The sequence below is a fragment of the Myotis nattereri genome, assembly GCF_964212035.1.
Source record: "Myotis nattereri genome assembly, chromosome: 16".
Lineage (NCBI taxonomy): Eukaryota > Metazoa > Chordata > Mammalia > Chiroptera > Vespertilionidae > Myotis > Myotis nattereri.
Genome location: NC_138091.1, coordinates 19,864,700 through 19,928,434, shown reverse-complemented (window position 1 = coordinate 19,928,434; position 63,735 = coordinate 19,864,700). Strand labels below are relative to the sequence as shown.

At 45.0% G+C, this 63,735-nt stretch overlaps 1 protein-coding gene across 1 annotated transcript; it reads right to left on the bottom strand.

The window, feature by feature from the left end:
- Window positions 1-6,717: 6,717 nt before the first annotated feature.
- Window positions 6,718-48,383, bottom strand: NLRP1 (NLR family pyrin domain containing 1). Its single transcript, XM_081109017.1, has 13 exons — window positions 46,780-48,383; window positions 44,541-44,711; window positions 38,894-39,064; window positions 38,217-38,387; window positions 35,912-35,998; window positions 33,907-34,010; window positions 33,177-33,333; window positions 20,809-21,032; window positions 14,141-14,400; window positions 13,526-13,651; window positions 10,750-10,891; window positions 8,843-8,887; window positions 6,718-8,424 (listed from the first exon to the last, which is right to left on the bottom strand). The coding sequence occupies exons 1-13, from the start codon at window positions 48,222-48,224 to the stop codon at window positions 8,165-8,167; spliced, it is 3,363 nt and encodes a 1,120-aa protein (XP_080965143.1). The 5' UTR covers window positions 48,225-48,383; the 3' UTR covers window positions 6,718-8,164.
- Between the last annotated feature and the right edge of the window lie 15,352 nt (window positions 48,384-63,735).

Here is a 63,735-nt window from a genome sequence, read left to right as displayed (position 1 = left end):
GGAATCTGCCCTCATAAAGATTTTCCTGACTTTCTCTGGGGCCTTGATGGGTTTTGCAAAGGAATTTAACTGCTAGAGAATATGGTTCTGGCTATTCTGATCTATTCCAAGTAATATACCTACTGGTTTCTGGGAGCAAAGCAATAGAATTGCCAAATAGAGTCTGCTGGGAAACTACTATAGAGAAGTCTGTCTTTATTAAGGAAAGCCAGGTCACCGTAAGAAAGCTTATGGGAAATGGAAATAGAATTTAGAAAGAGAAAAGAAACAAAAGTTAGCATAGAGTTTCTCTGAGGGCATTTCCCCTTCTCTTCACTAATACTTTGGAAGAGTTTGGAATTATCATAAAAGGGGAAGCCACTAAGACCCTCGTAGAGACTTATTTGTTTAAACCACACGTAACTAAGTTGCCTCCTCCCTCAAAATAAAGCTTCTACACAAATGGCAGGGCTATCTAATCAGTGTCTGTTTTTTAATCAGAGCCAGTTTCCTATCCAAGTAGGGAACGTTATGGGACAATATGTATTTTTACTAATTAAATCTGCTTGATTCACCTGATAGGGTGATATTTTCTTGAAATCAGTGACACCCACATATCCTTTCCTCCCCCCTCCCCCAGAAGGGTGATATGTATTTAGAAGTATGTACCCAGATGGGAAAAATAATTCAAAAGTGGGTGAATGACTGTCCTGGCCACGTGGACCAGTTGGGTAGAACATCATCCCAATATGCCAAAGTTGTGGGTTCAATCTCTAGTCAGGGCATATACAAGAATCAATGAATGAATACATAAATAAGTGGAACAACGAATCATCTATGTCTCTCTCTCAAATCAATAAATTTAAAATAAGAAAAAAAAATGGGTGAATGGATTTGTCCATCCTGAACCAACAACATTTGAGTGGCATCCCACTATTGAATATTGAAAATGACTATCCTTATTTTACAAATGAAGTATTTTTAAAATATCCTCAACAGAGGATATTTTTTTCCATTGATTTCTAGAGAGAGTAGAGGAGAGAGAGGAGGGAGAAAGAGAGAAACATTGACATGAGAGAGACACATTGATTGATTGCCTCCCTCACATGCCCCTACTGCTCTTGCTCCCTGAGCAAAACCGCCAGGGCTACAAATGAAGTCTTTACAGGGCCAGAGGTGTGAATCCAGAAGGTCAAAGCCCACCAAATCCTTTTACCTTCTAATATCTCTCCTATTCATCTTAAACAACATACAGATAATTGACTTTATGAAACCAAAGTCCTTCTAGGAGAAGATTGATTTTCTTTCTCTACACCTTTGAAATGCAAGTACCTGATCTTCTTCAAGAACTCTTGTCTGGGCCATCTTTTAAAATACAAATTTCTGGGAAGTAAATCTTATCAAAATGGGAAAAACCTTAGCTCAATCTGAACAAATCAATTTAACTTATTTCAGATATTCTTTTTAAAATTAGGTTGTTAGATATTCCTTTTTAATTTTGACTAAGGTTATTGAATATCTTGATATTTTTAAATAACATGAATTAGTAAAATGTTGCTTGCTATAAAAGTCTTACATTCACCTGCCTTTGGCATTCTATTCAGAGTGTCTATAGAGTGGTTTTGAAACTGCTGATAAATGTCCTGTGCTTTGTTGGAGATGTGTGACTTGAAAGTGAGAGTGTTTGCCAATGGAGAAGCTTATGCTTCTAAAGGTTATAAAATCTATACTAATAAAAGTGTAATATGCTAATTAGACTGAGAGACCTTCCTGGAGACCTTCCGGACATCCTTCCGGACAAAGCCATGGTGGCGATGCCGAGGCAGAGGCGGTTAGGGGCGATCACTTCAGGAGGGGAGGGAAGTTGGGGGTGATCAGGCTGGTGGGGGGGGGGGCAGTAGGAGCGAGCAAGCCAGCAGTAGGGGGCAGTTGAGGGTGATCAGGTCGGCAGGAGGGCAGTTGGGGGCGAGTGGACCCAAAGCGGGGGGCAGTTGGGGGTGATTAGGCCTTCAGAGGGGGCAGTTGGGGACAAGCATGCTGGCAGGGGAGGCCATTGGGGATGAGCAGGCTGCCAAGAAGGGGCAGTTGGGGGCGAGCAGGCTAGTGGGGGGGGCAGTTGGGGCAATCAGATTAGCAAGGGGGTACATTTCGGGATGAGAAGGCTGGTGGGGAGGACAGTTGGGAGCGAGCAGGCTGGCAGGCAGAGTGGTTAGGGGCGATCAGACAGGCAGGCAGGTGAGAGGTTAGGAGCCGGCGTTCCTGGATTGCTAGAGGAATGTCCCAAATTGGAGAGGGTGCAGACTGGGCTGAGGGACACCCCACGCCCTTAAATGAATTTCATGCACCGGGCCACTAGTCCTATATAATAAAAGGCTAATATGCAAATTGACTGAATGGTGGAACGACTGGTTGTTATGATGCGCACTGAACACCAGTGCTAAGGATGTCCATCAGTCGGACATCCCCCGAGGGCTCCGGGACTACGAGAGGGCACAGAGACCCCCTACCGACTGCACAACTTTCATGCACTGGGCCTCTAGTATGTTCATAAAAATATCAATTTAAGGAATGCTTGTTGTATGCTTTTTGGTTATCATTAGAAATTTAGGTTTCAAAGAGTTAGAAATTCCAATAAAGTTGGAAAGCAATTATATAACCTTGGTAATAGAAGGCATAAGGTATAGAGATACTTTTTGAGGAAAAAGGAAGAAAGTTAGTTGTTGATTGAGTTTGGAGCAAAGGATATGGATTTTGGAGTCAGGAGGCCCACCTCTGTCTTTAGCAATTTTGCATTAATGGAAAAGTCATTGAACTTGCCTGGTCTCAGTATCTACACCTGTAAACTGGGGGTAATAATGCGTAATTCATGGGGTATAAAATCTGCCAAGTGGTGGTCATTGGTTCCAAATCAACATCAATAGAAATCTTCCATTTGGGGTATGATGAAGGGGGAGACTTTATTTAATACAAACATCTCAATTGTGATAGCTCATGGCTGGAAACCAAATGGCTATGGAATAGCTCAATGTTGTTACAGCTCAATTATGAGCTGTGGACAGCATATCCGTGAAGTGGCACTGGGCATAAGCTGGCTCAGCCCAATGTTGTGCCTTAGCCAGGGGTTGCCACTTGATTGGGTGTTGCAGGTTCACCTCTTTCAAGCTAGACACTTCGGCTCTGCTCAGCTCTGGTTCACTCTGGTCTGCAGAAACAGGACAACTTTACTCCTGTCCAGTGAATTGTCTCTGGTGTTTCGTCTCTAGCTGGAAATACAGTCTTAGGAGGAGAGGAATGTGAGCCCCATTGGGGGCTGACTATATAGAGAGAATTCTGGCCCCTGCTCCCTGATTTGTCTGTTCTGATGAAAATTGAAAACTCTAACCCTAGCCAGTCTGATTCAGTGGATAGAGTGTTGACCTGCAGAGTAAGGGTCCCAGGTTCAATTCTGGTCAAGGGCACATCCCTGGGTTGCAGGCTTGAGTAGGGGGCATGCAAGAGGCAGCAGATAATGATTTTCTCTCATCATTGATGTTTCTATCTCTCTCTCCCTCTTCCTTCCTCTCTGAAATCAATAAAAATATATTTAAAAAAAAAGAAAATAGAAAACTCTAAACATTCACAGTTTGGTCCAAAATGCACTGTTCTGATTGGTTGATATAGAGCCATTCTGATTACTAGAGATGCTAATGAGGATATAGCTGCACAGTTCTGATTGGATGGGGAAAGTCTCAGTCCTATTGGTTGAAATATGATTTCAGGAACTCCTTTATTTAATTAAATAAATTAATTTTTTGTTAATCCTCACTGGAGGATTTTTTTTCCATTGAATTTTAGAGAGAGTGTAAGGGAGGGGGAGAGACAGAGAGAGAGAAACATTGATGTGAGAGAGGCACACCACTTAGTTGCCTCCTGCATGTGCCCCATCTGGGGCTGGGGTTTGAACCTGTGACACTCCATTGCTCAGGCTGACACTCTAACCACTTAGCAACCATGGCTAGGGTTGCCTCTGTTGTTTTGTAAAATGAGGATGATAGTGTAACCAGACAAACAGTGGTTTGTCTCTCTCATGTCACTATTCAATCCAGTTAAGCAGAGCAGGGTTGAATCATATAAGAGCGTTTATTCCAATTTTGCCATCAGTATGGGAGAGCAGCAGGTCATCCTTAAAATCTGTTCTGCAGCCCCCCTCTCACCCCCATAAACTGACTGCTTATATAGGTAGAAGTTTAAAGGAAAGTAGGCAAAAGGGCAAATGGGAAGTTTACAGATATGCAAAAAAGGGCTGGGGATCTTCAAAGGGCTTGGTGATATGCAAGGGCTGGGGTTACATGGGGAAATAAGGAGAGGGTAGGCCAGGCTGGCCGTTAATAGGTAAGCAAAAGGTCTGGGATCTTCAAAGGGCTTAGTGATATGCAAAGCTTGGGGTCTTCAAAGGGCTGGCAACTCTGGTTTCTGCAAGGAAGTTGTTAATCTTTCCAGGATAATCAGCAGCTCCAAATGGGGAGGGTGGGCTGCACTTCCAGGTGAGCTCCCAGGTCCTGAGTGCAGCTGCCAGGCAGGTTAGAATGTGCCTTCTTTAATTTGAATAAAACAATCACAGTTAACAGAGCATGATTAATATTTCTTACAATACTAGCTGGTTCCCCAACATTCTATTTCTGCCCCCTTTCAATAGTAGTACCTGTCATCATAATGTTTGTAATGATTAATTCTATGCCAACTTGACTGGGCCACAGTGCCCAGATATTGGGTCTCACGTTATTCTGGATGTTTCTATGAGGGGTTTTTAGGTGAGATGAACAGAAATTAGTAACACTAGAATTAGTAACATTGGAATTAGTAGAGCAGATTGCCTTCCCAGTGTGGTCAGCCCCGTGTAATCAACTAAAAGCCTGAATAGAACAAAAGAGTGATGACCCCTGAGCTAGAGAGAACTCTGCCAGCAAACAGCTGCATCAGCTCTTCCCTGGGTCTCCAGTCTGCCAGCCCACCCAGCAGATTTTGTACCTGCCAGCCTTCATAATTGTGTGAGCCAATTCCTTAGACCAAATCTCTCTCTACCTATACACACATCCTATTGGTTCTGTTTCTCTGGAGAATCCGGTCTAATACTGACTCGTCATTATGGTTAAATAATTTATACATGCAGTACTCAAAGATTCGGACAGGGGTGGGTGGCCGCTCTAGCAGACTATAACTTCAGTGTTTGCACCTGTCTGGGTTCTGCTTCATGGATGCCTATGTTCTCTTGCTCTTTGAACATACCCGGGGCTACTGAAAATACCACCATTCCCTCAGCAATAATTGAGGGCCATTTGGGTCCCCCCAAAGGTCAGCCACTGTTTCTGTAATCTGAAAGGGACTGGGACGGGGCTGAAATGGGTCTGTCTGGCATGGCTTGGAATGCATGGGTTCTTGACTTTGTGCAGGAAAGAATTGAAGACATGGGTGTAGGTGATTTTGAGAGTATGTTCATTAAAGCATGGGATGGTGAAACAAAGGAAGGGCTTAGGTTAGAAGCAGCAAGATCACAGTACCAGAAGTGAGTCTAAGCCAGTGGTTCTCAACCTTCTGGCCCTTTAAATACAGTTCCTCATGTTGTGACCCAACCATAAAATTATTTTCGTTGCTACTTCATAACTTTAATGTTGCTACTGTTATGAATCCTAATGTAAATATCTGATATGCAGGATAGTCTTAGGCGACCCCTGTGAAAGGGTCGTTCGACCACCAAAGGGTTTGCGACCCACAGGTTGAGAACCGCTGGTCTAGGTAGACCCTAGTAGCAGAAAGGAAGTCATAGTAATAGAATTAAGCCTAGGTGGGTCTGTTTTGTGTTCACTGAAAAGTTATTAAGAGGAGGGTTCCCACAGCTTAGGAGAAAGAAAGTAAACTTATGTGCATGAGGAAAGGGGTGGGGCACATGCATGCACTGGGCCCTGTGGGAAGCTATTTCTGTCTTTTGCAGGGAATTTTAAGGAAGGCCTCACTCAGAATATTCATCAGCTTTCCAGGTGTGTCCTTTAATATGCTGATGAATCAATCTCTGCTCAAATTCACCTCTGTCTTGGATTTGTTAGGCTCTAATTGTTTTTTCTTTCTTTCTTTTGATTCCCCTGACTTTATTCATTTGGGTTTGGCTGGCACTAATGGCACTAACTGGGTCTCTGTTATCTATCTCTCTGACTGGGGTTATTTAAGCTCTCTGCTCTCTGGCTGGCAAGGAGACATGTAAACCATCAGCTCCTAAGGGTCCTTGGTTAGGGAGGAGAGGGACTTGTGATTTATAAGCTGGATGTTAATTGCTCAGCTGTTCCTGTAACTAGTTTGTCTCATTCCACTAGTTTTTTCTCCTTCCACTTGTCCAGGAATTTTCCTAGCTTCTTACTATCCTGCCTGGCATGGCAGGAAGTGGGAGGTTGACCCCTGCAATGACTGTCTACCTTGCAGCTCCACAATCAACAGAGCCTCAGCTGGGAGTTAAAACTTGGAGGACTGTGCCTGGGACAGGCCCTGAGCTACCGGGCTCCACCTGCAGCTTCCTGTGGAGAGGAGCTGAACTTGCTCTACAAGATTCTGGATTTTACCTTGAGAATGAAGTAAATTAGAACCAATAAATAGGCACTGTCCCCTGCAATGTGACACCCAGTGCAGGGTGTGTCCTGAGAATGTTCTTCCATGCTTCTCAGGTTCTTACAGGAGACCTTTGGCCTTTTGATGAAGAAAGAAGCTCTAAGACATATTGGCATGTTCCTTTATTTCTCTTAAGATAACTGAGGACATCAAATTAAGAATCAAATCATATACCTGCCACCTTCAGCAGAAAAGTGGGGACACAGGATTACACTTAAATCAACAAGTTCATTGTGTAAGCTTTCTTGTTCTTGGAGGTGGAGAGCCAGAGTCTTGGGTTCAGTGTCCTGACGATATCTTGCCTTCTGCACAAGCTTACCTACCTGGGATCAGAAAGCAGCAATTGTTACATGAATCTTAGTAAAAAAGTACCCTTCTCAAGTACAGGTGTCCAGCTAGACTCCGCTTCCATTAGAGGCCAGCTCCAAGAGCTGGGATTCAAAGTTCCAAGAGCTGGGATCCAAAGTTCAGTAATAATCTCATTCAGAAGAAGGTCCTGACAGAGTCAGCCAAATGTCTTGAACATGTTAGCAATGTGACCTGAGCAGAAAAGTAATGAGTCCAGGAGGTGGCACCTCTGCACATTATTATGAAACAGCTAGGACTTCTGTAGGGGCACAGGCAGTGGTACCTAAGTCGGGTGTAAGGGGATGGAATCACTTTGCACAGCAGGAGTTATCTAAGCTAAGACCGGGATCCATTCCCCCTGTGGCCTTGATCTTCACCTCTCCTGTCTGTGGCTCTAGGAATCCAGCAGACTTCAGAATCAACAAAAAGCACAATTTGGGCTAATAGAAAAACCCGGCTCAACATGGACAAGTGAAAAACAAATCTGTTTTTGCCCCTACTCCTAGCCATTCCAAACCTTCAAGGTGTCCATTTCCACTGTCTGTCTTCAGCCAGAAGTGACCTTTTTGCACCTGGATGGCACAGGGAGGGCTGTGGTGGCCACTGGACAAGGCTCTTGTGTGAGGCTTCTACAAGGTTGGAAGATGCCCTGCCAGCTCCAGAGGCACATTCCTCCAGAGGCTGTCATTCTACCCGGACAGCTGGCCTGTGAGAGCCAAGGGAGGCAGCCTGGGAGCCCGTGTGGCAGCACTGAGCATGGACATGTAATGCCCAGCAAAGGCGTCGCCAAAGCACCGTAACTTTAGGGCTAGAAGGCAATGTGTTTGCAAATTTATTTATTTATCTTCACTGAGGACATACTTAGAGAGAGGGGCAGAGGGAGGGAGGGGGGAAGAGAGAGAGAGAAACATTGATGTGAGAGAGAAATATCAGCAACATTATAGGTTGCCTTCCATACATGCCATGCCCGGGAATCGAACCCGCAACCCAGGTATGTGCCCTGACCAGGATTCGAACCAACAACCCTGCAGTGACCAGGACAACACTCAGCCAACTGAGCCACTCAGGCTGAGCAATGGCAATGTGTTTAGACATGAAGAAACCTAGACCCAAGGCCTGGACAGTCCGAGCCAGGACTCAGAAGCAGGTATTCAGACTTCAGCTGCCGAGCTTGTCAATAGCTCCCCTGGTCTCCTCCACTGCGTCACTTCTCCTCGAGTTCCTCAGTTAGGTGAGGATGGATCTCCTTCAGGGCTAGATAGAGTTGATCTTTGCAGGCCCAGTCACAGGACTTGATGATGCTGAACAGCTTCCTCATCCTGTCTGGATTGGTGGGCTCAGCCCGCACCCTCTCATACTGCTCGTCTCTCAGCACCTGTCCATGCAGCTTGTCTAGGATTGCATCCACCGATGTCACTCGAGCCACCAGCTGGGCCCGATGTTGGTCCACAAAGTGCTGCAAGTCTGGAGCATTGGGGGTGAAGGTGAGGCTGACAATGAATAAAGAAGGGCTCCCAACACAGTTTCTGCATCTGATCCCCACCTGTAGTTCTTCACTCACCTGATCTGCATCCTTGGCTCCCTCCCCCCCCCGCCCCCCCCCCCCAACTATGAAAACATTCAACCACAGAGAGGCACCTCTGCCTACTGTCAAATACCTGATGGAGGCATATTAGGTTGCCCATGGAAGGTGCCAGGGCCTCCATGGGCAGAAATAAGGGTGATGGGAAAGGACTCTGCCCTGGGACACACACCACTCTCCAAGGACCAATCCCTTGTGAGGTGTGAAGAGTTCCCTTCTTTCTCTCCTCCCTCCCTCCAGGACCAGGTAGCACACTCCAGAACTGCCATGGCTCCTGTGGTCTCCAACACTGTCACTGACCTGTTGGGGCTTGAGGGACCAGAGTAGCTGCAGGTCTGAGGTCTCCTGGAGGAAAAAATATATGAATAAGCATCAGTATCAGTGGTAGTTATTAACACAAATGATAAGCCTTAAAAATCCTACCCATGTCTCACTTCTGAGATTCTTTGATTCCTAGAAGTGGCTACAGACTAATCCTGATAGGAGTTGGAGTAAGCATTGCAAGGGGCCTTATAAATTATGTAGGGGAATCCCTTCCATATGTGTATGGAGAAACTGAGGCCCAGAAACCATCATCATAGACAGAGAGACAGAGTGAGAGGAAAAGTTCTTCCTCAACAATGCAGACATGGTTTAATTTAGTCTTGACCTGAATGGAACCCTGGTGGAGAAATAACCGAGACCCTTACAAGGTAGCTTCAACTATGAGATCTCCTTATTTTGAGCAGAAGGTTTCCTCTTTGTCTTTGGCTTATAGACTCACACTGTTCTGAATTTTGATATCAGAATCAAGATCAAGAAAATCTTTGCACTAGGGTAATGGATGAATTTCAGTGGGAAAAAGAAACAACAACAAAGGAAGGGTTTAAAAAATTACTTGCATTAGGAGAGAAAGGGGGAGTCCACAGAGCCCCTGTGGACATGGCCTGAGGTTTTGAGCCGACCCAAGTTCAGTGTGACCTGACAGTGTGGGAGGGTAGCCAAACACAGGGGAGCTCGGGTTGTGGTGCTGGGAGCAGCGGGTTCACTTGGATGGAGGGAGGAGGGTGTTCCACATCCTCCATGCTGACTGGACAGTCTTAGAGTCCATCCTGACTTGTCCTCGTATGGGCACATCTACTGAGGAAGGCGACTGACAAGGCAAAGACATAAAATCCAAAATATAAAAGGAATGTTAGAAGAAAATAGAGATGTTTAACTTGCACAGGAGGAGACCTAACATAGGCCGTGATCTGTCTTCAGGTACCTAAAGAGGTTTCTCATAGGAATGCAGCTAGATTCTTCTCTCAGTTCCAAGAAGCAGAATTAAGATTGAGAGGAGGAAGAGGAACACTTAATATGAGAAAAATTAACAATATTAGTACTATTTATAAGGGCCAAAGCATGAGATATGTACATACATCGTGTATTTAATCTTTCCAACAATCCTACAATTTAGACAATATAACCCTCCTTTTATAAATGAGACTCAGATGAGTTAAGTAATTTTCCCAAGATCACCCAGCAAGTGTCAGAGTGAGATTCAAATGAGGTCTGATGCTGGGGCTGATTAGTCCACACCTGTGATTACACCCAAGCCATGACTAAGTCACAACCATTCTCTTTCTCTGCACTGGGAAGACTGTAGCAACTCAGAAGGCAGATTTACCATATTTCAACAGCGAACAGGGACTGGTTTTTCCTAGAAGGACTTTTTAGGGGGATTTTCTTCTTGGAAGTGTTGGTGCTGGTTTAAAAGACTATAAAATTGCAATCATTCCTGAAACTTCATTATTTGATTCCCCTTTGCCTACTTTGAAATATCTGAGTGATCCAGGTTAAATGCATGTGCTATTGCCATAACTGGCTTAATTCATACAACCATATAACCGTCTAGTTATTATTTTCTCATCTCATGTCCAATCTATTATGAGAAACTTTGCCAAATGCCTTGTGAGTTTCAAAATCTGTTAAATCAAGGTCAGTGTAGAGACACCATGGTGCATGGGAGAGGGAATGGAGCTTAAAGTCAGATTAACTTGAGTTCAAATTCTAGTCATGCCAACTGTTGTATAACTAGAAAAAGTCACTTCCCTGGGCTATTTCTTCTCATCAGAAAATTGTAATCACACACACACACACACACACACACACACACACACACACAGAATATTTTATAGACTATCTGTTTCCCACTACTGAGTTCCCTGAACTTGTCTTTACTTTACCTGATTTCACCAAGGCCTCCCATACCACAGTCGCATCATTTTTGCTTTTAATCTGTAGCCGGATCCCCGACCCCAGATGACCAACGTAAAACTCAGAGAAGAGCTGGGGTTTCCCAGGGCTTCGATAGCAGAGCTCCAGTTCCTGTAGAAACAGTGGTGATGTGAGAAGCCTCAATTCATCCTGCAAGTGAGGTGTCTCCCCACCTGACACCTTCTTGGCGCTGCTCAGCCCCATGGGGACCCTTGAATGATCTCTACTGAAATTAATGCCACTTCAGGCACTGCTCATTTCCTCATTTTTCACAAATCCTGACTCAGAAGGAAGAGGACATGGCTGGGTCAGGACTCATCTCTAATGTAGTGCTCACACATCTTGAATCAGATCCTTCTTCCTCCTCCTCTATCTTGAACCCAAATTCACATTTCTCCAGCCCAAAGCCTGTCTTCTCAATGTGTCCTAAGTTTGAAACACTTTCAGTCAACACAAAATTCATGTGCTTGACACACTTTCAATCAAAAGAAAATTTATATTCATCCCCTTTGCTAAATCACATTCAAGATGACTCTTGATTCCCAACTGTCTTTCATAAATGTTCTCTTCCCATTTTCCCCACACTCAGTAGATAGCACTACCACCCACTGAGCACTCATGTTTCAGATTCAGGCATCATCCTTAGCTCCTACCTTTCACTTTTATAAGCCAAGTCCTATTGGCTGTATCTGCAACATATACACTCAGTCCCTCAATTTATCTTCATCTCAGCTGCTTCTTCCCTAATCAAGGCATCTGCAGCTCCTGCCTGTACCATAGCAACAGTCTTTTGTTTTCACTCTTGTCTTCTTATCATCCATTCTTACCCAGCAGCCAGCAGCATCTATGTGAAACTAAAGTAGGTCTTGTATTACCAAGCAACAATCTCTGAGATCTTGTTATTGCACTTAGAACAAAATCCAAAACTCCACATCAAGGCAACAGAGTTGATGGGCCCTAGGAAACCTCTGTCTCTTGTGTGACCCCACCTTTCTTCTCTCTTTGCTACACTCAGTAAGCTGTGCTACACTGTCCTATTTGTCATGTGGAGGAATCAGGGTGCCTGCTCCTCTATCCTCTGGACCTGAAGTACTCTGTTACAAATATTCACCTCCTAGGGACCTTCTTGTCACTCAGGTATCAGCTTATATGTCACTACTCAAAGGCTTCTCCCCTGACCACCCAGTATAAAGCAGCCCAAGTCACTCTCTTAATTGCCATAGTTGTATTTTTCTCACAGCACTTCATGGTTCTTGGTCCGTTTCTTTAATGATGTAGGTCTCATCCACCAGAATGTCATCTTCCCAAGGGCAGGGCCTTTCTGTCTTGTTCACTGGACTATCACAAATGAAGATAGCACATGGTTGCACAGGGTAAATGTGTGGTGAATGACTGAGTCATGTCTCTCATCCCTTGTTAAGATCTGACACAGCAGGATTCATTGTTGGATTCATGTTTCTCAATTCAATATATATATAACATTTCCTCATTACTCCTGGAAATGTATTCCATCTGTCATTGTCACTTCAACTGGTCCAAGGACTCATCTCAGAACAGAAGAAAAAGAATTGAGTCTAATTCAACAACAGACTATCATTCAGGTGAAACTCTGATCCTCAGCAGCAAGATCTTGGCCATGGTGAACATTTGGATATCATGGATGAATGCCCACTGGCCTGACATCATTCCCTTTGGTGAAAAGGGGAGACTGAGAAAGGATGGAAGACAGCTCCTGATGTCCAGACCTGATGTAATGCTCACAACTAGAACTCATTGTTATTACAAACTAATCTGATGCTGCCACCTCTGCTGTGTTGTCCTCCTGTTGGACATATACAATCTCACAATCGCCAAACATCATTCCATCCCACTGCAGATTTGACTATTTCAGCTATTATATCTTCACACTTCATTGCCTGCCCTTCTTACAGAGAAAATGTGTAGAGGTTCCCAATTATAGAATTGCCCTATCTTCTCAGAATACCAGATCTAGACCAAATCTCCATTTCCTTTGATCTTCCCCCAAATTACCTAAATCCTGAAATAGGTTCTTTCTGAGTCTCTTAATCTGAGGGGCCCCATGGTTCTCGCTAGTGTGTGTTTTCTCACTGCAATGAATAATAACCCCAGTGTTCACTATGGATGTATTCCTGGTGGTTTTGCTTGCAGAGCATCAACACCCTACAACCTAATACTTCTCAGTTCCCCTAAGTCAGCGGTTCTCAACTTGTGGGTCGTGACCCCTTTGGGGGGTCGAACCACCCTTTCACAGGGGTCGCCTAAGACCATCGGAAAACACATATATAATTACATATGGTTTTTGTGATTAATCACTATGCTTTAATTATATTCTATTTGTAACAATGAAAATACATCCTGCATATCAGATATTTACATTATGATTCATAAAAGTAGCAAAATTATAGTTATGAAGTAGCAACAAAAATAATTTTATGGCTGGGGGTCACCACAACATGAGGAACTGTATTAAAGCGTCATAGCATTAGGAAGGTTGAGAACCACTGCCCTAAGTCAAACCCCATTCCTATTCCTATCCTGAATGTAACCTTTCATCCTAGTGATTTTTTTCCAATTTTTGAAGGATTCCTGCTCACCCCAAATCCCACTCACTATCTGCCAAACCCCAGTTGGGCCTGTCCCTTGGAAAGCTCTGAGACCTGACCCACAGGTATTCCCAAGCATGACCTCTGGCCTTATGGAGGGGGGAATATCTGGACTGCTCACCTCAGGGATTATTTCCATTTTCTGTGAACCAGACACAATATATCGGGAACCTATGCGGAGCGGAGTCAGCGGGGGTGGCTTGTGTATTCGCACAAACTGGAACTTCTTTTTTTCATTGTCTACGGCCTAAGGAGCATAAAGAACACTGTTCAAGGGAGGAGGGCAACTTTGTCTTCCTCAGAGATTCCACTCTGTGGACTCTGATCTGAACAAAGTGAAGTGGGGCTTTCACGTGTTGATGTTGGTGGGGGGGCTATACCACCATGAACTCTCCCTCCCCTGTCCCCCATGACTGCTACAGAAACCCACCCACTTGTTCAGAGCTATGTTCAGGGTGGGAATTTGGGCATTGATAGAGAAGAAATGAGAATGGAGAAGTGGGTACACCTCTGTGGATGGAGCCCTCCCATCCTTCTGACTCTTGGAAAAAGATTGCGAAAGGGTGTCCAGCAATGAGTAATGGACCAGTGAGCCCAGTTGGGGGAGGTCTTAGGAACCTACAAGACTAGTCTATATCTTATCCTTACGCCCACTTGACCCATCCAGGGGGCTTTCTGGATGCATGTTATTTATTTGTCAGCCGACTCTGGCCTGACTCTCTGGCTGTTGGAGTACCTTCTCAATGGTGCAGTCGCTGGGGAGTAGGTAGAGGTGGAAGTTGACTTCCTCAGGATGGAGGCGATGGTAGAGCAGCACATTGGAGATGACAGGAATGTTCAGGAAAGAGTGGATCTTTCTCAGTAGAACTCCCATGGGGGAGAAGCTGGGGTTCTCGAGGACGGTAGAACGTGGCTCCACCCTGGTTGGCTTCTCCAGAAGTATCCCATCCTCTTTAAAGTGGGCTACGTGGAACCATGAGATGTCCACATGTTCCTCTGTGAAAAAATGGATTTGAGAGATGAGTACTTAGTGCCCTTCCTGAGTCAGGCTTGACTGGGACAGTGTGGTCCTTGTGCACAGGTTCAGTGGCCTTTCTGGGGGACCCAGCAGGGAAGGCAGTGTGCCTGTGTCTGGGGCTTTTTGGGGTTGTGGTCAATAGGTTCTCTCCAGTTGGAGCACCACTGGAATCTTCTTAAGCTAAACCTATACACACCCCCAGGTCCTTGAGCTGGGAAAGATAATGACCCCATGGTTAGCTGTGTTACTGTGCATTCCATATCTTTGAGAGTCACTGAGTAATGCTGGCAGGTGTCTCTCTGGGCATATAGAAACAAGGAGAAAGAGAGTTGGAAATGGAGTGACCAAGGTAGTGTACATTTGTCGTGTTTGGTCACCCACCATTTTCAGATTCTTCTTTTTGTGAAGAACCTCCTCCTCCATCATTGTGTGGGTCTTGGCTAAATACAAGCTGGGCCTCCCACTTGGGAAGCTTGTGACACAGGTTGTGACCAAGACTTGACCAAGTGGATGCTTCTAACCAGGGCCTTGATCTAGAGGTGATGAAGCACAGATGAAAAGACAGAGATTCTTTTGGCAGCAGCAGTGGGGTCAAGAGACCAGCAGCCACTATGGCAGGAGGGCTCTTCAGTGGCTGTGTCTGCCCTAGAGGTCTCTCTCTTTTTTTCTTGTTTAGACCTTAGCTGTCTTCTTGTTTTCTCAACAATCTTTGGTCACTGCCTATTTTTGTCTTTTCTCTGTAAGACTTGTTGCCTAATTGTTTCTTAAGTCTATGAGCTACTCAATAATCTTTTTATACATTCCTTTTATGTCCAAATCAGCCTTAGTCTGCATGGTCACCAATCAGCACATGCAGCTTGATTTAATACTAGAAGGAGCCTTGGAGACTGCTACTTAACTTTACTAACTTATTAAATGCTTAAAAACATTTTTTTAAAATATATTTTTTTGTTACTCCTCATCCAAGGATATTTTTTCCATTAATTTTTAGAGAGAGAGTGCAAGGTAAGGTGAGAGACAGAGAAAGAGAAATGTCAATGTGGGAGAAACACATCAGTTGGTTGCCTCTCACACTTGCCCTGACTGGGGCTGGGAATTGCAACTGAGATAAATGCCCTTGACAGAATCAAACCTGAGACCCTTCAGTCTGAGGGCTGATGCTCTAACCACTGAGCATAATGGGTTAGGGCTATTAATGACTTTTTTTGCATGAAAAATAGTATCATGGTGGTGTATACCACCTGACAAAATACAGAGATATTTACATCTGATATCACTAAACAGTACAACTATTATTTCCTTCTTTCCCTTTTCCGTTAGTCTTTCTCTGTAGCAGCACCTTTTCGTGTTTCCATTTTGGTCATGTAGCTTTGTCTCCTGCCTTTCCCACACTGATTAAAATTGTCACAAGCACCTGTGCGCCTTTCTAGTGACTGCAGTACATGATCCCTGCTGTGGATGCAGCATTCCTCGTTCACCGCTTTCTTCTGGTTTCAGCGTTGGGGTTGCTTCCACCTCTTTGCCATGATAAATAGTCCTGCAATGCACATGTTTCTCCAGAGAACTTTTTTATTTCTCTTGAGCTACTACCTCGGATTGATAAGTTCCAAGGAATGAGAACAGGGTGTGAAAGGATGTGAGCAATTCTGTGACTTGCCAGGTTTTGCCAAATTGCTTCTCCATGAAGTGGTGCACTTTGCATTGCTTTGGTGACACTAAGTGGATGTTACCTCGTCCTCCACAAACTGAAATATTCTCACGTGTTAGTCGGGTGAACTGAAGCCACTGGAGGGAAGTGCTTTTCAGAAGGTCACGAGCCACCTACAGCCTTTGGGTGAGATCCCTGCTCTCAGAGCACAGTTTGCGGCACTACAGACACTCTGTGCCTGAATTCTGTTTCATTTTAAAAATGATGATGATGATGATGATGATGATGACGATTATGTGTGTGTGTGTGTGTGTGTGTGTGTGTGTGTCTGAATTTTGGAAGGTGCTGTGTGTGCATCCAACTTGCCTTCTTGCTAGGATGACCCGTTGTCCTGACTATCTCACACCTCCCCACCACTGATTTACTTCTGAATCTTCCCTAGTTATCCTTCCCTACTGACCCTGTCTACCAAGCCAGGTGCCCTTGGACCCTGGAGTCTCTCCCATTGGGACTGGCCTCCTGTGCCCGTGCTCTCCTCCTAATGGGCAGCTTGAATTGTTTACTAAATCTTGTGGTCTCAACAAATGAGCCTTCTCTGGGTCTGTTTTACTTTTCTCATTCTATTTTTTTGTTTCTACTAATTTGTAAATTCTTCTTATATACATATATATTTTTTGACTGAGGACCTAATATTTTAGTGTGTGTACTTAAAATCTAAAGTAAACCAAGGCCTGTACCTGGAGGTGATACTGAATGGATTTAACTACTGGAAGTGTGCTATAATCCTATATAATAAAAGACTAATATGCAAATTGTCCCCTTGAGAGTTTAACTGGGAGACCAGGAGTTCGATCACTCGCTATGATGTGTATTGACCACAAGGGGGTGGCGTGGAATATGGTGGGTGACCAACAGTGGCGGTGGGGCGCTGAGAGATCAAGGGAAAGAGGTGTGGAGGTGGGGAGGTGGGGATGCAGGGAACCGAATTGACACTGATCACTGGCCAGGCCTAGGGACCTACCCATGCAAAATTTTCATGCACCGGGCCTCTAGTTTAATATGTCAATCTATACAGATATGCATTGCTGAACAATGGGAATGTGGTCTGAGAAATGCATCTTTCAGCAATTTGATCATTGTGCGAACATCACAGAGTCCATGTACACAAACCTAGATGGTGTAGCCTACTACACACCTAGGCTATATGGACTACCACCATTGTATATGTTTTCTGTCATTGACCAAACCATTGATATGTGATATATGACTGTAAATGAAACATTACAATTATATCTCTCTTTATTATCTAAATGAACTATACATATCATAAAAGTACTTATAACTGATATAAGCTGTATCATGAATTATTCATTAAATCATATATATATATATATATATATATATATATATATATATATATATATATATAAAAGCCTAAATGACCGAACGACTGAACGAGTGATCAACTGGTCACTATGATGCGCACTGACCATCATGGGGCAGACGCTCAGTGCAGGAGCTGCCCCCTCGTGGTCAGTGTGCTCCCTCAGCCAACCTCCTGTAGCCCCTCCCCCTGGCTGGCCCGATCAGTCCTGGGCCCCAATTAGGGCGGGAGACAACCCCGATTGTCCCCGATTGCTGGCCAGCCTGAGGGACCCCACCTGTGCATGAAATCATGCACTGGGCCTCTAGTTCTATCATAATTAAAGTTCCTGTCTGGATCATGATTTGACATTGGGAACTGAATCAGGTTCTTCCAACTTTCACATTAAATTGATAGACGTTAGTTCTGTGGCAGCCAACGTTGTCTGGGGTGCATCTGATGCCACTCATGGCCTAGACTGGAAAGCCTGTGTTGCCTCAGCCTACACATGTGCAGGCCCATTACTTGACTCTGTGGCCAACACTGGCTGACGTTGTCAGGTCACTTGTGGTCTCAAAAAGGGGAGAATTTCTCTTTCCTGATCAGGATGGAAATGTTTTAGCATTTTAACCCAGAAGGCAGTTCTAATGCAGCCTTCATCCTCTTTGTGAATTATACACTAAGACCTTCGTATTTTTTAGCACTCTACTTGCTGTTTCTGTTGAAATTTTAGTTTTCTCTCTCTCTTTAAAATCCCCACACATTAGACATTATTACTTTTGCTTTATCGAGTCATTGGTTTGTTAGATTTACCCAGTTGTGTGTCAGTATCTTTGCTGATTCTTTCATCTTGTACTGCACACCTTATGTATGGGATCATTTCTCTGTTGCCTGAGTTACATCCTTTAGAATTTTCTTCAGTAAGTATTTGTGGAAGATATCTTGGTTTTAGTTTGTTTTAAAATGTCTGTTTCACCTATTTCTTAAAGAATAATTTTTCTGTGACTATAATTCTTGATTAACAGTCACTTGCTTAATCCTTTGAGGTACTCATTCCATTGTCTTCTGCCTTCCATTGTAGCTGTTCAAAATCAGTTGTCATCCTAATTGCAGTACCTTGCTCCATAATCTTTCTGGCTGCTGTTAAAACCTGCCCTTAGATGTCTGTATTCTGTAGATTCACTTCAATGGGTCTAGTGCTGATTTCTCTCTGTTCCACTCTCCTGCTTTTAATTTTTGGGATTTCTCCTTAGAAATCACATTTTTCAGTAATTATAGAAATTTCTTGGAAATTCTCTGAATATTCTTTGAATATTACTTTTTCCATTCTCTCTATAATATCCTTCTAGAATTCTGATTATATGTATATTAGGCCTCTTGGTATCTTCCATGTCACTTAATCTTTTCTTATTTATGCTTTATCATATTTTCTGTCAATTTAGCTTATTTTCAAACTTGATTTATCATTTTTAGTGGTTTATTGTTTCTTGCTCATTTTAAGGACTATTTCATGAAGCATAAGAAACATACTTACTTTGCATTTTCCTTTTGATAACTTAAATGTTTGAGGTCTTTTTTTTTTTTTTAAATATGGATTGCTTTACAAATTGTTGTGTTACCCTTGCGCAGGGGCCATGCTAATCTTCTCTGTATCGTTCCAATTTTAGTATATGTGCTGCTGGAGCAAACACTGTTTGAGGTTTTTATGGGACTGATATCTGGTTGAGGTTTCTGTTGGTTTTCAGTGCTTTTGAGGTTTTGACTGTGAACTTTACAATTTTTGGAACTTTTCTGTGGGAAGTCTTTGGATGTGGGAGTGGTTTGGATAACCATGTAACTCTGTGACTTTGTCTCTTACTGAAATGCCCCTCTTTTGTGGCTTGAGCTCTCATATCGAGTCTGGTGACACTGTTTCTCCTCCTTGCCTATAGCAGTAGCAATGACTTTCCATTTGTTGTTAATTTTTAGGTGCCTCAACCTTTCTTGTTGTTCACTTAAACTTACTTTGCAAATGGTCTTGTCTTTGAAAAGTCTCATTAAAAATCTCAAATGAATAGATCATATATTTTCTGCTGGGACCCTAAATTATACAATCTATGTGAAGAGAACTTAATAAATGATAGCTATTATTGTTATTGAGGAGACCCCTTCCTTCCTTCCTTCCTCCCTCCCTCCCTCCCTCCTTCCCTCCCTCCCTCTCTTCCTTCCTTCCTTCCTTCCTTCCTTCCTTCCTTCCTTCCTTCCTTCCTCTTTCTTTTTTTTTTTAAAGGGTAGAATGATGATTTTTATTTTTAAAAATATATTTTATTGATTTTTTTGCAGAGAGGAAGGGAGAGGGAAAGAGAGTTAGAAACATCGATGAGAGAGGAACATCTATCAGCTGACTCCTACAGACTCCCTACTGGGGATGTGCCCACAACCAAGGTACATGCCCTTGACCGGAATCGAACCTGGGACCCCTGAGTCCGCAGGCTGATGCTCTATCCACTGAGCAAAGCCAGTTAGGGGTTCTTTCTTTCTTTCTTTTCTTTCTTTCTTTTTCTTTCTTTCTTTCTTTTTTTTCTTTCTTTTTCTTTCTTTCTTTTCTTTCTTCCTTCCTTCCTTCCTTCCTTCCTTCCTTCCTTCCTTCCTTCCTTCCTTCCTTCCTTTCTTTCATCTTTCTTTTCTTTCTTTGTTTTTCTTTCTTTCTTTCTTTCTTTCTTTCTTTCTTTCTTTCTTTCTTTCTTTCTTTCTTTTCTTCCTTTTCTTTCTTTCCTTTCTTTCCCTTCCTTCCTTCCTTCCTTCCTTCCTTCCTTCCTTCCTTCCTTCCTTCCTTCCTTCCTTTTCTGGTTAATCCTCACCTGAGGTTATTTTTTCATTGATTTTCAGAGAGCAGAAGAGAGGGAGAGAGACAGAGATAGAGATAGAGATAGAGATAGAGATAGAGAGAGAGAGAGAGAGAGAGAGAGAGATGAGAGCATTGATATCTCACATCGATTGGTTGTCTCCCGCACGTGACCCAACCAGGGCCACGGAGTGAGGCTGAAACCAAGGCATGTTCTGTTGACCTGAATAAAACCCAGGACCCTTCAACCCACAGACCGATGTTTTATCCACTGAGTCAATCTGGTGAGGGTGAGAAAACCACTATCTATTGAGGAAAACTTTCCAGTAATTCAGGCAAAAATAATTATGATGCTTGGGGACACAATGTTTCAAAACAGATATGCCCAGAGCACTGTGGACTGAGAAAGAAAGCTACTGCCACTTCTATAACTTTCTCTCAGTCTGCCTAAGGAAGCCACAAACTCCCCTCAGGATATTGAAAGCCATTGGAAGCCATTTCGGGCCCATTCTCACCACCATCAACTTCCCCCACACCTCCCTCTCACTCACCTTGGAGGGCTATAAAGTGAGGGAGGTACACAGTCTCCACAGCTCCTGGTTCAGCCTTGATGTCAAAAAGAGGCCCTGCAACCATCCAGCTGTGCCGTGGGACAATCTGGTCCAGGAACTGGTCCCAAGCACAGAATTCAATCTCAATGGTCACAGGCCCTCTGACCACAAAGTGGAGACCCACGTTGGGCCAGTGGTAGGAACCAGCCACAGGGAAGTGAACTCTGGGGATAATAGAGAGAGGTAGACATTGAATTAATTACTCCACACAAGCTCACGGACTATCTACTGGGTTCATGACCCCATGTAGTGCACTGGGTATCTAGTAGAGTGGCTGCAAGCTCAGAAGTGACAGCCAGAGGGATTTGGGGTTGAGTCTTGGCTCCTCTGCTGTCTTCTGTGGATCCTTCAGCAAGTCATTGAACCTCCCTAATCTCAGATTTATTATTTTTAAATAAAAGTAACAATAGCACCATCTCATAGAATTGTGAGTAATAAGTGACCTAATGTATGCTGATGGCTTAATATCTGTCTGGGGGTGGCGAGCTGGTTCTATAATGGCGATGATAAATATAATAATAATATTAATAATAATGAAATGGGAAAATTTTCTTGTTTTTGAAGGGCATATTTATTTATTTATTTATTTTGTAAATTCTTTATTAGTTAAAGTATTACAAATGTGTCCTTATCCCCCCCATTAATCCCCTCCCCCCACTCATGCTCTCATCTCCCTGTTGTCCATGTCCATTGGTTTGGCTTATATGCATGCATACAAGTCCTTTGGTTGATCTCTTCCCCTTACCCCCTCCCTCCCCTACTTTCCCTCTGGGGAGTGATAGTCTGATCGCTGTTTCTCTATCTTTGGATCTGTACCTGTTTATCAGTCTATCAGGGGTGGGCAAACTTTTTGACTCGAGGGCCACAATGGGTTCTTAACCTGGACTCAGAAGAAGGAGCTGCGGCCGTGTTTCCCGACATTGCCATGTTAACACTGCTGCTGGTGAAGGAGCGGAGGGGAGAGCAAGAGAACCCTCCACTCTTTCGGCTCAGCGGGCCAGATAGAACAGCCGAATGGGCCGGATCCGGCCCGCGGGCCGTAGTTTGCCCACGGCTGGTCTATGTTGTTCTCTATAATCCACAAATGAGTGAGATCATGTGGTATTTATCTTTCTCTGACTGGCTTATTTCATTTAGCATAATGCTCTCCAGTTCCATCCATGCTGTTGCAAAAGGCAAGAGTTCCTTCTTTTTTTACTACAGCATAGTATTCTATTGTGTAGATGTACCACAGTTTTCTAATCCACTCATCTGCTGATGGGCACTTAGGCTGTTTCCAAATCTTAGCTATGGTGAATTGTGCTGCTATGAACATAGGGGTGCATATATCCTTTCTGATTGGTGTTTCTGGCTTCTTGGGATATATTTCTAGAAGTGGGATCACTGGGTCGAAAGGGAGTTCCATTTTTAGTTTTTTGAGGAAGCTCCATACTGTTTTCCATAGTGGCTGCACCAGTCTGCATTCCCACCAGCAGTGCAGAAGGGTTCCTTTTTCTCCACATCCTTTCCAACACCCGTTGTTTGTTGATTTGTTGATGATAGCCATTCAGGCGGCTGAGAGATGATACCGCATTGTCATTTTGATTTGCATCTCTCATATAATTAGTGACTTTGACCATGTTTTCATATGTCTTTTGGCCTTCTGTATGTCCTCTTTCGAAAAGTGTCTATCTAGGTCCCTTGCCCATTTTTTGATTGGGTTGTTTACTTCCTATTGTTAAGTTGTATGAGTTCCCTGTAAATGTTGGAGATTAAACCCTTATCGGTGATAACATTAGCAAATATGTTCTCCCATGTAGTGGGTCTTCTTGTTGTTTTGTTGATGGTTTCCTTTGCTGTGCAAAAGCTTTTTATTTTGATGTAGTCCCATTTGTTTATTTTCTCTTTAGTTTCCATTGCCCTAGGAGCATTATCAGAGAACAAATTCCTTCCACTATATTTGCAATTTCGCTGCCTGTGGATTCCTCTAGTATTTTTATGGTTTCCCATCTTACATTTAAGTCTTTTTATCCATTTTGAGTTTATTTTTGTGTATGGTGTGAGTTGGTGGTCTAGTTTCATCTTTTTGCATGTATCTGTCCAATTTTCCCAACACCATTTATTGAAGAGACTGTCTTGACTCCATTATATGCTCTTGCCTCCTTTGTCAAATATTGATTGGGCATAGTAGTTTGGGTCAATTTCTGGGTTCTCTATTCTATTCCATTGATCTATATGTCTGTTCTTGTGCCAGTACCAAGCTGTTTTAAGAACAGTGCCTTTGTAATACAGTTTGATATCTGGTATTGAGATCCCACCAACTTTGTTCTTTTTTCTCAGGATTGCTGCAGCTATTCGAGGTCTTCTTTTATTCCAGATGAATTTTTGGAACGTTCATTCTAGATCTGTGAAATATGCCGTTGGTAATTTAATGGGGATTGCATTGAATCTATAGATTGCTTTGGGTAGTATGGACATTTTGATGATGTTGATTCTACCAATCCATGAACACGGTATGTTCTTCCATCTGTTTATGTCTTCCTCTATCTCTTTTTTCAGTGTCCTGTAGTTTTTCGCGTATAAGTCTTTTACTTCCTTAGTTAAGTTTATTCCTAGGTATCTTAATTTTTTTGGTGTGATGGTAAATGGGATTGCTTTTTTAGTCTCACTTTCTGTAAGTTCACTATTGCTGTAAAGAAATGCTATGATTTCTTGGCATTAATTTCGTATCCTGCTACATTGCTGAATTCATTTATTAAGTCTAATAATTTTTTGATGGAGTCTTTAGGGTTTTCTATGTACAGTATCATGTCATCTGCAAATAAGGACAGTTTTACTTCTTCTTTTCCAGTTTGGATGCCTTTTATTTCTTCTTCTTGTCTGATCGCAATGGCTAGTACTTCCGGTACTATGTTGAACAGGAGTGGTGAGAGGGGGCATCCCTGTCTTGTTCCTGTTTTTAGGGGGAATGGTTTTAACTTTTGCCCATCGATTATGATGTTGGCTGTGGGTTTGTCATATATGGCTTTTATTATGTTGAGGTATGATCCTTCTATTCCTACCTTGCTGAGAGTTTTATTTTTTTAAAATTAAATCTTTATTGTTCAGATTGTTACATTGGTTCCTCTTTTTTCCCACCATAACTCCCCTCCACCCAGTCCCCCCACCACCCTCCGGCCTCACTCCCAACCCACTGTCCTCATCCATAGGTGCACAATTATTGTCCAATCTCTTCCCGCACCCCCCACACCTCTTTCCCCCCGCAAGAATAGTAAGTCCATTCCCTTTCTATGACCCTGATTCTATTACAATCACCAGTTCATACTGTTCATCAGATTATTTATTCACTTGATTTTTAGATTCACTTGTTGATAGATGTGTATTTGTTGTTCATAATTTGTATCTTTACCTTTTTCTTCTTCTTCTTCTTCTTAAAGGATACCTTTCAGCATCTCATATAATACTGGTTTGGTGGTGATGAACTCCTTTAGCTTTTTCTTATCTGTGAAGCTCTTTATCTGACCTTCACTTCTGAATGAGAGCTTTGCTGGATAAAGTAATCTTGGTTGTAGGTTCTTGCTATTCATCACTTTGAATATTTCTTGCCACTCCCTTCTGGCCTGCAAAGTTTCTGTTGAGAAATCAGCTGACAGTCATATGGGTATTGCCTTGTAGGTAACTGAGTTTCTTTCTCTTGCTGCTTTTAAGATTCTCTCTCTGTCTTTTGCTCTTGGCATTTTAATTATGATTTGTCTTGGTGTGGTCTTCTTTGGATTCCTTTTGTTTGGAGTTCTCTGCGCTTCTTGGACCTGTAAGTCTATTTCTTTCACCAGGTGGGGGAAGTTTTCTGTCATTTTTTCTTCAAAGAGGTTTTCAGTATCTTCCTCTCTCTCATCTTCTGGCATCCCTATAATTCTGATGTTGGTACGCTTGAAGCTGTCCCAGAGGCTCCTTACACTATCTTCGTATTTTCGGATTCTTTTTTCATTTTGCTTTTCCGGTTGGGTGTTTTTTGCTTCTTCGCATTTCAAATCTTTGACTTGATTCTTGCGATCCTGTAGTCTGCTGTTGGGAGTGTGTATAATATTCTTTATTTCTGTCAGTGTATGCTTAATTTCTAGTTGGTTCTTTTTTTTTTTTAAATTAAATCTTTATTGTTCAGATTATTATATTTGTTCCTCTTTTTTCCCCCCCCATAACTCCCCTCCTCCCAGTTCCCGCCCCACACTCCGCCCTCACTCCCCACCCACTGTCCTCATCCATAGGTGCACGATTTTTGTCCAGTCTCTTCCCGCATCTCCCACACCCCTTTCCCCCGCAAGAATAGTCAGTCCATTCCCTTTCTATGTCCCTGATTCTATTATAATCAACAGTTCATTCTGTTCATCGGATTATTTATTCACTTGATTCTTAGATTCACTTGTTGATAGATGCATATTTGTTGTTCATCATTTGTATCTTTACCTTTTTCTTCCTCTTCCTCTTCTTAAAGGATACCTTTCAGCATTTCATATAATCCTGGTTTGGTTGTGATGAACTCCTTTAGCTTTTCCTTATCTGTGAAGCTCTTTATCTGACCTTCAATTCTGAATGATAGCTTTGCTGGATAAAGTAATCTTGGTTGTAGGTTCTTGGTATTCATCACTTTGAATATTTCTTGCCACTCCCTTCTGGCCTGCAAAGTTTCTGTTGAGAAATCAGCTGACAGTCGTATGGGTATTCCCTTGTAGGTAACTGAGTTTCTTTCTCTTGCTGCTTTTAAGATTCTCTCTTTGTCTTTTGCTCTTGGCATTTTAATTATGATGTGTCTTGGTGTGGTCCTCTTTGGGTTCCTTTTGTTTGGGGTTCTCCGCGCTTCTTGGACCTGTAAGTCCATTTCTTTCACCACGTAGGGGAAGTTTTCTGTCATTATTTCTTCAAATAGGTTTTCAATATCTTTGCTCTCTCTCATCTTCTGGCACCCTTATAATTCTGATGTTGGTACGCTTGAAGCTGTCCCAGAGGCTCCTTACACTATCCTCGCATTTTTGGATTCTTTTTTCATTTTGCTTTTCCGGTTGGGTGTTTTTTGGATCCTCGCATTTCAAATCATTGACTTGATTCTTGCGCTCCTCTGGTCTGCTGTCGGGAGTCTGTATAATATTCGTTATTTCAGTCCGTGTATGCTTAATTTCTAGTTGGTTCCCCAATATAAGATCGAGGGTCTCATTAGTTTTCTTGTAGATCTCATTAAGTTTATCGGCGGCTTCTAAACAGTTCTTGAGAGACCTTAAAAGTGTGGTTCTGAACTCTATATCTTCCATTGACAATTTTGTCCTGTTTCTTTGTCTCCGCATTTTGTTATGCTTCCTTGGTGCACCCCCTAGTGGTCTTTGTTCGCAGTCTTATAGTTAAATCTTGATTGTTGTAGCTAATTCCAGGGAGGGTTTGACCTCCAGGCCAAGTGGCTATATCTCTAGTTGGTTCTTTATCACAACATTGAGGGTCTCATTAGATTTCTTGTAGATCTCATTAAGTTTATCGGCAGTTTCTAGAAAGTTATTGAAAGACCTTAAAAGTGTGGTTTTGAACTCTATATCCTGTAGTTTGCTTTCCTCCATTTCTGTCATTTGTGTCCTGTTTCTTTGTGTCGGCATTTTTTTATGCTTCGCTGTGTCAATAGAGAGCCTTTCTGTGCTAAGTGTCCTAATTACCTGAGGTAGACACTCTTGGTGCACCCCCTTGTGGGCTTTGTACACAGTCTTGTTGTAATTAAGCCTTGATTGTTGTAGTTATCACTGGGAGGAATTGACCTCCAGGCCAATTGGCTGTGAGAATCAGCTGTGTCTGCAGTGGGAGAACTTCTGTGCTGGAGACACCCCACTGGGGCAAGACTTGCCCACTTGGGGCTTTGGTGCTCACTGAGTCTGCCCCCTGAGTGTGTCCTTTATGGTTCCATGGAACTGCAAACTGGATGGTCCCACTCTGACTTCTGGGCTTCCTGGCTCCTGGATCTCTAGGGAGGTGCTAATCTAGCCTTTCCCTGAGGCTATCCAGCAAAAGCCTCCCTGCAGGGCTTGGGCGGGGCAGGTCCCATGGGATCAACAGGGCGGGGCTAGCAGTTATGGCTGCTCTCAGTCTAGCCCTCAGAGGCTCTGCTTCTCAGTGTCCCGGTAATCACTGCAAGCCCCTCAGAGAGAAATCTACCCTCGGGTATTCACCGATGTCAGACAGTCCCGATTCTCCTGTATGAGTCTGGGTCCCTAGAGACTTGCCTGGAACTGGAGATCAGAGCCTAAGACTCCCTCCCGATTGAAAACGACAACTGCGCCCTCAGCCACCAGCCCGCTTCACATGCACTCCGCACCTTTGTATTTTACTTCCGCACTGCGCCTCCTCTGAGTCTCCATATGCTTTTCTCTTTCCTTCTAGTTGTAGAATTTCCACTCAGCCAGCCTTCCTGTGGTTCTGGATGATGTCATTTCCGTCTTTTAGTTGTATTTTTGAAGTGGTTGTTCGAGGCAGCGATCTCCGGTGTTTACCTATGCCGCCATCTTAGTTCTCTCCCCTACCTTGCTGAGAGTTTTTATCAAGAAAGGGTGTTGAATTTTGTCAAAAGATTTTTCTACATCAATTGATATGATTATGTGGTTTTTGTCTCTCAATTTGTTTATGTGATGTATTACATTTATTGATTTGGGGATATTGTACCATCCTTGCATCCCTGGAATAAATCCTACTTGGTCATGGTGTGTGATCTTTCTGATGTACTGCTGGATCCGATTTGCTAGGATTTTGTTGAGGATTTTGGCATCTATGTTCATGAGGGATATTGGCCTGTAATTCTCTTTCATTGTGTTGTCTTTATCTGGTTTTGGTATTAGGGTAATGTTGGCTTCATAGAATGAGCTTGGAATGTTCCTTCCTCTTGGACTTTTTGTAGTAGTCTGAGGAGGATAGGTTTTAGTTCTTCCTTGAATGTTTGGTAAAACTCCCCTGTGAAGCCGTCTGGCCCTGGGCTTTTGTTTGCTGGAAGCTTTTTGATGACTGCTTCAATTTCCTCCATAGTTATTGGCCTATTGAGATTTTTAGCTTCTTCCTGATTAAGCTTTGGAAGGTTGTATTTTTCTAGGAATATGTCCATTTCCTCCAGGTTGTCTAGTTTGTTGGAGTAGAGTTGTTCATAGTATTTTCTAACAATCCTTTGTATTTCTGTGGGGTCTGTTGTTATTTCTCCTCTTTCATTTCTGATTTTGTTTATTTGGGTCCTCTCTCTTAGCTTCTTGGAGAGCCTGGTTAGAGGTTGGTCAATCTTGTTTATCCTTTCAAAGAACCAGCTCTTGGTTTTGTTGATCTTTTGTATTTTTTTTTTTTGGTCTCTATATTGTTTATCTCTGCTCAGATCTTTATTATTTCCTTCCTTCTGCTTACACTGGGCTTTTCTTGTTGCTCTCTTTCTAACTCTTTGAGTTGTAGGGTTAGGTAATTTATTCTCATTGTTTCTTGTTTCTTGCAGTAGGCTTGTAGAGCTATGAACTTCCCTCTCAACACTCCTTTTGCTGTGTCCCATAGGTTTTGGATTGTTGTGTTTTCATTGTCGTTTGTTGCCATGATGTTTTTTATTTCTTCTTTGATCTCTCTGGTAACCCAGTCATTGTTTAGTGGTGTGCTATTTAGTCTCCATGTGTTTGATTTTTTTGTATTGTTTTTAATGTAGTTGATTTCCAGTTTTATGCCATTGTGATCTGAGAAGATGCTTGATATGATTTCAATCTTCTTGAATTTGAAGAGACTTTGCCTGTGACCCAATATATGGTCTCTCTTTGAAAACGACCCATGTGCACTTGAGAAGAATGTATATTCTGTGGCTTTGGGGTGAAATGTTCTGAAGATGTCAATTAATTCCATCTGATCTAGTGTGTCATTTAGGATTGAAGTTTCTTTGCTGATTTTTTGTTTAGAGGATTTGTCCAGTGGCGATAAAGGGGTGTTTAGGTCCCCTACTATGATTGTATTGCTGTCAATCTCTCCCTTGATCTTCTCCCGAAGATTTCTTATGTATTTGGGTGCTCTTATATTGGGTGCGTATATGTTTACCAGAGTAATTTCTTCTTGTTGGATTGCTCCCTTTAGTATTATGAAGTGGCCTTCCTTATCTCTTTTTATGTCCTTCACTTTGAGATCTAATTTGTCAGATATAAGTATTGCTACCCCAGCTTTTTTTCTGCTTCCATTCGCCTGAAAAACCTTTTTCCATCCCTTCACCATCAGTCTGTGTGCGTCTTTTCTTCTGAGGTGGGTTTCCTGTAGACAGCAGATATATGGGTCATGTTTTCTTATCCACTCAGTTACCCTATGTCTTTTGATTGGGACATTTAATCCATTTACATTTAAAGTTATTATTGATAGATACTTGTTGGTTGCCATTTTTATTCTTTACCCCTGTGTTCCTTTTTCATTTCCTATTTTTCCTTTTTACAGCAGACCCTTTAGCATTTCTTGCATTGCTGGTTTTGTGGTAATAAACTCCCATAGTCCTTTTTTTTGTCTGTGAAGCTCCTGATTTGACCCTCAATTTTGATTGATAGCCTTGCTGGGTACAGTATTCTTGGATTCAGACCCTTCCTTTGCATGAATTTGTATATTTCATTCCATTCCCTTCTTGCCTGATGTGTTTCTGTTGAGAAATCAGTCGCTAGTCTGATGGGGGCTCCTTTGTAGGTCACTTTCTGTCTCTGGCTGCTTTTAAGATTCTTGCCTTGTTGTTGGTATTTGCCAATCCTATCTAATAAAAGAGAAACATGGTAATTAGCCGTACGGCCGCTACCCTTCCCGTTCGCTAATCAGTGAGATATGCAGATTAACTGCCAACCAAGATGGCGGCCGGCAGCCAGGCAGCTGATGCGAACAGGGAGGCTTGTTTGCTTCATTGACGGAGGAAGCCAAGCTTCCCCACCTGCCTTGCCGGCCTCTCAGCTGCACTTTAAGCAACATTGTAACAAATATAGAAACTAAACAAAACCCCAGGCTTCAGCCAGCAGGACCGCAACATTGTTTCAAATACAGAAGGTAAACAAAGGCCAGAAACCTGCTTTCAGCAGCAGAGGTCCCATAGCTGGAGCCGAGCCTCAGAGCTAAAGCTGGCCCAAAATAAAAACAAAAAGGAAAAAAGGACAGGTTGGGAGCTTCAGTCACCCGCCAGCCTGAAAACGGTCCTCAGCCCCTCACCCAGGCTGGCCAGGCACCCCAGTGGGGACCCCCACCCTAAAGGGGGTGTGACCAGATGCAAACAGCCATCATCCCCTCACCCACGATGGCCAGGCACCCAAGCGGGACCCCCACCCTGATCCGGGACACCTTTCAGGGCAAACCAGCTGGCCCCCACCCGTGCACCAGGCTTCTATCCTATATAGTAAAAGGGTAATATGCCTTCCGGCACCGGGATCAGCGGAGCAGCGAGGCCTCCCGGCATCGGGATCAGTGTGACAGGGGGCAGCGACCAAACCCCCTGATCTCCCTGCGGCTCTGTGTGCGACAGGGGGCGGGGCCACAACCTCCCTATCCGCCCTGCTCTGTTCATGACAGGGGAAGGCACCCCAACCCCTTGATCAGCCCTGCTCTGTTCCTAACAGGGGGGAGCTCCCCAACCCCTTGATTGCCCTGTGGCTCTGTGTGTGACAGAGTGCAGCGCCCCAACCCCCTGATCGGCCCAGCTCTGTGTGTGACAGGGTGCGGCGCCCCAACCCCCCCCCCCCCCCATGGGCCCTGCTCTGTGTGTGACGGGGTAGAGCCATAACCTCCCCATCGGCCCTGCCCTGAGTGTGACAGTGGCGTCGCCCCAACCCCCTGATCAGCCCTGCTCTGTGTGAGACAGGGGGCGGTGCCCCAACTCCCCTATCAGCCCTACTCTGTGCATGACAGGGGGGAGCTCTCCACCCCCCCTGATGGGCCCTGCTCTGTGCGTGACAGGGGGTGGCGCTGCAACCTCCCTATTGACCCTGCCTTGAGTGTGACAGGGGGCGGTGCCCCAACCCCCCAATCGGCCCTACCCGTAGTGTGACTAGGGGTGGCATCGCAACCTTCCGATCCGCCCTGCTCTGTGCATGACAGGGGACGGCGCCCCAACTCCCCAATCGGCCCTGCTCTGAGCCCGACCAGGGGCTGCACCTAGGGATTGGGCCTGCCCTCTGTCACCCGGGAGCGGGCCTAAGCCAGCAGGTCATTATCTCCCGAGTGGTCCCAGACTGTGAGAGGGCACAGGCCGGGCTGAGGGACCCCCTCTCCCCCCCGAGTGCACAAATTTTTGTGTACCGGGCCTCTAGTTTAATTATAATGTGCCTTGGCATCGGTCTTTTGGCATTCATTTTGTTTGGGACTCTGTGAGCTTCTTGGATTTGTGTGAGTTTTTTCTTCCCTATATCAGGGAAGTTTTCTGTCATTTCTTCAAACACGTTCTCTATTCCTTGCTCAGTTTCCTCTCCCTCTGGCACCCCTATTATTCGGATGTTGTTTCGTTTCATGTTGTCCCAGAGTTCTCTTAGGCTCTCTTCCTGCTTGTTAATTTTTTTTTCTAGAAGCTGCTCTGCTTGGGTTTTTTTTCCTACCTGGTCTTCTAGCTCACTGATGCGGTCCTCTGCTTCTTCTAGTCTACTGTTGATGCTTTCTATTGAGTTCTTTATAGCAGTGATGTCATTTTTCATTTCTTCTTGGTTTTTCTTCACTTCCTCTTGGTTCTTACACATATTGTTGAATTCGTCTTCCATTCTTTTCATTCACCTTATGGCCATTTCTCTGAATTCTTTCTCTGACAGGTTGCTTGCCTCCATTGCCTCCATTTCATTTACTTCCTTTTCTGGTGATGCCTGTTTTTCTTTCATATGCTGGCTGGTTCTTTGTTTCACCATAATCTCTCTTCTCCAGATGTTTGGTTATGTAGTTCTCTCTCTGCTATGTTGATTTAAAGGCACAAAATACAACACAACAAGGTACAACGTACAAGGCACTGAACACAAATGTATTCATGATATTAATAACCCTAAATAAAGGTGACCACCCTAGCAAAGAGAATTAGGGGATAAGGAAGAAAGAAGAGAAAAAGATAAAAGAGAAGAGGAAAAAAAAGGAGTGCAAAAATGGAATTGGGAAAAGGGAGGGAAAAAAAGTAAGAGAGAAAAGAGAGAGAATGAAATAGAAGAGGGGAAGAGACTATTTATATGGGGAGAAAACTCCAATAGAACTGCCACTAATCCCAACCAATTCCAGCTACAGATCCCTGGAGATGAATGCAAACTAAAAACAACCACTAATATCAAGCAAGGCGAGGGAAACCAGAAGCAGAAAAATAACCGGAGATGAGAAATATATATATATATATTTTCAGTTGATCAGCATAGTTGGGTTCTCCAGCCAGGTTCTGTAAAAGGGCATATTTTTTTTGATAATTAATAGTAATATACATGGTGATATTATTTATAACCACTTGGAGCTGAAAACAACACTTGCAGAGATATTACAGAGACTTTCCCAAGGTCCCCATTGGTAAAGAGTGGGTTCCTGGGATGTCACCTTCTGTGTGTGTAAGTTTGGAGTAATATTCCATTCCATTGAGATCATATCCATGACAGTGAGTGGGAATGTGTTATGTAAGAGATCAGAACTAAGATTATAGACATTTATTACTTATGACTGGGAATTCTTGGAAGGCAGGCTGCCATATTCATCTCATGGCCCTTGTTACAGGTATGGTACTTTTCACATAGCAGATGCTAATAAAACAGAAATGGGTAGATGGAATGAGATTTATGAGACGTAACAAACCAAATGCAACCAGTGGACATTGTTTGGATCCTGATTAGAACAAACCACCTACAAGGACACATTTTGGACAATTGAGCATATTTGAATAAGACTAGGTATTAGATGATATGAAAATGACATTGTTAATGTTGTCAGATATAATGACTTTGTGGTTATAGGAGAAAACGTATTTATATTCTTCAAAATGCATCACAAAATATTTATGGGTTAAATTATTTTAAATCATGGATTTAAAATACTATAACAACAGAAGAGGGGGAAAGTGAATAATTAGTACAAATTTGGTAAAATGATTGTTGAAGCTGAATAATGGGTAAGTGGAAGTTCCTTACACTCTTTTTTCAACTTTCCGTAATAAAACCTCTGTCCATAATAGAAGCACCAACCCAGTATCTCAGCCATGTCTCTGCCTAGTTACTTGGTAATGGGAGGGGACGCAATGCCATGAGTGGGGTGTTGAGTGTCTGTTGGAACCCAGTTTGGGGATGGCAGGGGTTGGGGGCCGGCCTGGCACAGTGAGCCCCCTCACTTACCGGTACAGACCTTTGTCTTTGTCCACCACCTCTGGAGCCACAGGCCCTGTGGGGCCCCAGAAATCATCATCTGTCCCTATAGACTCCTCTGGCATGTCTCCCAGAGATTCAGGAGAAGACCAATCGTCAGCCCATGTTTCTTGATCATAGCTCTCCTCTGGAATAGGCAGGGCAATGGTCAACATTAGGGTCTTCTGTCTCCTCCCCCAATCCTTAGCCTATACCAAGGAGGGGGCCTCCCCAAGGCTTGTCTGTCTGGACATCTGTATCCTCTGTGCCTAATACTGGGGCTGCCTGCCTGCTATCTGAGGAGGCCCAACACTGCTGCCCTCTGACCTCAACCCTACCCATCTCCCCCTTCCCACTGGCACAGAGATATTGCTATTCCCAGCTCTAATGGCAAGGTAACTTGTGAAAGGAACATGGCTTAAAAAATGGATGGGCAGCGATGCAAAGGACCTTGGGAGACTGGACCATGGATCAGAGTCTGAGATGCCCCAGGGATATTCTGGGGAGGAACAGCCTCAGACCCTGAGGCAAGAGAGAGGAAAGCAGAGATCTTGCCAGTTCCCAGGGTCTAGGTGTGGAAGATCTCGCATGGAGCGAGTTCCTGTAGGTGGGCATTTTTCCATGTCCCAAACCAGAGGCAGGAGCATGGTTGGGCTGAACTTCCACATTCTCCCTCTCCCATCCCAAGTCATGATGCTCCCAGCCTGACCCCTCAAAGTACCTGATTCAGGTTCCTGCCATTTGAGTGGAGTTGTTTCATCATCCATCTCATCATCCATCTGTTCTTTCCCTGAGTCTTCCTTAGTGATCATCAGATTTGGATTCCTACACACAAAATTGTTCATTCTCCCTGAGATCTTGGAGAAAATTGGGGTTGTCTACATGACATCCTCACTTAAATTCAACCATCTGAATTTGAACTCATGGCCTTCATCTGAGATTCTCCCATAGACCCTGTCTCCGTGATGGCCCCCATCCACCCCGCCATCAATGCTGGAACTGGAGTGTAGTCCTGACTCCTCTCTCCCTTTGAGAACTGATTGGCCACCTTGTCACTGGCTCTAGAATAGCTCTTTCCAGTCCCTCTCTCCACCTCCACAGTCTCCACCCCATGTCCAGGCCCTGGCATTTTCAGCTCAAACCACTGCACCCTCCCCTTTAAGTTCCCCTCTTCTTCTGTTCATCTCCTGGCCATTTCTGCACAGCAGTTGATCTTCAATAGGAACCTGACTGAGCACTTGGCTGCTGAAGCCATGAAATCTATTGCTTTTGGGGATAGAATTCAAAGTTCTTAACATGGCCTAAAGGCCTACTTGTGCCCTGTTCCTTTAATTCAGGGGTGGGCAAACTTTTTGACTCGAGGGCCACAATGGGTTCTTAAACTGGACCGGAGCGCCGGAACAAAAGCATGGATGGAGTGTTTGTGTGAACTAATATAAATTCAAAGTAAACATCATTACATAAAAGGGTATGGTCTTATTTTTTTTTTAGTTTTATTCATTTTAAACGGGCCGGATCCGGCCCATGGGCCGTAGTTTGCCCACAGCTGCTCTAATTCCACCGAAACCTTTTCTCCATTCCCACCTCTGCCTTTCATCCCGCTCACTCAGTTCTAGTCCAATGCTTCTCAAAGCCCATACCTGGAAACCTAGTTAAAACACAGATTCCTGGGCTCATCCCATAGATTCTGATTCAGCAGGTCTGGACTGGGGCCTGACATTTACATTTTTAATGAGCTCTCAGGTAATGCTGTTGCTGACACTGCTGGTCCACAGGCCACACTTCGAGTAGCAGTGTTCCTGGTACCTGGCTTCCTTCTATCCCTCCAGTGAGCTAAGATCTCTATCTGGGCCAGGAATCTACCACTCTCGGCCCAGCTAAGCCCTCTCATTTTTCACAACTTAGCTCAGGTGGTTTGGACAGGGTTTAATAGGCCAATCAATGTATTCACCCTGATATTGGGCACAATGATACAGGTGTGTGTGTGTGTCGGGGGCGGGGGGGGGGGGGGGGAGGCAAGGGGGTGGCAGTAACCTAGGCCTGTGTCCCTGCTGAATTAAGCTCCTGGGAGTTGGGCCTGTGTTCAAGGTCCTGTGCCTAACACACTGTGGGTCTGAGGAGAATGGTCGTTCCTTGAGGAATGGCTCCTCCTAAGCCTAGGAGCCCTTTGCTGCCATGCCAGGTGAGGCAGAGCAGTCAGAACCAGGCACAGGCGCACTTTGCAGTCACAGACCGGAATACACCAACACGAAAGGCCACGGGGCTGCAGCAGATGCCCAGGAGGAGCCATATTCTCCTGTTCCCAAGGCTTCTCCTCAGCTGGGCTGTGTACATGGGTGTTGATATGTGTGGAGGGTGAAGGAGGGTGGTTCTTTCCGCAAAAGCTCTCTCTCTCCTTGTCTTTGTCTCCCCCTTGTGGTCATTGGTTTCCATGTTTTAACTGCCATCAACTCACTCATTCACTTTTCTTCATGTGTTCATCTCCTTACTCATCATTTCTTGGAAGGATTTAAGCAAAGGAGGGGCATGTTCTTGTTTGAACTAAACAAACGCACAAACAACAACCTCACTCTGGCTTCTGTGGTTTCCTGGCTTCTTCCTGCTTCTGTCTGTCTTTCCCTCCAACCTCACCCCACCCCACTTCTGGCCCATGTCTCTGGGCCAGCCTCTAGGAGTCAGCCCTGGGCCTGGGTCAGCTCGAGGGAGTTCTGTGTCTCCCCTCTTACCCATAATTGAAGACCAGCTGAGGCTTCTCCTGCTGCAGATGCCTCAGCATCTCTGTCACCTCTGCACTCAGCCCAGTCTGCTCCAGCCTGCAAGCACAAAGGGAGCCTGGTTATCCTGGACCCCTACACAATCTCTATGCCTCAGGGCCTAGAATCATGGAACCTTCCAGGTCCTGCAGGAACCTCTTGTTTTTGAATTGGAAAGAAGAGTTAGGAGGTTTATTAGGGATTGTAGTTGGGTTAACACAAGGGCAAAGGAAGGGAGGTAACAGGACTGGGTAGAGGGACAAGTTGGGTTGTGATGCAGTCCCAAGGGGCACAGCTGACTCTGTGGGACTTCTGATGTGGGGATGACCCTCCAGGGCTGTTCATGCTGGGAGGAGGGTCCTTATACCACTACCCCAGTCACTGGATGCAGGCCACCCCAGGAGGGCAGTGACCTTGTGTGAGATGGCCCTAGTTGGCAGAGCCATTCTTCTTGCTGGCACCACTCCCAGGGTGGGGGTTGGGTCTTCATTCCTTAAAGGGGACTGGGCAGCACTTCACAGCATCCACCAGAGGACAGGTAGTGTCCATGGCCTCAAATGACCACACAGGCGTAGGTCCTGGGATTTCCTTCTCAGAGGCTATGAGGCTTCCTGGAGAGAGAGTGCCCTGTTTCCATTCTCTCACGCCTTGTGCTGTGGGGTTTCTGTTGGATTTGGGATGGCTGCTGCCCTTTCTGGGCCTCCATGTCCTCACCTCCAACATGGAGGGACCTGCTCCGCCTATTAGGAGCCTACACCCTCCTGTAGCTCTCCGCCCGCTGCCCTGCCCTCCTATAGCTCCCCTCTCTCCCCTAACCCCCTATCCCCGTCCCTCCCCTCATAGCTTGCTGCCCTGCCCCCTCCTGTAGCTTTCCTTCAGCTGCTTGTAGCTTGCTGCCCCACCTTCCTGCTGATCCCTGGTCTGGTTGTTAGGCATCACAGGGTAATAACCATTTGAATATTACATCTTTATTATATAGGATTAGGAGTAACGGGTGAGCGGGGCATGGGTGCAGACCTACTGCAAAGGCCCAGCTCTGGAGGGGTCCTTCAGCTTATAGGAGATGGTGATAGCCACACATGCTCAGAGGGGAGGGGGCTGGGTGGTGGTAGCCCCATGGATGGAGTTCCCTTGCTTATGAAGGGTCAGAGTGGGCTCTGGGGGGACCCACATGTAGAGTGTTCACCTACTGCTCATTTAGGCTTGAGAAAGGAGGACTGGCGGAGGAAAGGCTGAGAGCCAGCTGGAGCCTCGGCCAAGACTGAGGGGTCAGGACATGGATATTTGGAGCCCTGTCAGCTCTGAGTGTGAGACAGGCCCCAGCCAGGAGCTGCAGGGAAATGTTCAGTCAGAAACTGGCTGTGGACTTGTTTTCAGGCTGGAGGGCGACAGGAAGTGGCCAGGAGACAGTGTGGGAAATGCAGGCTGGGGGTCACTGCACCCCAGCCACATAGTTCTCCAGTGCTCTGAGCCTGTTTCTGTCCTGGGGTCTCCCCCACGCTATTCTCAGCCTGGACAGCTCCCCCTGACTGGGCCTGCTCGGCCCCTCTTTCTGCTTCAGGTCTCAGCCTGATGTCACTTCCGGAGAGAGGCCCTCCCTGCCCCTGAGTCTAATTCCATCCTCCTTCCTCCCCGCTCCCCCCCGCCCCACCCCGTTACATGCTCATAACACAGTGTACTTTCCATTCACAAACTCCACGGAGCTCAGAGATACACACTGTGTGTTAACATGTCATCAACATCTGTCTCCTTGTCACTGGAGTGGAAGCTTAAGGGGACAGGACCCGTGTCTGTGGCTCACTATTGTCCCTTCAGTGCCTGGCCCAGCGCTTGGCACATGGGAACCATGAAATGAATGAATGGATGAATGACTGAATGAAAGAGACCATTAAGGAAGGAAGGAAGGAAGGAAGGAAGGAAGGAAGGAAGGAAGGAAGGAAGGAAGGAAGGATTGTTCTGGATGGAGAAATGAACTTAAGATTCTCTAAGAACATGTGGTCTCACTAGTAATTATCATTTCAGCCTCTCAAATCTGTTTCCAGTGCTGTGATGCATTTTATTTCATCACATCTATGAGGTGGATATGGTAGTCCTGTTACAAAGATAAAGAAACCAAGTCTCATGGCCTAAGTCAGTGGCGGATCCAGTAGGGAACCCAGGCTGCCCAGGCATTCTGCTGCCCCTTTACTTCCCCGGTCCAATTCATGCCCCACACTCCTTTCCATTGCTCTCCCTCCCCTTCCCTGTCCTCTGCCCAGAAATGACCCCAGGGCCTTACCCCAGGAAGATGAATTGGCAGTTAGACTGCCTGAGCCCGTCACAGAGCAGCCTCCCACCGAGGTCGCCCAGGTCGTTCTGCTGCAGGCCCAGCTCTAACAGCATGATGTTGTTACTGAGCATGGAGACCAGGTCCTGGCAGCAGCCAGATGTGAGGCCACAGCTGACGAGCCTGTGGGAGAAAAGCACATGGGTCGGAAGTCATTGTTCACAGGGCCCTCTCCTCAGGGTAAAGGGGGGTCTGGTTTCCCTCTCTAGCACCTGTGGCCTTTTGGGGGTCCCTGGTGACATAAAGGAAGATAAACACGTGTCTGGTTAATAGTAATCCAGGAGATTTTAATTTTCTCCTGGAGCCCCTCAGGATCAGAGGACCTCCCTTTCTCACTACTGTGAGATTCCCAACAATCTTGCAACTCCCCTCATCAACATTATATGATTTATTTACCCAATGTTCCACTTGTGCACTAGGTCTGATCGTTAACTACATCGGCCCTACCAAATGCCCAGGGAGCTGACACAGGATTCTTTGGTGGGTTTCAACAATAGGGTGTCTACTTGCTTCTAACCCAAATCACCCCATCCTACCGAGCTCTCAGCTTCTCCCTGACCCAGGGTCTTAGACAGCTCCCTCTCCTCCTTTGCCCACCCCTCAAAGTAGTGTCAAAGAGGAGCAATTACAGCAGCCGCCGCAGCTTGCAGTGAGAATGTCTCAGCTCCTGGAACAGGTGCCGGGCTCCAGTGTCCAGGAGCTTGTTGAAACTCAGATCCAGATATGTCAGGTGCCTGTTGTCGCTCAGAACACGGGCAAGGGCCCTGCAGCCTTCTGCTGTGAGGCCGCAGTTGGCCAAACTGTGGGAGACAAACAGTGATAGCCTTGAGTTTCCTCACCTGTTGATTCCACAGACACCCACGAGCACCCATGGGCACCTCTTCTGGGTCAGGCAGTAAGTAAGACCCCCCAGACCCCCAGAATTGCACAGGTACTGGAGGATTGACATAGAAACACAAACAAAAAATCTTAAGAGAAGCAAGAGAAAAGCAGTTACTTACCTACAAAGGGGTTTCCTTTGACTGGAATCAAACCCAGGACCCTTCAGGCCACAGGCTGACGCTCTATCCACTGAGCCAAACCAGATTTCATGCAGCCCTTCTCTTGTCCTTCTGTCCCAGAAGGGCCAAGGCTCTTTTCTCCTGTGCCTTTGATTCCACACCCTCCTGCTTCCCCTCTGACCTTGTTCTTTCTGGAATCCCCTCTTCAGACTTCCAACCTCTCCTTTACCAATTCCTTCTCCTTTGTCTGTGTACTATGCTCAGTTTTACATGTCCATAACAAGCAAAGCACCCAGAATCCTTGAGTCTAGAATATTCAACTGATTTCCAGAGAAATCCAATTATTAGTTAGGAATTTGTTTGGAGGTCTTAGATATTCCTACATCCAAAGGCAGTAAATCTTTCAGTTCTTTCATATAGAATCAACTTTTGTATTGAGGTAATATTCACATCTGCCTGATCCATCATTAGTTCCCGTGAAAAATCTCTTTTACTGCACTGCCCCACTGAGTCAGCGTGAAGTAGATCCTGGCTTTCATGATGAAGTGCTGAAGGTGGTGCTGGGCTGTGGGCTCACTGAGTTCCAGTCCCAGTTCTCCCATTTCTAGCTGTTTAAATTTGAGCAAGTTGGTTCACTCCACTGAGCTTCAGTTCTTACTATCTGGAAAATGGAAATCATTGTCCCTGCTCTGCCATTTTCATAAGGTTTTTTGAAGGCATATATCTATATCTATATCTTTATATCTCTATCTCTATATATCTATATCTATATCTATATCTATATCTATCTTGGAGTAGATACAGAATTGATATTTAGATTGTAAAGTTCTATCACAACGTAAGCAGTATATTGTAGCTTGGTGTCTCTCCACTTGCTGTGAAGTTTAAGGTAGAATAAAGTTTTCTGCGACCTTTTCAAAGGCTTTTCCTCCTGGACTCAGGTGGTCCTCATTAGAAGGGTTTTAGGAAAGGTGAAGAAGCCTCATGTGGATACAGGAGGCCCCAAGGACTGGGTTTGTTACCAACCTCTCGTGCTCAACTTATCCTACCAGGACTCTTCTTCAATGAGCAATTTCTTGACCCTCTTCTTTCTCCCAACTTCTCAGCACCTTCCTTTTTTCATTTTGCTTGGAATCTAGCTTAAATTCTATGATATGTCATTGGTAATATCACTGAATGACTTACTCTCTTACCTCTCACCATATCCCTCTAGCTAACCCAAACTCTGCCATTGTCCCACTATCCTACACCCACTCCCACCAGAGTAACAAGCGTGGCAGCTACAATTATGAATCACATGGGCTTCAACCATGTCTGGAAGGTGAAAATCTCCCACTCTATAAATCTCCCACTTCAATACTTTACTTCCCCAAGTCTCCTACACTCCAACCTCACACTCATTATTAGTAAATAACTGAATTTCTACTTCACAGGGAAGAGTGGAGACATTAGGTTGAGAAAGTTTCCACTTTTCTAATTAAGTGAAAAGGTGTTATTAATGTGAAAGGTATTGACTTTGTCAAATACTATGTCTATTGAGATGATCATGTACTTTTTGTCCTTCATTATACTAAAATGATGTATTGTATTGGTCAATTTTCCTGAGTTAAACCATCTTTGCATTCCTGGGATAAGTCCCTGTTTGTCATGCTTTACCATCCTTTTTATTTGTTTTTAGTATTTTGTTGAGAATTTCCTGTCTGTATTCATAAGTGATATTAGTTTGTAGTATTTTTAATGCCTTGTGATGCCTTTGCTTGTCTTTGTGTGATTTTGATATCAGGGTAATGCTGCTGTCATCGAATGAGTTGGCAATTATCCCCTCTTCTATTTTTCTTTTTCAGAGTTTGAGAATATTGTTGTTAATTCTTCTTTAAAGGTTTGGTACACTTAATCAATGAAGCCAACTGGGCCTGGGCTTTCCTTTGTAGGAATTATTTTTTTAAATAATTTAATCTCTTTACTTGTTATAGGTTTATTTAGACTTTCTAAATCTCCTTGAGTCAGTGTCAGTAGTTGTGTTTTTCAGGAAATGGTCCATTTAATTTAGGTTATCTAATTTATTGGCTTATAGTACTTAATATTTCTTTATAGTTCTTTAAAATTTTTTTCTGTTAGATCAATTGTGATTACCTCTCTTCCATTCCTGATATTAGTATTTTGAATTGTTTCTTTTTTTATGTAGTCAGTCTAGCTAAAAGTCTGTCAATTTTGCTGAGTTTTGCAAAGAACTAACTTTTGATGTCATTATTTTCTGTATTGTTTTTGTATTCTCAGTTTTATTTATTCCCACTCTAGTTCATATTATTTTCTTTCTTTGGCTTCCTTTTTTTTTTTTTAAGACTTTTTATTTATTTCAGAGAGGAAGGGAGAGAGAGAGAGAGAAACATCAACGATGAGGGAGAATCATTGATTGGCTGCCCCCTGCACACCCTGTACTGGGGATCTAGTCCACAACCCTTGACCGGAATCAAACCCGGGACCCTTCAGTCCACAGGTCAATGTTCTATCCATTGAGCCAAACCAGCTAGGGTCAGCTTGCTTTTTGTTATATTTTCTCCTTTTATTATTTCTTTTTGATTTTTAAAGTGGAACTTTAAGTTATTGATTTGACTTTCTTCTTTTTCTCCCCCTTCTCTCCCTCTAACCACTTCCTCTTTCTTTCTTAAATATACTTTTGTCTTGTTTGAATAGTTTTAGTTTTCAAAAACATTTGGCCATAAACACAGAGATTTCCTACATAGCCCTGCCCCCATATGCACACGTCCCCCATTATCAACACCTGGCAGCAGAGCAGTGAATTTGTTGCAATCAGTGAACCTACATTGACACATCATGATCACCCAAAGTCCATAGTTTACATTATGGTTCCCTTCTGATGCTTTATAGTCTATGTTTTTTGACAAATATAAAATGATGTATATCAACCATTCTTGTGTCATACAGAATAGTCGCTACGCTCTATCTTTTTTCTCTCCCCCCGCCCCCAGCCACTGGCAATTACTGATTTTTTTACTGACTTCATATTTTTGTTTTTTAAAGACTTTTACATTGTTGTGATTATACAGCATGTAGCTTTTCAGGTTGTGTTTTTTATACCTAGTAATAAGAATTTATAGTTCCCCCATGTATTTTCATAGCTTTATGGCTCATTTTTGCACGCTGAGTAATATTCCATTGTATGGATGTACCACAATTATTTATTTGCTCGCCTGCTGACAGCCATCTTGATTGTTTTCCAGTTTGGGAAATTATAAATAAAGCTGCTTTAAATATTGGTGTGTAGGTTTTTGTATGGATATAGGTTTTCAACTCCTTTGGGTAAACACCAAGGAGCATGATTGCTGGATCATATAGTAAGGGTGTGTTTCATTTTGTAGGAATCCGCAATGTGGCCATATTATTTTGTATTTCTACCAGCAATGTATGAGGGTTCCTTTTGCTCCACAACCTTGTCAGTATGTGGTGTTGTCAGTGTTCTCGATTTTGGCGATTCCAATGAATGTGCAGTTGTATCCCCATTTCTGTTTTAAATCTAGGCATTAATATCTATACATTTCTCTGTCAGCACTGATTTAGCTGCATCAAATAAGATTTGGTATGCTGGGCTTTTGTTTTCATTCATCTCAAATACTTTTAAAATTTTTTTTTTATTAATTTCAGAGAAGAAGGAAGAGGGAAAGAGATAGAAACATCAATGACGAGAGAGAATCATTGATAGGCTGCTTCCTTCACGCCCCCTACTGGGGATCGAGCCAGCAACCCGGGCATGTGCCCTTGACCAGGATCAAATCTGGGACCCTTCTGTCCGCAGGCCAATGCTCTATCTAATGAGACAAACCAGCTAGGGCTCAAAATACTTTTATTTATTTATTTATTTATTTTCATAAATTTAAAAAAATATATTATTTATTTCAGAGAGGAAGGGAGAGAGCATCAGTGATGAGAGAGAATCATTGATTGGTTGCCTCCCGCACACCCACTACTGGGGATTGAACCCACCACCTCGGCATGTGCCCTGACCAGGGATCATAACCTCTGGATTTTTGGGTCAGTGCTCAAACCCTGAGCCCCACTGGCCTGGGTCAAAATACTTTTAAATTTCCCTAGTGATTTCTTTTTCCACCCATTGTTTATTTAGGAGTATGTTGTTTCATTTCAATATATTTTTGAATTTCCTAAATTTCCATCTGTTATGATTTTCAATTTCATTTTATTATGTTCAGATAAGATAATTTGTATGATTGTAATTCTTTTAAATTTGTTGAGTTTTGTTCTATGGGGCATCTTATTTTTGTTTACAGCTTTATTTGATACTTGTTGGACATCTCCCCTTGGTACCTCAAAGGAACTTGACACATGCACAAAATCACACCCATGACATCCCATCCCCTCCCAGACTTCTTTCAGTATTTCCATCTCAATGAAGGTGCCACTATCCTATGCATATCTCTGTCCTGAACCTAAGATCATCTTCTATATCTCCATCTTCCTTTCCTCATAAATCCAATTCATTACTCAGTCTGGTTGATTTTACTTTTCTTCAGATCTCTTACATCCATTCACTTCTTTCCATTTTCATGGCCAACACAGTAGTCTAAGACACCACCATTTCTTGCAGAAACTTTGTTAATTTCCCTTGGCCCAAGCTGTCACCATCTTTACAGGAACAACTGAAACTTTCCTATGAACTGGTTTTCCAACCTCTCTTGTTGCTGTCCTCCATTCTGGATTTTATATGGCAGTCTGCTTCTACTGATCATATGAATCTTTTGATTATAATCACATTGCATTAGAAAAAAACAACCAACCCAGATTCCAACAGGCCTTGCAGAGACAGTCTGGCTTCCTGATCTCTGTAGCCTCCTCCTGTGGCTCCTTTGCTCTCCATCCTCCAGCCTCACTTGTCTGCTTTCAATCCCATGACAGCCCATCCTCCCTCCTGCCACAGGGCCTTTGACCTTTCTGCCCTCCTGCTTCACCTAGGTAAACCCCCTGTATTCTTCACATGTCCTTCAATATTCACTTTATTCAGGTTGTTTTCCACTGTGGGCCCTTATCCGGGCCTGCAATGACACATTTGTTTGTGGTTAATGTCAGTCACTTGCAAACTCTGTGAAAACAGAATCCTGTCTGTGTTTGCTTACTGCAATAGCCATGGTCAGAAAAGGGCTCAATGAATATTTGTTGAATACAAAGACCACACACCCATCCAACTTCTACCTTGGGTCTCCTGTCCATCCCTGTTTCAGATCAGAACCCAGGCCAGACTCACGTCAAGGTTTCCAGGAGGCAGTGAGGGCTTTTCAGGGCGTCACAAAGACTCTGTACTGCAGAGCAGCTCAGAGAGTTCCCACTCAGGTCCAGCTCCCGCAGGCGTCCAGGGACTTTGAAAATAGAGAAGAACATCTGCCACCAGGAATCTGTAAACGGGCCCCAGCTGTACCTGAGGGAGAGAGAGGGACAGGGGAGATGTGACCGGTGTGTGTGGGGACTTATGTGCACACTGTGCCCAACACCATGGGGTTTGGCCCCTCTGAGTGCCAGGCTGCAATGAGCAGGGCTATTTCCAGGGGTGATCAGTCTCTGGAACTGCCCCTCTGTTCCCACCACCCTGGGCTAATTGCCCCTTTCCGTGTGGTTTCTCATGGTACAGCCCTTGCCATTCTACACTGCTGTACTCCTTTGGTGGGCCTGTTTCTGCCAGAGTGTGGGAAATTCTTGTGGGAAAGAGCATATATGTTCATCTTTTTTTATCTGCAGTGCCCAGCACAGAGCCTGGGGATGCAGACAGTCTTCCTCTCATCAATGCAGACCTGCCTTTCTTCCTCTGGCACAGATACTGTGAAGTCCCAATTTCCAGAAAGGAAACGAAGAGGTAAGAGGAGGCAACAGAAATTGGGAGGGGTGGCTTAAGATGATTTTGTGATGGGATTGTTGATTATGACTACATATGCTGCTGTCCAGATTGGCTTGTGTGGGACCCTATCCCCTTCCCAGGATAGCAAGAGCAAAGAGAGGGTCTCCAGGAGAGAGATGTCAAAGGGGAATGTCTCAGGAGAGAACATTTGCAGGATGTGGGGAGAGGATGATGGGCCTTTTTCTGGGAGTTTTAGGGTAAACTGCCTTATATCATTTCCACCAATTTAAATTCTACATTCCACACACTATTGAAGTGATTTTATCCACTCTAATGGCTCAATGACTCAAATTCTATTTCAAGTTGCAAACTGCCATCTCTATTTTCTTGCCAGAAAAGAGCACCCAATATGTCCCCAACTCCATTCATCTTTCCCTTCATGTCTGCAGAGCTGTTCCGAGGTGAGAAGAGGCTCTGGAGCCATCCTTTTGCGTGGCAATTCCACTTGTCAGTGCCTCAGTCAGTCCCCCTGCTGCAGGGAGGGGAGAAGAGGAGCTGCCTCGGAGGGTTTTGTGAGGAGGTAGAGGTGTTACCGAGAATCCCTAAAATCTTAGTGCAGTTTTATCTTTAACAGCTCTAAGACATACCATGCTGCAAAGATACTGAAACACATATCATTTGAAAGTTTATGTGTTTTGTAAACATTTATGTAGTTTCAGGAAATTTGAATAATACATTTTTAAACACTTCGTTTTGTTGAAACATTAGCCAACTTTAATCAGAGAGGCTAAAAGAAAAGCTTAAAAATTTCTTAACAAGACGCACAGTGCTTAATTACAAACCAACTACCTTAGAGCTGCTCATCCTTACTCTCTCGTATTGGTCCTCCTCTCCCTCCCACAGCCGGGGCCAGTTGTCATCATTTCTTCACAGACTTGTTGTTTACAGTATCCTCTTCGCTATTCTCCCTGCCTTGCCTGGCTGACTCAATGCCTTTACAATCTCCCTGCCCACAGCAGCTGCAGCCTCTGACTTTCCCATGGGAGTCTCTCCAGACTCTATGTGTCACCATCTATTGCAAACTCTTACTTTGTCTTGGTGCCTCTGATTCCTCTTGCTCTCCTCTGGCCTCCGCCTCTCTGCCTGCTCAGGACACTTCTGAAGGCCACCACCACTTGCACCACCTGCACCATAGTCCATTAAGGACCAGCTTACCTTTATAACCACAACAACTAGAAATAAATTAAGTATCTGAGAATAGAGGACTGGTTGGATATTTGTGGCAGCTTCCCTATGGGAAACGGTATGGTTCTTCAAAATGGTGTTGTATCAGGCTACTTCATAACACAGAAGAAAGTCTTGATATAAAAATAAAGAAAGAAAGCTGACTATAAAATAAAAGGTACAGTATGACTCAGTTTTGCTTTAGAAATGTGCATAAAAATAAGACTAGAGGATATATACCTCACTTTATAATGAAGGTCCCTTCTGCTCTGAAAGCAATCAAAATATATTTTAAAAAATTATTGAGAAAAAAATGTTACTGGTGATCTCAGTCCTAAAGCCGCTGGGGCCAGGCATAGTGGGAGTGCCCCAGTGCCTAGGGCGGTGGTACCAACAGAGGAGCTGGAGAGAGGGGAGGGGGAATACTCACAGAACTACACCTGAAGGCCTTAGAGCTAGTTTTTTCTTTCCACCGTCATTCAGTTGAAGCGTATACATGTGATGGCAGAATTTAAAGCAGAACGTGGACACCAGGAGCTCCATGTGAGTTTGGACACATATCCTCATTCCATAGAATTTGGACATCGTTTCTGTCAGAAACCTTTTGTCTTGATTCTCATAAAAACAGTGGAGCAAGTGCCAACAATATGGCTCTAGGTTAGGATGCTTGCAGTCAACTTCCTTCTGGGTCAACTGCAGCAGATAGGAATGCGTCTCCTGTGACAGGCTGCATTTGAAGATGCCCTCCATCTCTCTCATCCCCTGATCACTCAAAAGGCCAAACAGGAAACATGTGGTTGGTTCCCCAAATAGGTCATGCCTGTCATATACATCTGTCAAGTCTGTTGTAATTTTGATGTTATTAAAGCAACCACTTTTCAACACTCCATCGCCTAAAGCATAGGACATTGCTGCAAAGAACTCCTGGAAGCACAGGTGAATGAAGCTGTAGCTCCGAGGGGTGGGGTGCTCTTGAAGAACATCCATGTTTAGGAGAGTGGAGATGTTGGCCTCATCTAACCCGTGTTCCCTGAAGTCCTCGGGGCTGAACAGAGTCTTTCCTTGACAGGTGCCTTCAGCAGCCAGAGAACAGAAGCCTCTCAGCTTAGTCCCAAGGGACTGAGCCTGGAGAACGTGGAAAAAGTAGTGCAGACAGAGGGCTGTGGTCGTCTGGGAGGTCAGTGAGAGTGGTTGCTCCTGCTCCATCTGCTGCTTCAGGCAAGTGCAGACCAGCCAGGACACCAAGGGCATGAGACACATGGTGAAGAGAGCCGGGTTGGATTCAACCGAGATAAAGGCTCTAATCGCTTGGCTCTCATCTGTGAAATACTTGTAGAAATAGTCCTTCCTGGCCGACTCGGAGAATCCCAGGACCTCCACCCAGCGACGATGCTTTAAAGAAGGAATGAGTTTTCCCAGAGCTGTGATCCGAGCTGTGATCAGCAGGGAAGCCGTGGGAAGTAAGGTTTTCTTCAGCAAACTGCCCAGCAGTGTGTGCACCTGCTGCTGCTGGTTCCATTGTGGACAGAGCTCAGAACTCTGCTCCTTCAAGTCCCATTTTGGTTCATCTAAGTTATCAAGAATGAAGAGTAACTTCTCTGGCTGAGACAGGATCTGCCCAATGGGAGCATCAGGAGCAGCCCAGTCTTTTGTGATGAGCTCAGCGAGACTCACTGTCTCAGACTGGGCCAGCTCTCTGCAGTTGAAGTAGAAGACATGCTTGAAGCGGTCCTTGAACAGCCTGCCTTCCTCCCAGGCTCCCCTCACCTGCCTGGCCAGGGCTGACTTCCCGATTCCAGCAACTCCATGCACCACGACAGTGGGAGGCTCCTCCTGGGCACTCAGGCCTGGGCCAAATAAGTCTCCAATCTCCATCCAATGTCCTTGTTCATCTACCACCTCATGATACCTTCTTCTCCTGAGCAGGAAGTCACAGCCTCTGGGTTGAGATCTGTGTAGAAGTAGCAGTTGTGTGAATTTTTGGTGCAAATACTCATTTCTCCATGACTGTGTGGGGTAGGAACTCTCTCTTTTTTGGTTATGGCATTTTTCTTTGATTCCTACAGAAAGGAGAGAAAGATGGAACATTTGTTCAATTGTTTCTCCACTTATTCCACAATTGTTTTCTGAACCCATTTGAAGCTACACCCTGAGCTGGCTGCTGATATGGTACATTCTTGCCAGGCCAGTGGAGAAAACAGGGTCCTGAGGAGAAGATCCCGCTTAAATTTTTTTTTGAATTATTGATTTGCTTTATAAAAATAGGATTGTATATGTATACATAATTTTATTTTTTTATTTTGTTTTATTGCTTAAAGTATTACAAATAGTATTACATATGTCTCCTTCTTTCCCCTCCGCCCCTTGACATTCCCCCGGCCTCCCCTACCCCCCAGTGTCTTATGTCCATTGGTTATGCTTATATGCATGCATACAAGTCCTTCGGTTGCTCTCCACCTTAAGTTTTGACTTGACCAAATCATTCTCATAGGGTGATGTTTCTTCCTTCTGCAAATATCTAATCTAGGGCTTACACTGCGAGGCACTTATCTAGAGGCTGGGAATAAAGAGTGAACAAACAGACACAACTGTCTGCTCTCATTAATTCCATGACCTGAGCTATTAGCCCCACTCAGCATCAGTTTTTTCATTCGTAAATTGTAAGTAGTTATGGTCGAGTGGAGGATATAATGGATGGTGAAGCAGATATGATTGGTTCCTGAGAGTACCTCCTCCGCACCCACCCATTTAACCACATGGCAAGGATATTCTCCTACTCGCACCTGTGGTTTTCTGTCTGAGGACTCTCTCTCAGGCATTGGGTGTGACAGGCCAGAAGCCCTGGGGAACTAAAGCTCCAGGGGGAGCTCTCAACCAGTGATAGATGGCAGTACCCTGACCCCCAGGAAAGATGACACTGTCTCCTGAAGATCCCTAGTTCATTGAACCTCAGTTGCCCCAGAATGCAGGTTTCATTGGTTTCCCTACTTCCCTTCCCACTTCTCTCTCCTAATGGTGGTTCCAGGGAACCAGTTCTTGAATAAGCCACCTGCTCTCCAATGTCAGCTTCTGGGGGAAACCACCTGGACAGAGGAAAAAGTGGTTTATGAACTGTGAGGAGCTGAGCATATGTCAGGGACTGTGCCCCTGGGAGGAACCTCAAGGTCATATCTTTGTCAGATTCCAAGTTGAATCACTGCTACATCCTTTTCCCTTCTTCTCTTCAGAATATTTTGAGTGACTTTCATCTCTCTTCATAGATGAATGTTTGAGATGATGCAAGTGACCCATCTGGAGTCCTGAAGCCCAGTTCATCTTGGGAAACCTGCTGGACCTCCAGAGTATGTGGGCCAATTTTCACCTGTAGCTTGGTGAGAATAGGGTATTAGGTGCCCACTCCCTTCTCTAGAATCATCATCCGAAGATCCACTTTTATTGTCTCTCATGAGAACATTTCTGGCAAAGTGCAGATCTTCTAATGTGTCAATATGGCCACTCTGCATCATGGTTATGGCCCACCCCACTCTGAATCCTATGTCTGCCTGAGGTGCCAAGAGAGGACTTTGGTCTTTTGGTGCCATGTTCTCTAAAATATCCTGGTTTTAATGGATCTCCTAGCATTCCACATATCTAAATGCTCTTGATTTAGTAAAACTTTCAAAATTCTACCCTTACCACCAACACTTCTATCAATATACATTTTAGCATTATGCTTTTGACCAGGGGTTGGCAAAATTCTGGCCAAATCTAAGTGTTCAACTGTTGTACACCTGTGACCTAAGAATGGTTGTTACATTTTTAAATGGTTGAAAAAGTCAAAGAAGAATTATATTTAGTGACATGAAAATTATATAAAATGCAAGACATGTGAAGAGATGTACATCCAGGTACATGAAACTCATAGGTCCTGGTACAGATTCAACTTTAAAAGGACTTTATTTATCACATTATATTGAAATTGTCAAAATGAAAGACAAAGAGAATATGAAAGGAGCAAGAGGATGACTGATCTCAGACAAGGTGATTCCCACAAAGCTATGAACAAATTTCAGCAGAAACATCACCGTTCAGATAGAGTAGATGATATATTCAAAGTGCTGAGAGAAAAAACAGCTGTCAGCTAAGAATGAGCAAAGGTTCAGAAATGAAAGAGCTATAAAGGTATTCCTAGATAAACATAAGTGGAGGGAGTTCATTACCACTAGAACAGACTCACAAGAAATGTAGAAAGGAGTTCTCCAAGCTGAAATAAAGGGTGTTAATTGGTAACATGAAAATATATGAACATATATATCTTACTGGTAAGGGTAAATATATAATCAAATTCAGAATATGCTATACAGTAATGATGGTGTATAAATAATTCTAGTAGAGTGATGAAAAGACGAAAGTATTGGCTAATGCTGTAGGAGCGGGTGGGCGTGGGGTTGTCAGACTGTAGTAAATCCTGGGAGCTGGTGAAGGGGGGCATGGAGGCACTGGTGCAGGATAGTATGATGACGTTGGAACGTCTTTGGGGTATGCAGTGGGTCATTGACTGATGATCAGGCATTTGATTTTTAACTTTTAGCTTTGTAACAGCTTAAGGGACCACGTGAGAACATGTGTGGAGTTGGCCCCTGTCACTGCAAATGGTTCAGAGTTTGTATGCTCCTTTTTACAAGTGATTTCCCAGATCACAGTTCTCTGCTGAGATTTGAGTGGGATTTGAGAATTTGGGGAACACCTGCAGCTTTGTAACTTCAGAGGTGTAATCAGTTAAAAAATTCACCTTTTGTGGAGTTGTGTTTTGTCAGTCATCCCTCCTAACTGAGCCCCAAGAAGGACTCCATGAAAGATGACAGAAGAAGTCACTGTTATAGCAAAGTGTGTGTGTGTGTGTGTGTGTGGGGGGGGGGCTAAATTGCCCAATAGGACCAGAAACTTAATTAACATCAAAATGAATCAGTGTATGTGGCTGCTGAATGACTCCAAGATGTGGTGGCGGGTGAGGAGGTGGCCAACAGGACAGGTCATGGTGTTGTCCATCTACATGGAGAGGAAGAATGGCCTGAAGAAGGGCTCCCTCATGAAGAACCTGAAGAATACACTGGGCCTTGGCAATACCAAGAGGAAGGCCAGCCTGTGGGACTCGTCCCTGGTACCCAGCACCGATGCTGAGTGCCCTGCCAAGGGGGGAGTTGCCAACTGTATCTATGACCTCAGCATCCCGGATTTTGTCAAGTTTGCCTACATGACTGAGAGGTTAGGTGACCTGTCCCTGGTGAAGGGGTCATGTGTCACTGCCATGGAGAAGTGCAGCAATGGCTGGTGATGTGGCAGCTACAACGGGCAGTTGGACCTGTTCCCTTTCAACAACATCCTGAGGAGGTAGGCAAGCTGGCCACCAAGTTCCAAACTTACTCAGCTTGCTGAAGGGCTCATCCCCTGTGTCCTGCATGTGGTCCATAAAGTTTACCTTTTCAGCTTGGCCACCGAGAAGCTCAAGTTCGAGAAGGGAGAGACTGAAGGTCATCAAGAAGCCTGGGAATGACCAGGAGAGGTGGAAATGCAAAAACGCCTGGGGGCAGGCAGGCCTTGTCCTCCCAACTACATGGTGGTGCTCAGCTATGGGCCTGCCCTGTCCACGTTGCATGCCCCATACATCAGCTACCCGGGGTAGGGGTAGCGGGTGCTCTGCAGACAGAGAGTGGTACTGTGGCAATAACACACCACCAGGCCAGGTGCGTCCTCAATGAGGGGTGCTGGAGGGCGACATCCTCATTGGGGACAGCGAATCCTCGCCCAGTGACTTGTCATGTGTCTCTCAAAGCATCAGGAAAGAACGAACATTACAAGGTGCAGCTTGTGAAGAGTGTCTACTGCATCAGGCAGTGTCAGTTTCCCACTATGGACACTACAAAAAGTCCCCCATCCTCACCACGGGCATGGGGAGAAGCTGTACCTCATCGGAGCGCTTCAGTGATGTCCTCCCCAGGGCCCTGCCACCTCCAGGCCTTGGTGCCACACTTACTTTCCCAGCGCTGAGGTGGTGGCTCCAAGGCATGGTGGGTCACCTGCTCTCCTGCAGCCCCCGTTCTGTCCAGTGGCTCCTCCCCTACTGGGGTCCTTTGCCTGGTTGATGTTTCTGTCCAAGTTCTTTATTTCCAACTGCCTCCCCTTTGCCAACCCAGCCCCTCATTCCAGGATTCAAGGCCACCCCTCCCTACTGTGGTCAGTTTTAGAGAATGAAAGATGGAAGAGGGCAAGTTTGCCCAGTTTATTCTTTTCAATTAGAAACAGCCGTAGACTCTCCAAACTGTTACGCTGTCAGCGCCCCTCAGTAAAGACAGTGGGCTCAGTGGGGATGCACTGAAGCTGCCCTTGGTGAAGTGACCTAGGTGCCCTCCAAGGTGAAGGTCCCTGGTCCCAGCGGCCCTTTTTGGCGCCCTTTACACACACACACACACACACACACACACACACACACACACATTATATGCACACACATGCACACCACACACTGTACACACCACACACACATTATACACACACATACACACACTATACACACATACACATGCATAATTTTTTTTTACGGGGCAGTTTTTCAGGATTTACAAAGAATATGTGATTGGTAATAAGAGACATAGAAAGTTTATGAAGGAATTGCATTCTGTTTTCTTTACATTTTTACTTCTTTATCTTTTAAACACAGTCTTGAGATGGTACATTCCTACAGTGAAGAAGGGGTCTTGACACCTCCTAAACCTGCATGCTGAGTCTCCTGGCTATTGTAATAAACAGTATTATGACAAAACTGTGTGTGATTTATCTTAGGTAAACTCCAACTCAATGATGGGACAGCAATGACTGAGCATTTACTGAATACTCAGTGCCTGAAGGGAGGAGTTTAACACATTTATTACTTGTGTGTTTTCTTTTTCTGTTACATTTTTTATTATATTGAAATCATAATTTTAATGAGTGAAACTCCAAGAGGAAAAAAAAAGAAAAAATATTAAAAATAACTCTAGCTAAAATAATTTGGACATGGAGACACAATATAAAAAATATAAATCGTGACAGCAAAAACAAAAATATGGGGGAGTAAAACAGTAGATTTTTGTATGTGATTGAAATTAAATTGTTATAAGTTTAAAATAGACTAATAAGCATAAGATATTTTATATAAGTGTCATGCTGTGCATAAAGCAAAAACCTATAGCAGATACACAAAACATAAAGCAAAAGCGTACCACTATAGAAAACCATCAAGCCCTGGCCACATGGCTCACTTGGTTGGAGTGTCTTTACATGCACCAGAAGTTTGCTAGTTCAATCCCCTGTCTGGGTATGTAGGGGAGGCAACAGATAGACATTTCTCTCTCCCCGCAACTCTCTCTCTCTCCCTCTCTCAAAATCAATAATAACATATCCTTGGTTGAGGATTAAAATGGAAAAAAAGAAAAGGAAATAATCAAATCACACAGGAAAACACCAAGAGAGGAGGAAAGGAATAAAGGAAGCACAAAAACAATTGACAAATCCTTCCCTATCAGTAATTACTTTAAATGTGAAAGAATTAAATTCTCCAATCACAAAGCATAGAGTGGCTGAATGGATAAAAAATAAAAGCAAACCAACGATAAAACCCAAGACTGACTCTATGCTGCCTGCAAGAGACTTGCTTTGGCTTTAAGGACACACAAACTAAAGGGAAGGGATGGAAAAATGTTCAGTGTAAAAGGAAGGAAACGGATGAGAGTGGGATTAGCAACTATTATATCAGACCACAACCCTGAAAGGACCCACTTGGAAAGCTGATGAATATTCCATGGAGATCCTCCCTGGGATCTTCCCAAAGCTTTTAGGATGGAGGACCCAGTGCGCTCTCCCTCCTGGGAGCATGCCCATGCCTTTCACCACCCCTCCCCTCCCCTACCCCCATTACCATTACCTTTACCTTCCTCACTCCCAAGCTCCAAGGACACTTCCTTTGCTTCTGTAAGGTGTTTCCTGAACTCCTTTCTTCTACCATCCATTTCTGATACCTCTGTGATTTTCTAAGTAAAAGTTCTCTTACAGTTTGAGTCTTGGCTCTGAATTCTTCCCTAGTCAGAACTCTAATACCAAGGTCTGATCTGACCCCTCTGGTCTAACACCTGGTGCTATTCTCGCCGCCATCATCATCAACAGCTTCAGAAAATAAGAGACCGATCTTAACTAGGAGAGGTCAGGAGGAACCAGTGAGCCCACTGCAGCCTGCGCCACCCTCTCATTGGAGAATGGTGCCCTGACACTGCTGGACAATTGTCCCAATCTGGCCTCCAGGAAGTTTGTGTCTCTGGTTCTGCCTCTACCTCCCCATATACGTCATGACCTCTCTGTGCCTCAAGTCCCCTCACATGAGGCTGAGAGCCTCTGCCACCCACAGCTGACAGTAGTAATAACATCCGCAGGGGCAGCAACAATAACAACAGAACAGTTCATTGAGCACTTCCTAGGAAGCGGACTCTGGTAGGTGTCTAACATGGATTACCTCTTTACCCTCCTACAGTCCAGGGGGCAGGCTCCTACCCTCTCATTTTACTGATGGAGAGAAGATGCAGAGAGCAGTGAGGCGACTTGCCCAATGTGGTCGTGCCAGGACTGGAATTTGCTTCTCCCCGACTCCCTTCTGTGCTTATAGCACAAACCAGGCAAGTGGCCTCTTGGGAGGTGGGTGTGAAACCCACATCCTCCTGCTGGTGCCTCTGAGAGTCAGCCTCTAGTCCAGTGGTTCTCAACCTTCTGGCCCTTTAAATACAGTTCCATATGTTGTGACTGAACCATAAAATTATTTTTGTTGCTACTTCATAACTGTAATGTTGCTACTGTTATGAATCATAATGTAAATATCTGATATGCAGGATGGTCTTAGGTGACCCCTGTGAAAGGGTCGTTCAATTGTCAAAGGGGTCGTGACCCACAGGTTGAGAACCGCTGTTCTAGTCTCTCTGGCCCTCTGAGCACTCCCTCCCAGGGGCCGTGGGGACCCATGGGTTGCTGGGAATGCACTTGGCATTCTTCCCCCACAAGCCTCTTAGCTGCAGTCTAGTCTGAGTCTGGATCCCCCCTTTGACAGGGCAGTTCCCAGTCACTGCCCAGGGTCAGGTTTGGTGGGAGGTGCAGCAGGGAGTGGGAGGGAAGGAGATGAACCACAGGCAGAGGGAGTTTTGTCTACTCACCTGACTTCATAGCTGACTCTTTCAGGGCTTCAGCACAGAACTCTTTCAGGCCCATCTGCTCCCAGGTCTGCTGGGCCAGGTCCCAGGCCTGCTGCTCCCTGTATTTAGCCACCAGGTATGAGGCCACCTCCATGCCACCCACCTCCTCTGGTTGAGCTGGGGTCTCCCCAAGAGAGCGCTGGCAGAGATGCTTATCAGGCAGCTGCAGCAGGAACTCCCTCAGCTGCTCCTTGCTCATAAAGTCCAAGACCCAGGCCAGCCGCTGCTTCACTCCTTCAGCCATCTTTGCTGCACCAACCTGCTCTGCTGCACTGGTTATGTCTCTTGCCCTCAGCGGGATTCGGAAGCCCTTTGGGTTGCTCCCTGGGGAGGGGGTGAGTGATGAAGGAATCAGGCAGGCAGAGAAGAGCAGTCATCCTTGTCACCCTACCATCTCTCAATGCAACACTTCTACTTGGGTCATCATGGTTGCCTGGCAAACTCCTATTCAGCATTCAGAACCCACATTTGTAAACCCCAGGGCATCTGCCAACAGATGCTGGGACAAGGGATGTGAAGGAGAGAGGCAGGAAAAGGAATAGGGAGGAGGAGTCCAGAGGGGGCTGGGAGACACTGGAAGAGGTCAAGTTACTGAGTTGCTGGGTCTGGTCTGGGGGCAGGCAGGAGTGTGAAGGGGGCAGGCATGGGGGGAAGGGATGTTCAGGACACTCACTGTTCTGTGCTCCTCAGTCCTCAGTCTCCTGAGACCTGGACTCTATGGACCAAGCCTTGAGCTGCAATGCTGACAGGAGGTGGGGGAGGGGGAAGGCAAAGCACAGGGTGGGCTTTGAGAGCCCAGGGTTGAGCTCAGAGCTGCCCCATCCACGTCTCTTCAGACCTCTTCTGGTCCCAGGACACCACCCAGGAAGACCAGCCTCACCCAGCCAAAGAGGAACGGAAATCACCCAGAGGAAACTGCGTGGGGGTGACGTCAGGGGAGGGGAGGGGCCATCATGGTTCTGAGCAGAAAAGAAACTTAGAGCCAAACACCCAGACAGGCCACATCTACAGTCTCCATCTATAGTGAGGCCAGGGGCACAAGGACAGACAGTCTGATGCCCTGGATGCAGACCCAAGTAGCATGAGGTACTCGCATCTTCACATGACACCCTGCCTGCCCCCCCCCCCCACCCCCCTGTATTTTTCTGCTGAGCCAGGTTTGAGAAACTTCAGGAAGTTGAGTGTAAGGAAAGAGGCAGCTCTCAGGAAGGGCGGGGAGCCCTGAACCTTCCTGTGGAAGCAGGGTTCCTGAAGCCCAGTTCATGTTGGGAAACCTGCTGGACCTCCAGTGTATGTGGGGTCAATTTTCACCCGAAGCTTGCTAAGACTAGGGTGTCAGGGGCCGTCCCCACTTCTGGAATCATGATCTGAAGATCCACTTTTGTTGTCTCTGGTCAGGACATTTCTGGCAAAGTGAAGATCTTCTAGTCTAGTGCATCAGTAAGCCACTCGGAGTTATGGCAATGGCCCACCCCACTCTGAATCCTGTGTCTGCCTGAGGTGCCAAGAGAGGGCTTAGGGCTTTTTGGTGCCATATTCTTTAAAATATCCTGGTTTTAATGGCTCTGCTAGCATCCCACATACCTAAATCCTCTTGAGTTAGTAACACTTTCAAAATTCTCCCCCTCTCACTAATACTTCTAATAAGTTACATTTTAATATTATACTTTTGGCCAGGGTTGGCAATCTCTAGCTACATCAAGATGGCTAACCTGTGACCTAAAAATGATTGTTACATTTTATTTTATTTTATTTTATTTTTTTAAATATATTTTTATTGATTTTTTACAGAGAGGAAGGGAGAGAGATAGTCAGAAACATCGATGAGAGAGAAACATCGATCAGCCGCCTCCTGCACATCCCCCATTGGGGATGTGCCCGCAACCCAGGTACATGCCCTTGACCGGAATCGAACCTGGGACCCTTCAGTCCGCAGGCCGACGCTCTATCCACTGAGCCAAACCGGTTTCGGCGATTGTTACATTTTAAAATGGTTGAAAAAGCCAAAGAAGAAGGATATTTCAGGATATCAAAATTATATAAAACTAGAGGCCCGGTGCATGGATTCATGTACTGGTGGGGTCCCTCGGTATGGCCTGTGGGGATTGGGCTGAAACTGGTGTCCAACACTGCCTGAGGCTCTTGCCTGCTGCTCCTGCTCATCCTGACCCTGCTGTGCCTGCCAAGCTGGCGCCCAGTTAGTCCTGATCGGGAGAGGCTGGCGCCACCACAGCAGAGTTCACACGCCATGAGCCCTGTGTCTGGCGTCTGTCCTGAGGGTTGGGGGATGGTGACGGGATGTGATAGGCTCTCTGGGTGGCGGTGGGACACTCTTGCTGTCCTGGGATCCAGATCCATCCCGCTGACATTAGTGCTCGTTGTTGGGAGCCATCTGGTGGCTGCTTTTATATCACTTCTTCCTTGAGGGTCATCTAGGGAGGGGAAGCGGCCCTGGTGCCCCAGGCTGACTTCCAGGAGGCCTGTGGTGCTGTCTGAATTGTGCCTGCAGCGGCGCCAATCCATCCCTGCCAGCCCTTCGGTGCCTGGCCATTCTCCAGAGATTGGACCTGCAGGACTACTGAGGGAGTGAGTGAGTAGCTGCCGCCAGGCTGGTGGGCCGCTGGGACAGATCAGTCAGCTGAGTGGTGCTCCCACTGTGGGAGCGCACTGACCACCAGGGGGCAGCTTCTGCATTGAGCGTCTGCCCCCTGGTGGTCAGTGCGTGTCATAGCGACCTGTCAACTGGTCATTCGGTTGTTTGGTTGCTTAGGCTTTTATATATATAGAAGATTATAAAAAATCAACAACAAAGAGAATATGAAAGGAGCAAGAGAATGACTGATCACATACAAGGGGATTCCCTCAAAGCTATGAGCAAAATTTTCAGCAGAAACTTCACAGTTCAGGAGAGAGTAGATGATATATTCAAAGTGCTGAAAGAAAAACAGGTAAGAATAATTTACCCAGCAAAGGTAAAGAAATGAAAGAGCTATAAAGGTATTCCCACATGGGGGTGGGGCGAGGGGTGGGAGGGGCCTTCATAGTTCTGAGCAGAACAGGAACTTAGAGCCAAACACCCAGACAGGCCACATGTATAGCGAGGCCAGGGGCACAAGGCCAGGTAAGTTGCTGTGCTGGGTGCAGACCCATGTACCCTGCAGTACTCACATCTTCACATGGCCTCTGCCTGTCCATCACCCAGAGCCTACCCACAGAGCCAGGGTTGAAGCTCTTCAGGTTGTTGAGTGTGGGGCCAGGCCCCCAATTCTCAGGGTGGGTGGGGCCACTGTGAATCTTTCTTTAGAGCCTTGGTTGAGGTTCTTCAGTGATGGGTGTGGGGCCTGGCCCAACTCTCAGGATGGGTGGGGCTCCTAAGTCTGCCAGGAAAGCTCCTTCTTGGGGCACTACAGCAAGGTCAGGGGCCCTCCCAGATTCTCATAGTTTTCTGGGCTTCTGCGGTCCATTGCATTCGTGCCATGTGTTCTGGCCAGGGGGCTGTTGGTTTTGTGTTAGCTCAGTCCTCAACTTGTAATCATCCATCTGAAAGGGAAACAGCCCCTGCCTCCTGGTTGCAAAGCCAGTTCTCTGGGGAGCTTCTTCTTTTGTGGAATCAGCAGAGATGTGGACTGTAGATGGAGGAGTGATGTTATTTAAGTCCTTCCCTGTTTGTAGCAGTTTCTGGAGATGCCTTGAATTGACCTGGGTTGGAGAGCCCAGGCCTAAGGGGCTTCAGCCCATTGCTCACCTGGACACAGACTCCTTGTGTGGCTGATTTATTTCTCTGAGCCTCAGTTTGCTCACCTATTAAAAGGGACATCATAGTTTTGCCAAGGAGCTGTAATCAATTAAAAAGATCTTAATAACATCTAAAAATGTTATATAATACTGTTTTTAAAAAGTGGTCAATAAACACTGGTGGACATTCAACACCAGACTTACCAGGCATGGAAAGTGCTACCCTAGGAACTGGGTTGATCAGAGGGACCTGAGCCTCTATGAAGGGCCCTCAGACCCAGTGCTGTGGGAGGTATGGCCTGGAGGAGGGGTGTGGTAGGTTTTATTTCCTCCTGACCCTAACTAATTTTGACCCCCACTCTCTGGACACCAACTGTGTATCCCACAACTCTATTCAATTTGGGCCTAAGCTGGCAGTCGGACATCCTTAGCGCTGCTGTGGAGGCAGGAGAAGCTCCTGCCACCACCGCTGTGCAAGCCAGCTGTGAGCCTGGCTTCTGGCTGAGAGGCGCTCCCCCTGTGGGAGTGCACTGACCACCAGGGGGCAGCTCCTGCATTGAGTGCCTGCCCCTGGTGGTCAATGTGCATCATAGCAACCGGTCGTTCCGCCATTCAGTCAATTTGCATATTATCTTTTTATGATATAGAATGGCTGATTAAATCAGGCCTTGGCGATTGCCTTAATCTCCCACCCCTCACCATGCCTTTGGTTTTCTGGTGACCAGCCTCCATTCTGAGGGCATTTACAGGGCCTAGCTCCTACTCATTTCACTAGTATACAAAAATATCTTTTAGCCCACAACGCCGGTATGTGCCGTGACCAGGTATCGAACCCGTGACCTCCTGGTTGAAGCTCAACCACTGAGCCACATCGGCCAGGCAGGGTGCCCTTCTTAGTAGGTATCTTCTTCCTCAGGGTCCACACTAGTCAGCAATTCTTTGTTTGAGTGAAAGAATTACAGCTTGTGCCTTTTGACTTTCTTTGTTCTCTCCAGACCACAGTTTGGGTTGCTACTCAAATCTGTGTCTCTCTGGAATTTGAACCTTTAAGACCCTAGATGAATTTTTAATTTGGTTTAGGGCCTCAAGTCTTTATTAGTTAACACAACAGGCAACCCTTCCAAATGACATGGCCATACTCACCTTTAGTGCTAATGGACTACCACTCCCTCACACTCATGCCTAGAGCTGGAGGCGCCCTGTACCTATGGCCATCTTCCATGTTTGAACCTGATTGCCTGATGCCCAGGGAGGGAGACCTGAACGTGCAATTTGACTGCTGAAGGTGCACTGGATGCCGAGAACCAGGCTTTGTGCCCAGACCCCTCCCCTTCTCCAGCTGCACGCCTCCCCTGGTGGCCTCACCCAGGCTGGGGACTGTGAATGCCCCACATGGGCTGATGACCTCACATTTGTATCTCCAGCCCCAACCATCCCTCTGATTTCGGAGCCTTTATCCAGCAGCCTCCTCCAGCTCTTTACTTGGGTGCATCACAGCCATCTCAGACTGAACTCCCCAGACAGGGGCCCCCAATTTCACCATTTCCCGTATCCCTTTCAGCCTTCTCTGCCCACAGTCTCTTCATTTCAGGAAATGACAGTTTGGGCCCCAAACACCGACTCCTTTCTTTCTCTCAACCCTGACATTCCATCTTTTGTCTGGTCCTGCCAGTGTTATCTTTTTAAATAGATCCAGAACCTCATTGTCACCACACGCAGGGATACCCTGCCACATCCAACAGCCATAGTCTAATCCCAGATCACTGCGCTGGCCCCCTGACTCTTCCTCTGGCTCTGAGGTTGCCTTCTAGTGTCTATTCTTGGACCAATGGCCAGAATTACCCCTTTAAAACAAGTCAGATCTGGACAATTCTCTCCTCAAAGCCTTCCAATACTCTCTGTTTCAATCAGAGGAAAAGCCACACTCCTGTCAATGGTGCACGGGGCCACATGTGATCTGGCTCGACCTTTCTCTGCCTCGCTCCCTCCCGCTGCCCTACCCCCTCAGGACTCCTTTTGTCCCTGGAACAAAATCTCCTTCCTCAGGGCTTTTGCCTCAGCTTTTGCATCTTCTTGAGATGATTTTCCCCAGACAGAAGGCTTATCACCTCATCTTCTAAAAAGCAGCAACGTCCTTCCCCCAGCTCCTATTAGACCCCTTACCTTTCTTTATCTGTCCAGCCCTTTTCTCACCTTGACCCGATTGATTTGTTTATTTGTTTACTTTCTGTCACTCTCAGCTGCCATTAGAATGCTAGGCTCCTCCTTGAAGACAGGCGTCTTACTTTGTTTACCATTGCACTTCCTGTGCCTAACACAGTGCCTGGCCCACAGTATCAGAGCAGTAAAAACTGCATATATTGAATACCTTTGGAACTATTTCCTTTATCTTTCTAAACTCACTCTGGCCATTAGATGGCAGTCAAGTACTTCCTGTGCCTTGAAACAGTGGAGGACCCTTTGAGGCAGCGGTTCTCAACCTGTGGGTCATGACCCCTTTGGGGGTTGAACGGCCCTTTCATAGGGGTTGCCTAAGACCATCAGAAAACACATATATAATTGCATATTGTTTTTGTGATTAATCACTATGCTTTAATTATGTTCAATTTGTAACAATGAAATTGGGGGTCACCACAACATGAGGAACTGTGGCATTAGGAAGGTTGAGAACCACTGCAAAGGATAAGCCAGAAAAAAGTAGAAAGGATTATTTCTGATTAATAGCAGGAACATTTTTCAAACTCAAATAGATAAGGTTTCTACTCTTTTAAAGTTCTAAGTCCAATCAAGAGCTAGGAACTGTTCATACAAATAAAAGTTTCTGGAGGGGAAACAAAAGGGGTAGTTGTTCCTATGAGCCCAGCAAGGCAATCCCAGCCATTTGACAATTCATTTCCCCAACGTCTGTGTATTTCAGGCTTAGGTACATTGTGCACCGAACACCAAAAGCTGAAATTTTTTGTTTAAAATACAATCTAGTCCAGGGGTGGGCAAACTTTTTGACTCGATGGCCACAATGGGTTCTTAAACTGGACCGGAGGGCCGGAACAAAAGCATGGATAGAGTGTTTGTGTGAACTAATATAAATTCAAAGTAAACATCATTACATTTTATTCATTTCAAACGGGCCGGATCTGGCCCGCGGGCTATAGTTTGCCCACAGCTGATCTAGTCCATCCGTTTCTCCCTTCCCCGGTGCCTTCTCGTCCTCTTTCTAATCTCTTGTCCAGTCTGAAGAAAATATCAGGACTTGGGGTCTCCCTTTAGCATGGTTTGCTTTTACTCTCCTGGCAACTTTGACAGGAATACACACACTCACATTGCCATCTTCCAAGAACCAACAATACAGGTGCAAAGTGGTCACAAGGCAGATTAAGGACAAACACCCAACTCACTTCTCTAACCTAACCTGCAGGTGTAGTTCTTCCAAAGGCCACACCGGATTTACATCATTTAAACCGAACGCACCCTGTCACAAGTATTCTCACTTGGCCTTCTTAACTGCACTTAAGTCTCAATCAAGCATAATGATTGGTGCCTGTCTTACATGGGTAAGAGGACCCAGCAATGGGAGTCTCTTCCTAGAACCCAAGTAAGACACACGAAGTCTCCACCCTAGAAGGAAGAAATCATGCATGACTGTTAGAAACTCATTTTACTTTGAAAATATTTCAAACTTACAGAAAAATTGCAAGAGTAGTGCAGTGAACTCCCACATAGGCATTACCTAGATCCTCTAATTATTAATATTATGACATATTGACTTTCTCACTCTCTCTGTATACTTACTACTATTTTATTTATTTATTTTTTCCTGATGATTTGAGAATAAGTTGTAGATGTTAGGACCTTTGACTTGGAAGGACTTTGGCAAGTATCAATATTTTCTTACATAACAATAATACAATGATCAAAATCAGAAAATGTAACATTAATGTAATACACGATCTAATTACATGCAACTTTTAAAATGACAGTTTCCCTTTTTTATTTAAATCAAATTATTAGGAATAAAAAATCCTATCTAATAAAAGAGAAACATGGTAATTGGTGTACAACTGCTACCCTTCCCATTGGCTAATCAGCGAGATATGCAAATTAACTGTCAGCCAAGATGGTGGCTGGAAGCCAGGCAGCTTGAAACTAACATGAGGCTTGCTTGCTTCAGTGACGGAGGACTCCAACGTTCCCCGCCTGCCTTGCCGGCCTCTGAGCTGGCAGTTTGAAACATAGTTACAAAAATAGAAGCTAAACAAAACCCCAGAAACCAGCTTTCAGCTAGCTGGGATCTCAGACCTGGAGTTGATACAGAGTTTTGATTATAGAACCGAAATAAACCAGATACCTGCTTTCAGGAGCGGAGGCCTAAGAGCTGGAGCCTCAAAGCTAAAGCTGGCTCAGAA

Coding starts and splice junctions, on each gene's coding strand:
- NLRP1 (XM_081109017.1), bottom strand. CDS start 48,224: ATGGAGATTGGAGACTTATTTGGCCCAGGCCTGAGTGCCCAGGAGGAG. Junction 33,334..33,906: donor ATGGCAGGAACCTGAATCAG/GTACTTTGAGGG, acceptor TGCCTATTCCAG/AGGAGAGCTATGATCAAGAA. Junction 8,888..10,749: donor GGAGGCCTTGGTGAAATCAG/GTAAAGTAAAGA, acceptor TTTTTCCTCCAG/GAGACCTCAGACCTGCAGCT.